A 72,089-nucleotide genomic window follows, 5' to 3' on the forward strand; every position below is an offset into this window, starting at 1 on the left:
AAGATCTGAAACTCCATCTCCACTGGTATTGTAAAATCCTCCCATCAGTCAATAAAATGGCAAAGCTCATTTACTACACACAGAAATACACTACAAGAATAAGGCAACAACGATTTGGAACGTTATTAAACAGAAAAAAAAATCAAAAATAATTATCCAAATGAAACAGAGGCACTAGAATACAGAAATATAAATTGTGATACTCTCACATCACTGGTCACCAAATTCAATGATAATTTCTTCACAGTAGCTGCAAACACTGCAGGCAGTAATTAACAACCAAATACAGATGCATTAGATTTACTTGTGCAAAGACTTCATATGACTCCAACATACATCAGTTTCAAAAATACAACCCTCCAATGAGATTACAGAATGCATCACCTCACTAAAATGTAGTAATTCTGTTGGCTGTGATAATGCTTCTTGCAGAATATTCCAATCTTGTGCTTACTTGATAGGGTTACCCTTAAGACATTGTGAGGATTTCAGCTGTCGTGAAGTATGCTTTTATCTTATACCAGACAGATCCTCCACTTCTTCCAGCTGTTTTTCCTGTAAAACTACTTTTACTATGAAGAAGATCAGGTTATGTACTCTGGAACAATCTGATTTATTGGACAGACTACAACTCAAACTCAGTATACAACTCAGATTACAACTTACATTTTTTAGAGTAACATCTCATCTGACAAATTTCCATTTCCAGACTCTTCTCTTTTCTTTGTTGTACAATCCTGGATCTGTGTTGACAAAAATCATGAAACGTTGCCAGGGAGGAGCTCCCTGGCATGACGCATGGTGCTGCAGACTCTGAGTGATTCCTTGTGATGACTGAAACTCATCAAAAGGGTGTCTTCCACTGCCACCCAACACCCCAGGAGCACCTCAAACACAAAAATCCGACCCCACCAAAGCCAAAACCTTCTCAATACCTTAACTAACAATAATAACAGTAATAAGTTTAGCTAAATGCCACTGATGAACAATTACTCAATTACCTTAACTGCAAAGGTATAGGGTGTTTCACAAAATCCCTGAAATATTAACCAACATTTCTGCAGCCTTACAATATCTTTGTCTCCAATCAACGAGCCAGGGCATATTTCCTGACAGATAAAAATTCATTGTAATAACACCAATTCACAAAACTGGAGATATGCAAACCACCTCTAATTACAGACCTACACCACTCCTTCCAATCTTTTCAAAACTGTCTGAGAAAGTAATCTATGATGGGAATGCTGACTCAGTTTGGCCTTTGTAAAGGTTTCTTCATAGAGAAAGCAATACAAGACATAAAAAACGCAGCCCTAGCAGAGACAAACTTGTAAAATTATCCTTTTGACATAATTTGTGGTCTTTCCAAAACCTGCAAGAACAGGGCAAATGATTACTGAAGAGAATTTTTCAGTGTGACAGAAGTGCAGGTTTTGGCAAGATCACAAACTACATCAACAGGATAATTTTCCAAGTTTATCTCCACTAGGACTGCATTTTTTGGGCCTTGTATTGATTTCTCTGTGGAGAAACCTTTACAAAGGCCAAACTGAGTCCGCATTCCATCATAGATTACTTTCTCAGGCACTTTTGAAAAGACTGAAACGAGTGATGTAGGTCTTTAATTAGAGGTGGTTTGCATATCTCCAGTTTTATAAATTGGTGTTATTACAATGAATTTATATCTATCAGGAAATATGGCCAGGCTTACTGATTGGACACAAAGATATTGTAAGGTTACAGAAATGTTGGTTAATAATTCTGGGATTTTGTGAAACACCTATACCTTAGCAGTTAAGGTATTTGAGTAATTGTTCATAATTGGCATACAGATAAATTTAAGCAGTATTATTATTGTTATTATTGTTAGTTAAGGTATTGAGATGGCTTTGGCTTTGGTGGGGTCGGATTTTTGTGTTTGAGGTGCTCATGGGATGTTGAGCTTTTGGAGCCGAAGGCCTACTTGTGTATATTTGATGACTGAACGACACAAAGCTTTACACCTCACCTGGGCCCATCAACACTGACGACTGTTGATAACTGGAAACATGTTGCCTGGTTGAACAAGTCTTGTTTCAAATTGTATCGAGTGGCTGGACATGTATGGGTATGGAGACAACCTCATGAATCCATGGACCCTGCATGTCAGTAGGGGACTGTTCAGGCAGGTGGAGACTCTGTAGTGGTGTGGGGAGTGTGCAATTGGAGTGATATGAGGCCCTTATACATCTAGATTTGACTCTGGCATGTGACACATACGTAGGCATTGTGTCTGATCACCTGCATCCATTCAAGTCCAGTGTGCATGCCAACGGACTCTGTCAATCGCAGCAGGACACTGCAACAGCCCTAACTTCAAGAATTGCTACAGAGTGGCTCCACGAACACTCTTCTGAGTTTACACACTTCCACTGGCCACCAAATTCCCCAACATGAACATTATTTAGCATTTCTGGAATGCCTTGCAATGTGCTGTTCAGACGAGATCTCCACCCCCCTCACACTCTTGCAGATTTATGGACAGCCCTGCATGATTCATGGTGTAAATTCTCACCAACACTACTTCAGACATTAGTCGAGTCCATGCCACATCTTGTTACAGCACTTCTGTGTGCTCTCAGGGGCCCTACACGATATTAGGCTGGTGTACCTGCAGTGTAAATCCCTGAAGATCTTCTCCTTCATGGGTTCTAAAAAATACACTGAATGAATGGAGTTGATGTGTTACTTTACTCATCTACATGCCCGAAGGTTTCATGATGTTTTGTCTGGAAGTAGCAATGGACAACCCTGCCTGAAGATCTGACAGGTCACTCTGCTGGTGAACATGCAGGAACCTAGTAAAATACCAGTCCCCTGGTATTAATTACTTTTGTGGCTGTAGTGCCTGCCATAAATTCGTCTCCTGTGCCAACATCTTCATCCCAGAGTAGCACTTGCAGCCTACATCCACAGTTGTTTGCTGAATGTATTCCACTCTCTGTCTCGCTCTACACTTTTTTTGCCTACTGAAGCTCCCTCTAGTACTATGGAAGTGATTCCCTAATGTCTCAACAGATGCCCTATAACCCTGTCCCTAGTCAATGTTTCCCACATATTCCTTTCCTCTCTGATTCTGCACAGAACCTCTGGATTCCTCATCTTATCAGTCCACCTGATTTTCAACATTCATCTACAGCACCACATCTCAAATGCTTCAATTCCCTTCTGTTCCAGTTTTCCCACAGTCCATGTTTCACTACCATACAATGCTGTGCTTCAAGCGTACATTCTCAGAAACTTCTTCCTCAAATTAAAGACTATGTTTGATGCTAGTAGACCTCTCTTGCCAAGGAATGCCCCTTTTTCCAGTGCTAGTCTGCTTTTGCTGTCCTCCTTGCTCCATCTGTCACTGGTTATTTTGCTGCCTAGTTACTAGAATTCCTTAACTTCATCTACTTTGTGATTATCAATCCTGATGTTACGTTTCTCGCTGTTCTCATTTCTGCTACTTCTCGTTACTTTTGTCTTTCATTGATTTACTCTTAAGCCATATTCTGTACCCATTAGGATGTTCATTCCATTCAGCAGATCATGCCTAATTCCTCTTCACTTTCACTCATAATAGCAATTTCATCTGTGAAACATATCATTTCTGGCCTTTCACCTACATCTAGATCTACATGACTACTCTGCAATTCACATTTAAGTGCTTGGCAGAGGGTTCATCAAACCACAATCATACTATCTCTCTACCATTCCACTCCCGAACAGCGCGCGGGAAAAACGAACACCTAAACCTTTCTGTTCGAGCTCTGATTTCTCTTATTTTATTTTGATGATCATTCCTACCTATGTAGGTTGGGCTCAACAAAATATTTTCGCATTCGGAAGAGAAAGTTGGTGACTGAAACGTCTTTGCTGTAATGACTTCCATCCCAATTCGCGTATCATATCTGCCACACTTTCTCCCCTATTACATGATAATACAAAACGAGCTGCCCTTTTTTGCACCCTTTCGATGTCCTCCGTCAATCCCACCTGGTAAGGATCCCACACCACGCAGCAATATTCTAACAGAGGACGAACGAGTGTAGTGTAAGCTGTCTCTTTAGTGGACTTGTTGCATCTTCTAAGTGTCCTGCCAATGAAATGCAACCTTTGGCTCGCCTTCCCCACAATATTATCTATGTGGTCTTTCCAACTGAAGTTGTTCGTAATTTTAACACCCAGGTACTTAGTTGAATGAGAGCCTTGAGAATTGTACTATTTATCGAGTAATCAAATTCCAACGGATTTCTTTTGGAACTCATGTGGATCACCTCGCACTTTTCGTTTTTTAGCGTCAACTGCCACCTGCCACACCATACAGCAATCTTTTCTAAATCGCTTTGCAACTGATACTGGTCTTCCGATGACCTTACTAGACGGTAAATTACAGCATCATCTGCGAACAACCTAAGAGAACTGCTCAGATTGTCACCCAGGTCATTTATATAGATCAGGAACAGCAAAGGTCCCAGGACGCTTCCCTGGGGAACACCTGATATCACTTCAGTTTTACTCGATGACTTGCCGTCTATTACCACGAACTGCGACCTTCCCGAGAGGAAATCACGAATCCAGTCGCACAACTGAGACGATACCCCATAGGCCCGCAGCTTGATTAGAAGTCGCTTGTGAGGAACAGTGTCAAAAGCTTTCCGGAAATCTAGAAATACGGAATCAACTTGAGATCCCCTGTTGATAGCGACCATTACTTCGTGCGAATAAAGAGCTAGCTGCGTTGCACAAGAACCATGTTTTCTGAAACCATGCTGATTACATATCAATAGATCGTTCCCTTTGAGGTGATTTATAATTTTTGAATACAGTATATGCTCCAAAACCCTACTGCAAACCGACGTCAATGATATAGGTCTGTAGTTCGATGGATTACTCCTACTACCCTTCTTAAACACTGGTGCGACCTGCGCAATTTTCCAATCTGTAGGTACAGATCTATCGGTGGAGCGAGCGGTTGTATATGATTGCTAAGTAGGGAGCTATTGTATTAGCGTAATCTGAAAGGAACGTAATCGGTATACAATCTGGACCTGAAGACTTGCCCTTATCAAGCGATTTGAGTTGCTTCGCAACCCCTAAGGTATCTACTTCTAAGAAACTCTTCTATGGTCTGCAGTACACCACAGCTGTCTTGGCAGCAGTTATAAATAACACCATTCTGTCATGCACAGTATACTTTAAGCATGGAGGCATGTAAACGGTTTTCAAACTTAGCAATTTCAGAAATGCTTTCACCCTCAGCCTGGAAGCTCATGCCCTTTTGGACATCAGATACATTGCTTCATTTCCAAATTACTATGACTGCAATGACCCTGCCCCCAAGATGCATTACATGCCTTCCATTACCAGTGCTACCATCTGCTGCCTGTGACTAGTTATTGCATATTAAAATTGAACATAGGCAGTCATCACATTAATGTGACTGGAGTGTGTATTAAGCTGAAAAAGCCTTAAAGATAAAATTATCATCTGGAATTGGTGACATCCCATATTTAACTGTAAAGAACCACATAAACAAAATGACTGTACCAAAATTTATCTTTGATCTCAGATATATTTCCTAATTGCATGGAAGTCAAAAAATTTATCCCACTTTTTAAGGGAGGTCGAAAATAATGCGAGAATTATAAGCTGAGATCATTGTTACCTTTGTTTGGTAAACTTCTTGAAAGATTAATTCATCCAAAATTAATTAATTTTCTGGAAAGGAACTAAATCCTCTCTGATGCTCAGCAAGGCTTCAGGAAGAATACAGCTATGACTGTTATCGTTGCGACTGGTGCTTGAACACTACTGTCAAGTGTGAAGTTCACGCAGTTATTTGATTTTTGAATGCGAAAAGCATTAAACTGGTTGAAATTCATTGTCAGTTGACGGAAGTATGTGGGCAGTCGTGCATGCATGTCAAAAATGTTCCAAGTGGTATGGAGAGTTTAAAGCCAGTTGCACTGAAATTCACAACAGAGATAGGAATTGTAAGCGATCAATTTCCTACAGGACAGTCATGAAGGTTAAGGAAATCATGCATAATGCTCAGAGTATCACTCTGGATACTCTCTGCATTTTCCCTAATTCTACTCGAAAAGTTGCAATTTCAGAGGCTGTGTGCAAGATGGGTACTGTGTATGCTGACGGAAGACCACAAACAGCAACAAGCTGATTCTTCCCATGAATCTCTTGACCACCGTACAGATGCAAAGGACAACTTCTTGGACTCTACTGTCACGGGTGACTAAAGCTAAGCTGGGTATTCAACTTTACACCTGAGACAAAACAACATTCATGCGAGCAGCAGCATCCCTCATCTTCCAAGAAATGAAAATTCAAACACAGTCTGCCGGTAAAGTCATGGCAGCTGCCTTTTGGAGCCAGAAGGGCACACTGTTTTTGCATGCTGTGATGAGAATAAATGCTGACAGGTACTGTAAAATAATGGAAGAACTCAGAAGGAACACTAAGAAAACTCAGAAGGGCAGTTCAGTACTGGAGAAGAGAAATGTTGAGCAAGAGTGTATACACTATCCACAAAGGCAGTCCACACATCGCCCGTCGAACCATTCATCTCCTGCAGATTTTGGCTGGCACGTCATCACCCATCCACCTGACAATCTAGACTTGGCAATGGGTGACTACCACCTGTTTCCTAAACTGAAGGAACATTTACATGGAGGGCATTCCCCTCCAATGATGAGGTGAAAGGTGAGGTTAACACTTCCTGAAAGGCATGGTGGCAAGCTGGTGTGACATGGACATTGTAAAACTGCCACAGCATCTGCCAAGAGGCATTGGTATTCTTCAATATTTAAAATTATGATGTAGAAAAATGTTATTTGTATATCTAAAAATATAAGAAACCTCGCTTTTGGGTTTGCCCTCGCAAATCTGACATTCTCCTCACTCAGAAGAGAGCTGTGAGAGTAATGAACAGTCCAAAGCCAGCTATGACATCTCTCCTGAAAATCACTCATTTTAACTCTTGGCAATTTCTACGTTTTAGAAATATGTATTCGGAAAAAATAATATTGAGAAATTCAGCAAAAATGTGAATGTCCATGATCATGCTACAAGACAGACAATAAAACTCAACGTTTGAATAATTCTTATCTCTGCCTTTAAAAATTCACCATTAACCAAATAATGTAAAATCCAGGATGGAATAATGGCAGTATTATAGAAAGGATAGATTGCTATTCATGATATAGAAATGTTGAGCCACAGACACAAGAGAAAGAATTGCTATACATATGAGCTTTCTGCCAAAAGGCCCTTTCCCAAACATAGAAAACACACATTTTCACATAAGCACTGAGACCTTAGTGGCCAGAGATGGTAGTTATTTGTGTGTCAGTTGTGCTTATGTGAATGTGTGTATTTTTTCTATATTAGAAGGCCTTTTGGCCAAAAGCTCACATGTATAGCAGTCTTTTTATGGTGCCCACATGCGACATAACATCTCCTCTATATGGTGAGTATCCATCTGTCCTTTTCACACTACTGTCACCATTTAACTAAGGCATTCAACTTTACTACAGTCTGCTATCAACTATAAAAAACATGAAGTTTCTGTCTTCATTTGATAGTAATGTAAAACCCTTCTAGCTTGATTATTGCATTTACAATGTATCCAAATTTTTGGCCCATACTTGTGTGAAGAAATATACTATCTGCAACTATAGGAAGTGTACGCTTTGAAAGAGGGGGATATAGAGACAGAGGGAGGGAGGGAAAAAAGAGAGGGGGGGGGGGGAGTAAGCTGTGACTATGCCAACCACGCATTTGTTTCGTATATGTGTGAATAGGATGTGAAACTAAAATAACGTTTTCAGGAATAAAACCTATGTAAAATCAGGTTTCGTAAATTCTCGTCACATCACCTCACATCATTAATGATTGCATCATACTATAAGTTGTCCAATATCATAATGCATGTGTTGTGCATCACCATGTGCATGTGTTGTACAACAATAATTCAAAGGAGAAATAAATAAATATAAATAAACACTATTAGTGGAATTATAATTGTATAGAGTAAAACTCTAACTTTAATCTTATCACCTTTATCACATTTCTTATGTATTGGGATGGGTAATTGCATCAGTAATTAATACACTGTTATAATTCATCTAAACGATGTTTCTAAATACTGTTTGGTATTTCATGTTACTAATGCACCTGTGTTTTTCTGTTTCATGTGAGGTGTGTGCACACATTATGACAATGGGGTGTTATTTGGCAACTTAAGCAAAACTAGCCATTGCTGAGAGGATAACAACAGTTAAAGTCCGTAAGGAGATGGAAGCAAATTTGTCACAAGGAGCAGTCCAAATTATTACTTATACAAATATTTGAAAAAAATCCCTCCTGATGAACTACCAATGTAAGGTATAGGAGCATCCAGTTGACAAGCTACACTGTAATTATCTTTTATAAAATTAAAGTGTGGTATGTTTTTTATTTATTTTGAAAATAACATTAAATTGACATGACTTTTATTTCTTTTGAAAATAAGAAAAAAGGCTTCTTAATAAAAACAAATTAAAATGTCCAATGGAAAAATAAAGAAATTCATTGCAATATGACATTATAGTTTGCAGGAGTCATGTAAAATTAACAAACTAAATATTTGTTGCTAACATCCAGTGCTGATATAAGTAATCAGTTTCAAAATAATATGGGCCTAGGCCTCTCTATCTTTTCTTCTTTTTATTTTAAAAAAAAACTATATGAGATGCAGTAATGTAATAATTTCATGAAAAATAATTATTTTATTGAGATTCATCAGGTTTTCAGTAGGAAATAATGAAGGACTGATATATATCTTGCTATGCTGAAGTATCAAAGTCTGATCCACTTACGAGACTTACGAGACTTATATTTTCCAGTGTAATACACCACATAAGCAGGATAAAACTCATTATCAGAAAATTTGACAATAACTTGACGGTTTGGCTTGACTGTAGTGTCATACCTCAGTTTTCTTAATTCATCTTTGTAAGGTGGTACAACCATGTCTGGATTTCCCTCAGTTTCATCTGCTATGATGACTCTGAAAACGAACATAATTTTTTCCACCATATTTTTGTCTGAGTAATGACTTGCATAACATGAAATAGGAGTCAGTGAGACCCCTTTCCCAAAGATATTTCCAGTTATAGATCCATGTTTTCTCCAGTCAAGATTTTTTTCACAGATTGAAGAAATATTTTCGATTTTAGTACCATGGAAGAGATATTCTTCTTTAATATGACCATATCTGGACATCATTTCTGCTTTTTTCAAAAGATAATAACTATACAAAAAAGGATTTTGCACTTCAACTATTTTGATGATATTAAAATGCTTTTGTGTAGTACCCTGAAACAATGTTTTTATCATACTGTATTTAGCACTAATACAAGAAATATCAACTAATTTGAATACTTCATCCTGTAATAAGGCTGTCCAGGATATTTCTTGTTCAAAGACGATCATATGAAGACTCTTTTCTGATTTATTTTCTGCACTGTCTGTCACTTCCTCATTTCCTTTTTCACCCAAAAGTAAGCCGTGGTTTTCTGCACTATGTACTTCATTAGGTGTTAGTATTATGTCCGATGGCGTCTCATTGTTTCCTTCTTCTTCTGGACTCAGTTGGTTCGTTGTGAATGTGTCATTTGAGATGAATTCCTCACACACTGGCTTTGTAATTCCCCTATTTTCCACATTCTGATTTTTATCCTCAGTGACCAGAACAGCAATTTCTTTCACAGAACTTCCTGAGCCTGATTCATCAGAAGCTATTTCATTTCTTTCTGAACCATCTTCAATTTCTGATTTATTGATTTCTTTTGCTGTACATGAGCAATTATTTTTCCCATAAGGTGCTTCATTCAGTGTGGTTGTTTCCTTATTCTGGGGCTTTTGATTTTGATCTTCCAACATTATTATTTCCTTTTGAGGATATTCCGTGCCTGAATTATCATTGACTGGCCTCTTGGTTACACTTATTAGTACTTCCTGGCCTACGGAGACTAGCTTCACACCTTGCATTTCTTGACCATGGAATTTTTCCAGTGAATTGGGAAACAGTGTCTTTTCTTGATTGTCCACTATGGACATTTTGCTCTTTATTAGTCCCTTATATGCTGCTTCCTCTTCAGCTTGATTTATCTGTCTTTTCCCAACTGTAGAAGAGCAATCAATTTTGTTATGAAACACTTCACTTGTTATTGTTTTCTTGCGTAAAGTATTTTGATCATCATTACTGTTGTCTTCATGAAATAAATCTGCAGTTATATTAAGAGGAAAGCCAGTAACTGACTGTTGAGACTCTTGCTCATTTATATTACTTTCTGACTCCTTATCTGACTGAGTACAAACATGAAAATCTTCTATGTTGTTCGCAACACTTTCTTCAGTCTGTAATTTGTGTTCTGTTTTTAACTTCTTTGTTGGTGGATCTGCAGACATCTCAGCTTCTTTTCCCTTCAATAATGTTACACACTGATCCAGACCAGATTGTATGTTTGCTTCATTATAGCCTTGAGCTTCTCTCAGTTGTTGTGCAACTATGTCCACTCCTGACAGTAAACAGCTTTGTGAGCAGTTTTCACAATTCACAAACTTGGTGTTGTCTTCCAGGTATGTGTCTTTTACATCAGGTTTCCCACAAGCTTCCTGAATATGTATATTTTGTTTATCCATAGTACTTGTAACTTATCTTCTGCCTGTAAAGGAAGCAGATATGACTCATAAGTTATTACTGTTAACTACATTAGATTAGATTAGTACTTGTTCCATAGATCATGAATACAACACTTCGTAATGATGTGGAATGTGTCAGGTTAATAAAAGATGTCCATACAAGATATTACATTAGACAAAATATTGGGAAATTACCCACTTACTATATCCAAAAATTCATGTAATGAGTAGAAGGAGTTGCCATTAAGAAATTCTTTTAATTTCCATAATTTACCCCCTTCTGAGCCAAAGTTAAATTTAACCTTGAGTAGTGAAGATCATCCTTTCTCCTAGTGTTGTAGCCTAGTACACTGCTATTACTTTTGAATTCGTTTGGATTGTTAATAACAAATTTCATAAGTGAATATATATATTGTGAGGCTACAGTGAAGATTTCTAGCTCTTTAAATAAATGTCTGCAGGATGATCTTGGATGATCTCCAGCAATTATTCTGATTACACGCTTTTGTGCAATGAGCACTATTTTACTCAATGATGAGTTACCCCAGAATATGATGCCATACGAAAGCAGAGAATGAAAATAGGCGTGATAAGCTAATTTACTCAGATGTATATTGCCAAAATTTGCAATGACCCTAATAGCATAAGTAGCTGAACTCAAACGTTTCAGCAGATCCTCAGTGTGTTTTTTCCAGTTCAACCCCTCATCAATGCATACACCTAGAAATTTTGAATATTCTACCTTAGCTACCGATTTCTGATCAAAGTCTATATTTATTAATGGGGTCATTCCATTTACTGTGTGTAACTGTATATACTGTGTTTTGTCAAAGTATAATGACAGCCCATTTGCAGAGAACCACTTATTGATTTTCTGAAAAACATCGTTTACAATTTCACCAGTTAATTCTTGTCTGTCGGGTGTGATAGCTATACTTTTATCATCGGCAAAAAGTACCAGCTTTGCATCTTCGTGAATATAGAATGGCAAGTCTTTAATATATATTAAGCACAGCAGAGGACCCAAGACCGAACCTTGCGGCACCCCATTCTTGATTGTTCCCCAGTTTGAGAAATCACCAGTTTTTTTGCATATTATGTGAACTATTTATTTCAACTTCCTGCACTCTTCCAGTTAGGTATGATTTAAACCATTTGAGCACTGTCCCATTCATAGCACAGTACTTGAGCTTATCTAGAAGTATTCCATGATTTACACAATCAAAAGCCTTTGATAGATCACAAAAACTCCCAATGGGTGACTTCCGGTTACTCAGAGCATTTAATATTTCATTAGTGAAAGTATATATAGCATTTTCCGTTGAGAAACCCTTCTGGAAACCAAACCGACATTTTTTTGAAACTTTATTTTTACAAAGGTGTGAAGCTACTCTACAATATATTACTTTTTTAAGAATTTTGGATAAGGCAGTCAGAAGAGAGATTGGGCAGTAGTTGTTGACATCAGTCGTATCCCCTTTTTTATGCAGTGGTTTAACAATGGCATACTTCAGTCTATCTGGGAACATACCCTGCTTCAGAGAGCTATTACATATGTGGCTAAGAATCCCACTTATTTCTTGGGAACAAGTTTTTATGATCCTGCTGAAAATGCCATCAATTCCATGTGAGCTTTTATTCTTGAGAGAGTTTATTATCTTCCTAATTTCAGCAGGAGAGGTGGGTGGAATTTCAATTGTATCAAATGGTGTGGGTAAGGCCTCTTCCATTAACTGCCTTGCTTCTTCTAATGAACATTTAGATCCTATTTTCTCTACAACATTTAAAAAATGATTATTCAAAATGTTTTTGACTTCCGGCTTGTTGTTTATCAAGTTTCCATTCGCTTTGATGGTGATGCCATCATCCTGTGCTCTTGGTTGCCCTGTCTCCCTTGTAATAATATTCCAAATTGTTTTGATTTTGTTATCAGAGTCATTAATCTCAGACATGATGCACATACTTCTGGACCTTTTAATAACCTTTCTTAATGTAGCACAGTAGTTTTTTATAATATTTGGCTGTTTCTGGGTCATTACTCTTTCTTGTTGTTAGATACAGTTCCCTTTTGTGGTTACAAGATATTTTTATTCCTTTAGTAAGCCAAGGTTTTTTGCATGGTATCTTATAATGTGATTTAACTACTTTCTTGGGGAAACAGTTTTCAAATTCTCTTACAAGTGTATCATGAAATAAGTTATATTTTAAATTAGCATCGGGTTCAAAAATGGCTCTGAGCACTATGGGACTTAACATCTATGGTCATCAGTCCCCTAGAACTTAGAACTACTTAAACCTAACTAACCTAAGGACATCACACAACACCCAGTCAGCACGAGGCAGAGAAAATCCCTGGCTCTGCCGGGAATCAAACCCGGGAACCCGGGCGTGGGAAGCGAGAACGCTACCGCACGACCTCGAGCTGCGGACAGCATCGGGTTCCTTGTACACCTCATCCCAGTCTAACTGCTGAAGATTTTCTCTTAAATTTCTAATTGTTGAGTCATTAATTGAACGCACTAACTTGGAGGGTAGTTCTGAATTACTGAATGGAGCTATGTCATATACTGTAACTAGCTGAGCATCATGATCAGAAAGTCCATTCTCAACAGGACAAGAATTTATGTTTTTAAACCTATCTTGGTCTATAAAAGTGTTATCTTTCAATGTGCTGCTGTCCTTTACTACCTGAGTAGGAAAATTAATGATAGATGTCAAATTGAAAGAACCGAGCAAGACTTCCAGGTCATTCTTCCTATTACACTCTTTCAGTGAATCAACAATGAAGTCCCCACAAATAATAATTTGCTTTCCCCTATCTGACAGATAGCACAACAGGGCATCCAAGTTTTCCAGGAATAAATGAAAGTTTCCTGAAGGGGACCTATATACTGTTACAATTATAAAAGAGCCCTCCTTCAGTTTACGTTGACAGGCACATGCTCCTATATGTTCCTCTAGACAAAACTTTTTTGTATCTAAGCTTTCTACACAGTGATAACTTTTGACATATATGGCAACTCCTCCTCCCACTTTATTCTCTCTACTCATATGTGGAGCTAATTTATAACCACTGATATTTACCTTTTCCATATCAGACACAATGTGATGCTCAGACAGGCATAGTATATCTATTAAATTATCAGATTCAATGTCATCTAAACAAACCAGGAGCTCATCTACTTTATTCTTCAATCCCAGAATATTTTGGTGAAAAATGGTAACATTATTTTTTACTTTACTTTTGTGAGAATCTACTTTTTTCTTTAATCCACCACTATTTTGGTTAAATATGGTGGCATTATTATTTACTTTCCTGTTGTGAGAATTTTGTGAGTTTTGGACCTCTTTAGCACCTGAGAGCCTGGACTTCTCACTGGGCACTGAGATTAGTCTAAAAAAGAGGTACATCCATGAGTACTAGTGTCCCCCCTTATGGATTTCACTAACAACCCTGCCAGTTTACCCTTCCCTTTCCTACTGAGATGTAGGCCATGCCTTGTGAAATCCCCCCTGTCAATAGCCTCGACAGGAACCAATCCAATGTCTGACAGAGTGGCAGCCCTACGCAACTGATCGAACTCCATATTTACCCTCCTGACAGAGTGGTTCAACTGGGGCTGATGATGCTGCATGAAAGCAGGCACCAGCCCAACATTGGTATGGGCATTATAAACACTAGACAGAAATGATGAAATGCAACCACTCATTTTTTATGATTGATGCATGATACACACATGTAACAGCACACAAACTTTACCTTTTACACCTCAAAATTTTCTTGCCCCATACATCTATCCCACATCCGTTGCCACATTAATTTCCTCTCACTCCACTCCTCTCGATCTGAGTAACAGCTCATAAATGGTTAGCACATGGGTGTGTTTGAGTGACAATGTGTGAGAGTGCAGAAAGTATAACAGCTTGAAAGTTATGAACAATCTCTCTACTATTATTTATATTTGTGCAATACATCAATCAGCCATAGGTGAGTGATTGCCTTTCCTCATTTATGGATTTTCATTCACAATATCCTGCCCATCTAGCCCAATGCAATTTCCTGTAACATCACTTAGTGACACCTGTTGCAACTGCAAGCCTGTCACTGGTCACCAAGGCCTTCAAAAGCTCAACTTCATCTTTTGCCAAGGCTTCTACACATCTTTATGTGCCTTGAGGCGAGGCATATCTTACCCAAAATATTGCCCTCAGTACAAAAAGCAGTATTCCATCACCTACCCAGCCTATGGAGTACCCTAGTTCATCCCTATGATATACCCTGCACCAAATCCTGCACCATTACAACATCCACACCTATTATGGTACCCATCCCTGTGGATGAACAAGGTGAAATACATGTTCTGTAGATCTATCCACCAACTACTACTGCACTCCTGAACAGGCTCATATAGTCCTTAAAAAATCGCATTACACAACACACATGAAAGCAGTCATGTTACACTAGATTCATCGCAGAAATTACTGGAGAAAATTCCATGAGTGGATAACTGACCACCTACTTACTAACATGAAATGATTACCAGCAAACAGTGGCTAACTGCTAACTCAGCCACTCTGTTGCTGAAAATTCTGCACACAACACCAAGACTTCAATATCTGATATAGTATCCAAATATTTGGATTCTCCAGCCCCAGTGACTTTGAAATATGTTAATGGAACAGTCTCTCAAGCATATCCACCTTCCTCCCAACATGTCTCGCCTAAAGCTCTGTGACTCCATTTACCATGACTTCAGCCTTACCCATTACTTTTCCTCTCCTGTCATTTACCACACCAGTCACTGTCAATCCAAAGTTAGTGATTTGTTGCCTTTACCCACTCAGTCCCTTACTGTTCACAGCTTGGACAACTCAACACATTTGTTTTTCAGAGAGTGTTCTTTTTCAATCCAAAAGTATTTCCAAAGTTTCTGCAGTTCTTGCATCAACACGCATCAATCAGCTACAAGGTGAGTGTTTAGCTTTCCTTGTTTGTACTTATTACATATGTCCTGAAATTACTGTTTTGCAAAATAATTATATACAACTAATAAAAATTCTTCATTTTATAGCAAAATCTGTGTATGGCAAACCTGGTAATGTTTACAACAGATGTTTGATGACAAGGACACTTCCTATGTCAAGAAATACTCCCAATTATTAACAAATTGAGAACAATGAGGTATCAACCTCCGTTTTGGAAACGTTCTGGATCAAACTGTGAAATTTTCTGTGAAAAAATGATTTCTTATTTTTAATACAAATTTAAGGAAAATAGATCTATATGAATCAAAACAAAATGTCCAAAACTTCAAACTATTATTAGAAAAACAGAATGAATTGACGTGAATATTTACACACCACCACTATCACCCTTGATAGCAATAAGATTTTTAGCCTGGTAAATCTGGATGATTTAAAATGTTGCATGTACAAACTCATTCCATCCCTTGAGATATACACGAGTAGGATAAAATAATACAAATACCCATTTAATATAGCATGGAGCTATCTATGGCACAAACACAAACACAAAACACACTCATGTACCCAATTCTTTAACACTCAAATTTATGGGACACACACCAAATAGGGCTAACAGGGGATAATAAATGTTTGCAAAGGACACTATGCAGGTAACAGGTTAGTTTGACCAACAGGAAAGTGTCAAAGAAATGCTGTAAAACCTGAACACACTTGAAAACTATTTTTCACACAAAAGCTTACTTATTAATATTTAAGTATCAAGTGAAGAATCTTGGAATATACTACAAACTCTTATATATCATTCCCATAGGGACCACAAGGACAAGATTAGACTACATATTGCTGCACAGAGATGCAGTTATTCTTCTCACACTCTGTGCTCAAATGGAGTGGGAGAGAACCATGTTAGCCTACATGGTTCAATGGAAAGTATTCTCTAAAATGCAGAGTATAGATGTAGACATAGCCATGTAAAGAGAGATGGTCCCTATCACAGAAATTAATCTGATATGTCTTTGGTAGTAGAATGAATTATGTACAGCAGCCATGGTCAATATTATATGAATGCCGTGGAAGAGTGAATCTTTATATTTTTCTTAGGGTATTAAACATAGATGTAAAACTTATGTTCCAGCACTGCAATTTTGATCCCTTAAGCCACTCCTTTTCAATCAGCCTTAAAGTATGCAGGCAGTAAGTCATCTGTTATGAGTAATACGAAGTATAACTTTGCAGCTTACACACTCAAGTGCAAGTGGAGAAAGTAAGACATCACAATCAAAGTGACAAATATGCACATTGCAGTATTACCTTGGGTTGGCTGTTATGAATGCTAAAGTATTTACTACACAAAGGGAAGGTCTTACATCATAAAAAGCAGGAAATTTGCATGAACTTATGAAGGCAAGCAAGACACATCCATGGAGATACAAAATAGAAACAGGATAAGGTAGATACTACATACAGACTCATTGTGATTTCCACAGCCATCAAAGCCAAGTCCTATAAACAACAGTTGAGCAATCAGAAGAAGGCAGGCAAAAGACAAGATGAATTACAGTGCTAGCCATTAAAACTGGAACATCAGGGAAGACAGTAAGTAAGAAGATTTACTTTTGTGCATAAACAATTCAATTAAGCTTCCCAGTGTGGTTGCAAATTTTCTTGGAGTAGCATTACTGTATTGTCTCATGTTAGGTTCTTTATTATGTCAAAATGCCGTACGTGCCAGAAGATGAAAATGTGCACTTGAAATTCAGCGAACAGTTACAGCTTGCCAATAGTGTGGAATGAAACACTTCATTTAAAATAAATTGACTGTCTCTGTAGAAAAAATTAATGAAAGCCAAATTCCTTTAGCAAACAGACAAAAATAACTTCAGTGTTCTGCAAGGCAATTAATGCAACTACCAAGAATGGGGCAATAAAATTAAATCAGGAAACTGAAACTGGTGATATATTTCAGCCTTCTGTAATTATGTACTTTAATTTTCTTGATAGCTCCTAGCCACAGAAATCCGTCTTGTTTTCATCTGATGCGAAAGCTGTAGATGGAGAGGAAACAGAAAATCATTAAACGCAAACATAGATCTTGTAGAGACTATCCCCTCCCCACTACTACTCTGACCACTCTGCACATGCGTGAATCTGGAAGCTTGGGTGCACCAGATAAATGTTTCTGGGTAGCATGTGGCTGCTTGTTGCTATGCTGATACAGTTAGCAGCCACACTTCAAGTAGCCAGAAGTGGGAGAAGGTACTGCTCACATGCGACTCAACTGAGCATGTGCATGAGCCCGCTGGCAACTGCGCAAACGGACCTAATGTAAACAATAGTGACACCATGCTCACGCTGACTGGGAGCAGTTTGTTGATATTAACTAGTGCTTCATCCTACAGCCTTTAACACATTTTTCTGTTGGCAGATGCTGGTGTGTGCACTGTGCTTTGTTGTTCTCGTAAATGACACTTTCCTTTGCAACTTAAGTTTTATTTTGGTTTTTTTCTCTCATTCATGTTTTATTGTTGCAGTAGTGGGATACAGCAAAATTTTTTTGTTAGAGCATCAGTTCCTACCAGTCAAAATAACAAAAAATTAACTGAAATCTAACAAATGAAAAATTCCTGGAACTCTAAAAAATTCCCGTTTTTCCCAATTTTCTTCCAGAGGAAGAAATTCCCAGGTTTTTCCCAGATCTCCCGGTTGTCCATGGGCATGCATATACACCAGGAGAACATAATATAATTATTGCTAACACTTGGTTTAAGAATCATAAAAGAAGGTTGTAAATGTGGAAGACACATGGAGACACAGGAGGTTGATTATATAATGGTTAGACAGAGATTTGGGAAACAGATTTTAAAATTGTAAGACATTTCAAGGGGCAGTGTAGACTCTGGGGTACGAACCGTAGATTAAATATGAAGAAATTGGAAAAAGTAGGAGATTAAGGAGTTGAAAGAACGAGAGGTTGTTGAGGGCTTCAGAGGGAGAATTAAGCTATGGTTGACTAGAATGGGGGAAAGGAATATCGTAGAAGATGAATGGGTAGCTTCAAGAGATGAAATAGTGAAGGCAACAGAGGATCAAATACATAAAAAGACAAAGCCTAGTACAAGTCCTTGGATAACACAATACATAATGAATCTAACTGATGGATGGGGAAATTTTAAAACTGCAGCAAATGAAGCCGGCAAAAGGAAATACAAACCTTTAAAAAAACAAGATTGACAGGAAGCACCAAATTCCTATGCAGGAAGGGCCAGAGGACAAATGTAAGGATTAGAAGCATATTTCATTAGGGGAAAGATAGATACCACCTACATGAAAATTAAAGTGGCCTTTGGGGAAAAGAGAAGCAGCTGTATGCATATCAAGAGCTGAAGTGGTAAACCAGCCCTAAGCTAAGAAGCGAAAGCTGAAGGAGTATACAGTGTGTCTATACAAGGGAGACGAACTTGAAAGCAATATTATAGAAAGAGAAGTGGACGTAGATGAAAATAGGATGGGACATACAATACTGTGAGAAGAATTTGACAAAGCTCTGAAAGATCTAAGTCAAAACAAGGCCCTGGGAATAGACGATATTTCATCAGAATTACTGATAGCCTTGGGACAGTCAGCAATTACAAAACTCCTCCATCTGGTGTACAAGATATATGAGACAGACGAAATACCCTCACACTTAAAGAAGAATGTGGTAATCCCAATTTCAAAGAAAGCAGTTGCTGACAAATTCTTCCCATAAACACCAATCTTTCTGAATTTCACAGGAGGTAACTCTATCCGGAACATATTCTTTGTTCCCATAACCTCCCTGGCCTCTATCTTTGCTAGACCCTATCCTTCACTTACATCTATTGACTTACTCGCTTCTACTTGAGTGTCTCATACATCCTTGTATCCCCTAGTGCACTTGCGTGAGTGAGTCAGTGCACAAATGGTTTAATTCATACTTAACTGGAAGAATGCAGAAGGTTGAAATTAACAGTACAGATAGTCTACAAAAAACAACATAGTCCTCTAACTGGGGAGGTATCAAGAATGGTGTCCCACAGGGTTCAGTCTTGGCTCCCTTATTGTTCTTAATATATATTAACGACTTGCCACTCTATATTCATGAAGATGCAAAATTAGTTCTTTTGCTGATGATACAAGTATAGTAATTGCACTCAAGAAGCAAGAATCGGCTGAGGAAATTGCAAATGATGTCTTTCAGAAAATTATTAAGTGTTTCCCTGCAAATGCACTCTCACTAAATTTTGGGAAAACACAGTTTATACAATTCTGTACAGTAAATGGCATAAGACCACTGATAAATATAGACTATGAATGGAAGTCTGTTGCTAAGATAGAATACTCAAAATTTCTGGTTGTGTGCACTGATGAGAAATTGAATTGGAAGAAACACATCGATGATCTGCTGAAACGGTTAGGTTCAGCTAGTTATGCTATTAGGGTTATTGTAAATTTTGTTGATAAACATATCAGTAAATTAGCCTACTATGCCTATTTTCATTCACTGCTTTCATATGGCATCATATTTTGGGGCAATTTATCATTAAGAGAGAAAGTATTCATTGCACAAAAGCGTGTAATCACAATAATAGCTGGAGCCCAACCTAGATTACCTTGCAGACATTTATTTAAGGAACTCAGGATATTCACAGTACCTTCACAATACATATATTCACTTATGAAATTTGTCATTAATAACCCATCCCAATTCAAAAATAACAGCAAAGTGCATAGTTACAACACTAGAAGAAAGGATGATATTCACTATTCTGGATTAAATCTCACTTTGACACAGAAAGGGGTGAATTATGCTGCCACAAAAATCTTTGGTCATTTGCCAAACAGTATTGAAAGTCTGACATATAGACAACCAACATTTAAAAGCAAATTAAAAGAATTTCTGAATGACAGCTCCTTCTACTCAATAGATGAATTCTTAGATATGAAGTAGTGACTGATTAAAAAAAATAATAATAAAAAAGTTAATTAATTAATTAATTTGTGTAAAGAAAACTTATGTTAAAGTGACACGTTCCACATCATTACGAAATGTTGTATTCACGATCTATGGAACAAGGATTAATGTATGTATGTATGTATGCATGTATCTGCCCTTCTCTGTTCCTTTCCCTTTTTTCCCCACAACAGAGTCACCTGATTCTGCATCTAGCAGCACACCATTCTGTCTCTGCCACATCCCTGCCCTCTCCCACAGACAGCAGCAGAGCATCTTCCCCCACCCCTACTCTGCTATCCCACTCTCTTCCTGCTACATGCCTCTTCTGCTTCCTCACAACCCACCGCAGCTCTCACACAGGAGTTAACCTGATAACTGCTAATATCAAGGTTCCTGCCTGCCAATCGATGCTTTCTCTATGTGGAGAATAGCAATCTATCCTATTACATATTATTGTATGCCATCTCTGATTATCCATTGTTAAAGAAACATGTAAATTCTCCTTCTTCTTGTTAGTCATTGCTACAGCTATCTCACACTCACTGATACTAGTTTCAATACAGACAACCTCAAAGACATCAGATCTCTTTGCTGTCATTAAGGCTCATATATTTCTGTCATGAGCAGTCTCTAGAGTTATCTGTTCTAACAACACCAGTAAGGCAGGTCAAACAGTTTCAGTAAATGCTACCCTAGACTAAGTGGGAGCAGTATTTACCTCTTATCTTGCATATGTATATTTATTCTGCATATTTAAAAGATTAAGTCTTAATGCTACATAGCAGTCATGGTAGAATATCAGAACTGATTCAGAATTCTCTGGGAAGTGATTGTGAGGTAACTATGATTTTTAAGCCAAGTGCAAAACTCCATGATGTCATCTGTGGTTTACAATCTTTTGGGGACAGGTTTTGGAAAAGAAGATACAAAAAAACTGGTAGGGAGTGCAGGTAACAGTTTGGACTATAACATCAATCATACAGTTGCGGATGGCATCAGAAACATTGCCAAGAACATTCCTCACATTGATATGAAGATTGTGTCATCCTTTGAGTGGTATGACAAGACCTAATGAAGTGCTCCATGGAACGTATTAATGCAGTTTGAAAAGGACTCAGTGGACAGGGACATTCACACACTGATGTGACTGCTACATCACCCTTTACTTGATCAAATCATACACAGCATGTTTTTTATCTGAATGCTTCTGGCAAGAGGCTGCTCACTTGGATAATTGCCAGAAGCACCCAGTCTGACCAAAAGAGTATCTATCTCATCCCAGTGATTTTTAATGTGTTCACTATCCTTCAAAGACTGACTATCCGAGAGATTCCAGAAGAATGTAACATTTGAGCTGGGTCATGTCATGAAATCCTCACACAAAATCTTGGAATGCATCATGTAACTGCTAAGTTCATCCCATGGCTCGTGAGTCAAGACCTGAAAGACCTTTCCCTCATAATCTGTGAAGAGCTTTTGGATAGCACAAATGAGAGCAAGAATTTCCTTAAGAGAATCTTTCACTGGTGATGAGATGTGGATCTATGGTTATGATGATAAGATCAAGGTTCAATCTTCACAATGGGTCAAGAAAGGTGCTCCAACACCAAAAAAAGCTCATCAGATCAGGTCAAATGTCAAAGCCATGCAGATAGTTTTCTTTTGACTCTGAAGGATTGGTTCATCATGAATTTGTACCACATGGACAAACTGTTAATCAAAGGTAGTATCAGGATGTTGAGCCATGCCAGCTTTGCAGCTATCGATATTTATTCAGAGATGCTAACTTGTCAGCACTTGTGGGTCGATCATGAGGTGGCACGGCTGTGAGTGGATCGACAGGTGAGCGCGAGAGGTTGTTTGGAGACGGGGAGGTGACGGTGCAATTGCCTGAGGAGGGGAGGTAACTCGGTCAGTGAAGAGGTGTTTTGAAAAAGCATTGTACAGGGACAGTTGTAATGGCTGTGTCTTGAGATGGTTTGCGCAACCAAGCAGTTGGTGGCCATTAACCGATTACATTTTATTGGGAGATTGTACTGGTGACCTACTTTTCTGATGCTGTTGGACAATTATTTCACTGACCTGATAAGGTGACATCATTCTGTTTATGTCTTTCACCAGCCATGCACTTTCTGCCTTACGTATTGCAAGTGTACCTCACCTGAAACAAACTATTAGCAAGTGCTCAGTTATAAAACTCTGTTAGTAATCCTTGTTGTGGTGGGACGCTACGCAATTTGTTGCATCATTCTGATCGAACTGTCATTGCTTGGTGGTGGTGGTGGTGGTGGTTAGTGTTTAACGTCTCGTCGACAACGAGGTCATTAGAGACGGAGCGCAAGCTCGGGTTAGGGAAGGATTGGGAAGGAAATCAGCTGTGCCCTTTCAAAGGAACCATCCCGGCATTTGCCTGAAACGATTTAGGGAAATCACGGAAAACCTAAATCAGGATGGCCGGAGACGGGATTGAACCGTCGTCCTCCCGAATGCGAGTCCAGTGTGCTAACCACTGCGCCACCTCGCTCGGTCATTGCTTGGTGTCTAGTAGCAGTGACATTCTGCCTTACCACCCAAGCTGTGGGGCTTATTGTGTATAATGTTTTAAAACTGAGTGTTAAGTTTGTTTCAGGTAATATTGTGGATCTTGAACTGTATGATGTATCAAAGTATGCTAACTCTGTGAGACACTTGTGCCGAGGTTTGAATGTCGGCATCCAACAAGGGCTTGATTATCATAAGGAGAAAATATCATTTAGTGTCTTTTTGGGGATATCACGCATGGAAGTGAGCTCAATCAGTTATTTAAAATATCTCAACCCTGAATCTTGTGTAATTGTTACTTGTAAGCTAAATTTAGCAGTCGCAATTTGTTTTAGCTCTTGCGATACTGCTGCAATGCCTTTTATTTTAGGTTGTTTTAAGTGATTGATTTTGGTTTTATTAACATAGCACTGTTTGAGACATTCCGTTGTAGCGTGTTGTTGTTACATCTGCACATGCGATTTGTTGGACTATAATCGTTGACAATTTGTTCCACATCTGTGCCTAAGTGGAGGGACTGGGCTACACCTTTGGATTCTCACTTGTTCTTGTGTCTGACGGAACTGAACTTTCTGTTAAGGCCCAGGTGCACCCAATGACAGCCCTCTGAGTTAACCGTTCGTGGGGAGTGAAGTCGGACGCACCTACTGTACATCACGCCCTTGGTCAGGCCAATAAAGAGGGCCCAAGCGGCACAACCAGGTGTGGCCCGTGTTGGCTGCTCTGCAGGACATTCATGTCTGCACTTGGCCAATGCCGTGAGCCAGGAACTATTTGTAAGAGAAGTGTCTGATGTATATTATTGCATGTCTGGTTGGGAGTCCGTATGTAAGGTTACTGTTTATTGTAAACGAATATATTTGGGCAAGGTTTTAAAACTGTCTGTAAGTGAATGTACAATAGCCCTTTGGGCGTGCAGTGTTTTCTATTTTCTATACAGAAGGTTTTACCTTTCTCATTTGAAAATTTGTTATACACTCATTGGTGACTGAAGCCAACTGATAGGCTTCATGTATGAATGTTCTCTCACTGGGAGTTTATTATTATAAATGTTATTCCTTCACTATTTTATTAATACAAAAAATAGTATTTACAGTTAATGTGTAAGGTTACCCTTTTTTTCAAAAAGAATACATTTGGGCAAGGCTTTAAAACTATCTGTAAGTGAACTTACAGTAGTCCTTTAGGCGTTCAGTGTATTCTATTTTTTTATAAAAAGCCTTATCTTTCTCATCTGAAAAGTTGTTATACTTTCTTTGGTATTTAAAGCCAACTGATAGGCTTCATTTACACATGTTCTCTCACTTGAAGTTTATGCTAATTGTGACTTCTGTTGATTGACTTCAATAAATATTGTGAGCAATAAAAAGTGAATGCTCCCCTATCCTCAGGCCAGTCCTTCCACTTAGTCCTTTGGGCATTTTATGATATGCCAAGGTAATACCGGTATCAGGTGTGTTGTGATGCCTGTGAGAAAATGTGAGAAGGAAATGGCCTGAAGTGTGGTGACACAATTCATGGCTCTGCACCCTCACATTCATCCCTGTTGGTGCACGACTACTGCACAAAAAACGAAATCACTGTGCTGACTCATCCTCCATACTCTGCAGATTTCTTTTTTTATTCCCAACACTGAAAACCCTGTTAAAGGACAAAGATTTGCAACAGTAGATGAGATAAAAGAAAATTTGCAGACAGCACTTCATGTCATCCAGCAAGAGGCGTACTAAGACTGCTTCCAGAAATGGAAAGTGTTGGGAGCAGTGTATTAATTGAGGGGGAGAGTATTTCAAAGTAGACCATGCACAATAAGTCAAAGGTAAGTGCAGAAAAAGTTTGTGGACAAAGTTCCAGAATTTTTGAACAGACCTCACATTACGGTCAAATGTTGACAATAAAATATACCAACTATTTCAGTATAGATCACAGAAGAAAAGTACTGCATTGAGAATCATGAACATCGATTTAAGAAAGGTGTTTTAGAGAGAAATTATGGGAAGAATGCTGGGTAGACAGTGTTAATGGAAAATTCGATTCTTTCTTAAACATATTCTTTAAACAATGGAAGCTGTCGGTACCAGTTTGAATTACCACAATCGACGGTTTAACATCTGCATGTGCTTGTAGGCTGAATAATAGACGTAGGCTTGTCTCAGCTCAATGTAATAATTTATTAACGAAAGCCTGCAGTCGGAACAGACAATAATACACTGCAACCGATAACTCGTGCAAAGGCATGAGAAAAGTTCAGCGTGGTAAATTATTCCATATTTAACACACTTGGATTCACGCTTCTGCCACAGAGTAGAACGTGGAACAGAAATCAAAAATCAAAGAGTAAATCACAGAACAAATGTCACTTGTGTACAGCGTCTCTGGCGTCCAGCAGAAAGTTTCACGGCACTGTACTTTCAAACACCCGTGCATGTCACAGCACTGGACAATGACAGAAGACGCTACAGAAACTCTTGGTTGGAAAATCAACAATGTAGGAAAAGACAGATTGCTACTTACCATAAAGAAGGCATGTTAAGTTGCAGACAGGCACAATTAAAGGGCATTCTGGTCCGAACGTGAAATGTCTTTGCTTGTGCGAATGAATGGTGTGTTTCTTCTTCTTCTTCTTCTTCTTCTTTTAACATGTTCTTACAATACTTTTGAGTCTTTTAATCCAAAATACTTTTGAGTCTTTTAATCCCCTAAACCAAATAAAGACAAAATTGAACAACAGCAAGAATATGGGGTGGATGGCTGCAGGGAAAAAGTATCTTGTGCTATAAAAAAAAGAGCTCTATGTAATTCAGAGAACAAGGACTAGCCAACATTTGAAACTCCATTACCATCAATATTGTCCAACTCTCCAGTCTGTTATTAAATGCTCATTTATTACGCACATAAAAAAACACTAAGAATAAGGCAAAATTATTTGGAACATTATTAAACAAGAAACAAACAAACCTAATTATCCACATGAAATTAAGTCCCCAGAAAACAGCTCTAGCAGAAACAGTGACACTTTCAAATCACTGGCCACCAAATTCAGTGATTACTTCATCACAGTGGCTGAGAACACTGCCGGCAATATCAGACGTGTCAGATTTTTTTATACAGACATTGCATGCACCACCAATAGATATTACTTTCAAAACTACAACTCCTATGGTGGTTACATAACTCATCAGGTTACTAAAAAGTAGTATTTCTGATGGTGTTTCTAGCAGAATATTAGAACCTTGTGCTGACTTGCAGCATATTTCCTGTCATACTGAAATATGTTGTCATAACATCCAATAAAACTGTTGATAAGCAGAACAACTCTAATTACAAACCAATATCACTCCTTCAGCCCTTTCAAAAGTATCTGAGGGAGCTCCTATTATAGAATACTGACTCATTTAACTGAGCAAGACTTGTTAACCACCTCTGTTTGGCCTTTAAAGGTTTCTCCATACAGAAACCAATACAACAGCTCAAGAAAGAACTGTTAACAGAGCTAAAAATGAAAAATTATCCTGCTGGTATGTTCAGGAACCTAGCCAAAGGCTTTGATTGTGTGTGTCACAATATCCTGCTTGACAATCTCCAGAGAGTCTCTTTAACAGACAGTATCTTGGATATTAAAATAGCCTCAGAATGGGGGAGCATAATATGCAGAGTACCACAGGCATAAGTACTAGGCCCACTCTTGTTGCTAACCTACATAAATGGTCTTCCAGTGACTTTAAAGGGCAGTTCAAAAACTAATAGAAGCACACTAATGAAGGTCCCAATCGTAGAACATACTTGGCAGATAATAGCTAAACAGGCCTATGAGTGATTCTTTGCTAATGCAGTTGCATTAATGAGTAATTTTACTAAAATAGTGAAGTAACTTAACAGTGATAAGAAACAAATAAAAGAAAAACTAGACACTGTGATTGCCATAACCTATAGGTTAGGAATTTTATTACTACGAATGAAAGAAGCATCTCAGTCTTCAAGAAACATGGAAGGACAACTTGTAGAGGCCATGGAAAATCATGTGTCACATATTATGCTTGAAACGGAAGAGGTCAACATTGCTAAACTGAGGCAAAACCCAAATGCAAGACTGGAGTGTATCCGAAAAGCAGCACCTATCACTGTCACCAATCATAATAGTAGTAAAAAGACTATGAATCTATCAGTGAGTAATTTTCCAATGACATATAATGGTGAAGTATCAAACATTGCTACTGTGGCATCTGCATCAAGTGCAAACAATCAGTACATCAGTGAAACAAAATCTATCACTGAAAACAAACCAAATACACATGTAAATGACAGGGTGAATGGAAACTCTTCAAAAAGTGTCAATAAAACTGGTAGGAAGTGAACAGTTGAGGAGGCCTAAGAAATTCAAATGTAGCTAAAATAAATAAATAAAAAGAACTGCTCAAAATCACTGCAGACACAGCAAAAGGAAATAAAATAGGGAAAAGCAGGTGAACAGTATGCCTTGAAACCTAATGCGTAAACATTCAAAAATGTCAGTGCTAAAAACAGAAGTAAAGTCATAATACATACTGGCAATGAAAATCGACTGCTGTTAAGTGTGAATAATGTCCGATTCCACCTAATCAAAGTAAACGGTGGCACCACAGCTAAAACTCTAACTAACTTCTTACAAAACAACTTCTCCAGATTATAGCAGTTTTACAGTTGAACAACTGGAAATGAACGGAATAAATAACAGCTTTGACATTGGTGTTGATTTTTGACCTAAAAGATAAAATTATTGACAACAGTATATGGCCCAAGAATGTTGGGATGAATCGTTTTTTATTCTGGAGGATGCTACCTCTACCCATGCAATAAACTCTTCAAGACCAACATCCTAGTGGAAAGGTAAATGACAGCACTGGGAAAAAAGGAAGACTTAGTTATAGCCAACACAAATGTGCAGTGCCTCTGGAGAAAATTTTATATATTGTCACTCTTTGTTGAGGAACTGAGTACCGATGTATTATGCATGTGTCAGCACTGGCTAGCCCAACCAGAAACATGATACTATGGATATACTGAATATCTGCAATTGGTGAAAGCATGGTGTAGAGAAACTACTACCCATGGTGATGTGTCTGTGTATGCAAATAGTAAGTGCAGTACCAAGAAAATTGACATAAAACTTATGTGTAAATCTGGGCTTAGAACTATTTGCTTTGGGGCTGCCAAATGCTAACTTAACAGTTGTTTCTGTGTACTGTTCCCCACATGGCAATTCTGAAAATTTCATCAACCAACTGGAATCTGTCTGTGTCATCTAGTGTGCCTAGGAGTAAAGATTGCCTATGTAGAGACTTCAACATTCATATCACAGAATATAGTGATAAACTGAGAGCTTTCATGAACTTAGTGGGCAGCTATGGCCTGTTTGTGGCAAATTATCTACCAAAAAGAGCAAGTGTCTGTCTTGACACAACTGTCACAAGCCTAAATAGCTGGCACTACAAAGTGTAATTTGCCCTACACTAGTAGATCACAATGCAATAATCATGAAGCTATGGAGAAACTCAGTAAGTACACAACAAATTCACAGCTAGCATTCAAATTATGTGTTCCTCAATAGGATTGTTGCAATGAAACATTTAGATGCTTTCAAAACTTCAGTGTCTGCTGTAAACTGACACCAAACAGTTGGAAAATTGGCACCAAATGATGCATTCAGTTGCATGTTCCACACTTTTAAAATCGAATTTGATGAAATTTTTTCACTAAAACCCAACAGTTATTCAACTAGCAAATCAAAGTACACACAGAAGTAAAGATAGTGTATACTACTAGACTAACTAAAATAAAATACATTGCCCAAATACTATATAAGCTCAAAGCAAGTAAAGACGCAGACTGTTATTCCCATTCCAAAGGGATCTACAGAAAGGAAATAGAAAAAGCAAAGAAGAAAAATAATGCCAAATTTATTGAAGAAACTGACAATCCTTGCACAGCAACATTGGATCTGGTTAATGAACACGGGAAAAGAAGCATCACTTGCTCTAATTCTTGCAGTCCAATGAATTTAATTGATATTTCATAATAACAGTCAAAAGTAAAGTACATGAAATTCCAAACTCTGCAGCTAAAATTCAGAAATAAATGCATCATGACAAAGCAGAAGACTTGTATCCAAATGACATAATAAAAACTGTAAAAAAGAAGTACAAACCCTCAGGGAGTCTCAATATTTAGAGCAGACTCTGTAGTACATCAAACATTATAATCCAGGAAATTGGACAGCCGTAATAAATGTCTCCATGCTTGGGAATTTCCGGACTCCCTAAAAGTAGTACACGTAGTACCTATTCACAAAAAAGGTAACCCACATGAAGTGTCAAGCTGCAGGCCCATATCTATAATACCAGTACTAGCTCAGGTGATGGAGCCCGTAATGAAAGATCAACTATTGTGTTACTTTTACAATGCACAAAATGACTTTCGGAAGGGCAGGTCAATGACAACAGCAGAACACCAATTAGTTACAAGTCTGGGTTTTGAAGACAAAGAGTTTATAGCAGTGGTACTCTGTGACCTTAGAAAGGCATTCGACTGTATCCCAAATAAGGCTCCACTCAGAAAACTAAAATCATATGCTATCGGAGAATCTGTTCTGCGAACTCTTGAATCCTAACTGAGTAACAAAAGACAGGCTGTTATCAGTACAAGAAGTTACAACATGGTGTGCCAGAGGGATCCATAACAGGGCCTCTGTTGGTCCCAATTTTCATTAATGACTTAGGCCCTTTTTTCAAGCTTGTCCTCAAAAGGAGAGGCTGTTCAACAACCAGTAGTCCTATTCAGTTAAGCCAAGGCATGATTCACCATGAGCAAGATGGAAGCTGATGACGACAAAGAACACAGAGGATGATGTGCATCCTCAGTGATACTGGAGCACTGGCTGACACAACATCCATTAAAGGTGTGGGCATTTTCATTGACACCACATTAACCTTGCATCAGCACTCTTAAAATGTGTGTTCCAAACTTTCACAGATCCTATATCTCTTGAAGAAACTAAAAAGTATAACATGAGAACAGTAACTGCAAACAGTGTACTATGCAATGTTTCACATCCACATCAGTTATGGAGTGTTGCCATGGGGCCATTCTGCAGACATAAATCATGAGACCAACAGAAAGAGAAATGAAGTTCACCAACACTGCACTTGCAATGAAGACAGTATAGCACAGCCAAAATATCTATTAACAAAGGCCCAAAACAGCTTCCCAATGGCAACCTTAAAACAATTTAATGCACTGACTAAATATATTACCCTTTATCAATGCAGAAATTTTGAACTAACATTATGTGCAAATTAAAAGAGCGATCTTTGTACAGTATTGAAGAATTCTTCTCTGGTAATAGCACAGAATCTACTTGAGCTGTAACCGAGTACTGTAACTACAACAGCACCTCTGCCATTTAATTACACTATGTTCTTGAATTGATTTTATATTTGAGATATTGTTGTCAAGTATACTGTAATCTAGTCAACTTCAATATGTTGTATAGTATCCACATTAGTATCATGGTATAAACTGCAATACTGTACTCATTTTATGGTGGTAATATTATTGTATCTTGGTAATATTATTGTATCTTAATGCCCTCTATCCAGTCTTGGCTGGTGAATGAAATAATTGGTAATAAATAGTAATAACAGTTTAAATCTTAATCTCTCAAAGACTCAAGTTACGCAGTTTCAAACAAGCAATAATAATCAAAACACTAAAGTAAAAATTAATGGTCTTACACTAAATGAAAGACACTGTGCAAAATTCCTTGGGGTCCAATTGGGTAACAAGATAAAATGGAGTCAACACATTGATAACTGATGAAGTAACACAGTTCCATGTGTTATGCCTTTAGAAGAATCTCCCAGTGTGTTGCTCTAAAAGTCATGAGTGTTTTGCCTTATGGAATTATCTTCTGGAGCAGTGCACTCAAACTAAATAGTGTCAGTTCTGCAAAACTGAGCAGTAAGAATATTCTGTAAAGTAGATAATCATACATCTTGCAAAGGTCTCTTTAAAGGCCTTGAAATTCTTACCCATTTCTCAACATATTTATACTAAATAGTTTTTGTTGCCCATAATAAAAAATAGTTTCAGTTTGTGTGATAAAACCAGTCACAATACAACACAAAATACACTCCTGGAAATTGAAATAAGAACACCGTGAATTCATTGTCCCAGGAAGGGGAAACTTTATTGACACATTCCTGGGGTCAGATACATCACATGATCACACTGACAGAACCACAGGCACATAGACACAGGCAACAGAGCATGCACAATGTCGGCACTAGTACAGTGTATATCCACCTTTCGCAGCAATGCCGGCTGCTATACTCCCATGGAGACGATCGTAGAGATGCTGGATGTAGTCCTGTGGAACGGCTTGCCATACCATTTCCACCTGGCGCCTCAATTGGACCAGCGTTCGTGCTGGACGTGCAGACCGCGTAAGACGAAGCTTCATCCAGTCCCAAACATGCTCAATGGGGGACAGATCCGGAGATCTTGCTGGCCAGGGTAGTTGACTTACACCTTCTAGAGCACGTTGGGTGGCACGGGATACATGCGGACGTGCATTGTCCTGTTGGAACAGCAAGTTCCCTTGCCGGTCTACGAATGGTAGAACGATGGGTTCGATGACGGTTTGGATGTACCGTGCACTATTCAGTGTCGCCTCGACGATCACCAGTGGTGTACGGCCTGTGTAGGAGATCGCTCCCCACACCATGATGCCGGGTGTTGGCCCTGTGTGCCTCAGTCGTATGCAGTCCTGATTGTGGCGCTCACCTGCACGGCGCCAAACACGCATACGACCATCACTGGCACCAAGGCAGAAGCGACTCTCATCGCTGAAGACGACACGTCTCCATTCGTCCCTCCATTCACGCCTGTCGCGACACCACTGGAGGCGGGCTGCACGATGTTGGGGCGTGAGCGGAAGACGGCCTAACGGTGTGCGGGACCGTAGCCCAGCTTCATGGAGACGGTTGCGAATGGTCCTCGCCGATACCCCAGGAGCAACAGTGTCCCTAATTTGCTGGGAAGTGGCGGTGCGGTCCCCTACGGCACTGCGTAGGATCCTACGGTCTTGGCGTGCATCCGTGCGTCGCTGCGGTCCGGTCCCAGGTCGACGGGCACGTGCACCTTCCGCCGACCACTGGCGACAACATCGATGTACTGTGGAGACCTCACGCCCCACGTGTTGAGCAATTCGGCGGTACGTCCACCCGGCCTCCCGCATGCCCACTATACGCCCTCGCTCAAAGTCCGTCAACTGCACATACGGTTCACGTCCACGCTGTCGCGGCATGCTACCAGTGTTAAAGACTGCGATGGAGCTCCGTATGCCACGGCAAACTGGCTGACACTGACGGCGGCGGTGCACAAATGCTGCGCAGCTAGCGCCATTCGACGGCCAACACCGCGGTTCCTGGTGTGTCCGCTGTGCCGTGCGTGTGATCATTGCTTGTACAGCCCTCTCGCAGTGTCCGGAGCAAGTATGGTGGGTCTGACACACCGGTGTCAATGTGTTCTTTTTTCCATTTCCAGGAGTGTAATTGTCATGTAAACTTTGTCTCCTTGTGCAGTGTGCAGAATGGAGTTATGTACCCTAGTGGTAAGAGATTCAACAAGCTCAGATCTAACAAAAAGCAAGAAACTGGGAATCCCTATCAATCAAAAGAAAATTAAAAAGGTATCTCATCTGCCACACTTTCTACAAATTATCTGAATATCTGGATCAGGGATTAAAAATTTCTGTAGGCTACACAGCAAGTAGCAGTGTCAGTTGTAAATTTATATGACTCTAAATGACTCATTATTTATAGGTCTAAAAATATTTTCTTTGAAAAATACCACTAGAAACAAGTAAATATTAAGCTACTAATAGGAGATAAACAGCAGCTATCATAAAACTGAGGAGAGAGCACATTTTTCCAAAGTAGTTGCTTTCTTACTAATTTACTCGATTACATTTACATGGAACATGTGTAAATAGCATTAAGCAGTACAGTGACTGTTTCCTGTCACCTGTTGTTGTTGTGGTCTTCAGTCCAGGGACTGATCTGATGCAACTCTCCAAGCTAGTCTATCCTGTGCAAGCCTCTTCATCTCCGAATAACTAAAGTAACCTACATCCTTCTGAATCTGCTTAGTGTATTCATCTCTTCATCTCCCTCTACAATTTTTACCCTCCACGCTTCCCTCGAATACTAAATTGGTGATCCCTTGAGGCTGCAGAACATGAACTACCAACCAATCCATTCTTCTAGTCGAGTTGTGCCAAAAATTCCTCTTCTCCCCAATTCTATTCAGTACCTCCTTATTAGTTATATGAGATCTACCCATCTAATGTTCAGCATTCACCTGTAGCACATTTTGAAAGCTTCTATTCTCTTCTTGTCTAAACTGTTTACCGTCCATGTTTCACTTCCATACATGGCTACACTCCATACAAATACTTTCAGAAACAACTTCCTGACACTTAAATCTATACTCAATGTTAACAAATTTCTCTTCTTCAGAAACGCTTTCCTTGTCATAGCCAGTCTACATTTTATATCCTCTCTACTTCGACCATCATCAGTTATTTTGCTGCCCAAGTAGCAAAACTCATGGGGTTCTCTTATATCCTCCTTTCAAGATACTGTCCATTCCATTCAGCTGCTCTTCCATGTCCTTTGCTGTCTCCGACAGAATTACATCATCGACAGTTATTATTTCTTCTCCATGGATTTTAATTCCTTCTTCAAGTTTTTCTTTTGTTTGCTTTACTGCTTGCTCAATATACACGTTGAACAACATCAGGGATAGGCTACAACCCTGTCTCACTCCCTTCTTAACCACTTCTTCCCTTTCGTGCCCCTAGTCTCTTATAACTGCAATCTGGTTTCTGTACAAGTTGTAAATAGCCTTTCACTCCCTGTACTTTAGACCTGCCACCTTTAGAATTTGAAAAAGAGTACTCCAGTCAACATTGTCAAAAGCTTTTTCTACGTCTACAAATGCTAGAAACAGTATTTTGCAAAACTGACATGCTTTCTTCTGGATTGGAATTATTATATTCTTCCTGAAGTCTGATGGTATTTCGCCTGTCTCATATATATTGTCTACTCCTGCAGCCTTGTTTCGACCTAGGTCTTTCAGTGCTCTGTCAAATTCTTCACACAGTATCACACCTCCCATTTCATCTTCATCCATGTCCTCTTCCATTTCCATAACATTGCCCTCAAGTACATAGCCCTTGTACAGACCCTCTATATACTTCTTCCACCTTTCCCTTCTTTGCTTAGGACTGGTTTTCCATCTGATCTCTTGGTATTCATACAAGGGTTCTCCTTTCTCCAAAGGTCTCTTCAATTTTCCCATAAGCAGTATCTATCTTACCTCCAGTGATACTTCTACATCCTTACATTTGTCCTCTAGCCATACCTGCTTAGCCATTTTGCACTTCCTGTCAATCTCATTTTTGAGACATTTGTATTCCTTTTCACCTGCTTCATTTATGGCATTTTTAGATTTGCTTCTATCACCTATGACATTCATATCTCTTCTGTTATCCAATGATTTCTACTAGCCCTCATATTTTTACCTACTTGATCCTCTGCTGCCTTCACTATTTCATCTCTCAAAGTTACCCATACTTTTTCTATTTATTTATTTCCCCTGTTCTTATGATCCATTACCTAATGCTCTCTCTGTAACTCTCTGCAACCTCTGGTTCTTTCAGTTTATCCTGGTCTAATTTCCTTAAATTCCTACCCTTCTCCAGTTTATTCAGTTTTATTGTGATCAGAGTCCATATCTGCCCCTGGAAATATCTTCAAATTTAAAATCTGGTTACTGAATCTCTTTTCTACCATTATATAATCTCTCTGAAACCTTCCACTGTCTCCAGGCATCTTTCATGTGTACAGTCTTCTTTCATTATTCTAAAAGCAAATATCATCTATGTTATGCTCTGTGCAAAATTCTGCCAGGCAGCTCCCTCTTTCATTCCTTACCCCAGTCCATATTCACTTACTGCTTTTCCTTCTCTTCCTTTTCCTACAATCAAATTCCAGTCCCCCATGACTATTAAATTTTTGTCCCCCTTAACTATTTGAATAATTTCTTTTGTTGCATCATACATTTGCTCAATTTCTTCATCATCTGCAGAGCTAGTTGGCATATAAACTTGTATTACTGGGATAGAAGTGGGCTTCGCGTCTATCTTGGCTACAATAATGCGTTCACTACGGTGTTCGTAATAGCTTATCTGTGTTCCAGTTTTTTTTAATTCATTATTAAGCCTATTACTGCATTGACTGATTTTGTATTTATAATCCTGCATTCACCTGACCAGAAGTGTTGTTCCTCCTGCCACTGAACTTCACTAATTTCCAATATATCTAACTTTAACTTATCCATTTCCCTTTTTAAATTTTCTAACCTCCCAGCCCAATTCACAGATCTGACATTCCACACTCTGATATGTAGAATGCCATCAGAGAATGTTTCTCCCGATAATGACGTCCTCCTGTGTAGTGCCACCCAGAGATCTGAATCGGGGACTATTTTACCTCCGTAATATTTTATCGAGGAAGACGCCATCATCATTTAACCATACAGTAATGCTGCATGCCCTTGGAGAAAATTATGGCTATACTTTCCTCTTGCTTTCAACTGTTCGCAGCACCAATGCAGCAAGGCCGTTTTGGTTGATGTTACCAAGCAACACCCCTCAATCATACTTTATATTGTTCCATGTCCCTGATGGTTCTCCTTCTTGATATAGTATATAAAACCTGATTGATGAATGACTGCTAAGAGTGAGTGTGCTTGAAAATTGTTGCCATATGACTGTCTAATGACTGAGTACTATACTAATGTATATCTGTTCCCTGGTATGAGTTTGTTTTCTGGGTCAACTCTCTTACTGCTTATAACTCAGGACAGGCATAAAGAAGAGTGACCAAAAAGGATGGGAATTCTTCTTTTGCCACGTATTTATTTTCTTGGAAGCGCAGTGTTTATTAAGAAATATACAATAATATTTCCTAATATCTTCCTCAAAAATGAAAACAGACATGGGACGGAAAAAACTTTCACACTCACCAAGTAAAAACAGGACTTTGCCAACAAGGAGCACTACAATATATTTAAATTATGTAGAATAACTGCCAAAAGAAATTATTGTAGAAAATGACCTCACAAAATTCAAAGCAGCCTTGATAGGATATTTACTTATGAATTGTGTTCCTCCACAAAGTTTGAGGCAATAAAAGTCTTAAAAGCTTGTAAGAGTGTTGCAGGGTAGGTTGTGCAGAGAAATAATTGTTAAGAAAAAAATTCTACATGTTGCCCTGTTTCAGAGCTAATTAGCTTTGAAGTTAGCCAATCAGGCCACTGTGTGCACAAATTCAAGCATGTTGTCATTTACAACTAGTGTCAAGTATTCTCACAGTATAGATGATAGTACATGAGACTGCTCAGCTTTTGGCTTTTGTTTAATCCTTGATACTGTGCCATGCCCAATTTTTGTATCTGTCTCTTGTTCAGTTTTAGGAAAGCAACCGAACATGTTTGTGACACTTTCTGTGGAAGGCTGCTTGAATTTGTGTGCGCATTAGCCTGATTGTCTAACTTTGATACTAATTAACTCAGAAATGGCACAATGTATCGACTTCTTTTTAGCAGTTATTATACAGCACAACACACCATTCGGTTGTAATTATCTCAAGGGCAATAAGTTAATCACTTGTGAAGCATGTATATATGTCACTGATTTATTTGTAATCACCTATTTAAAGTTTATATATGCTTAAACCATGCCTGTTCACAAATACTGTTATTACAAAAACATACAGTAAATGTTGCAACTTATTTGTATCACGGATATGTAATAGATATTCAGTCACAATTCTCTATTTAAATTTAGTACAGCTATAAATAATACCTTATGCAATATCTAACACGCTGAACCATAAGTGTGAGACTTACTGGACCATGCAAAATATGATACACAACAATACCTGAAACAAATCTACGAAAAATGGCATGTACTATAACTTACTACCTGGATAAAAAATATTGTTGGCTGAACACAATCTTGGTGCCATTAAGAGAGGGTTGTTTTTCATTTTTCATTTTAATATTCTCCTATAATGTACAAGTAAAATTATTTGTGTTCTATGTGCTGTGTAGGTCTATCAATTCGACAAAGGTTGTTCGTTGCTGTGGGACGTGATCTGCTGGCAACATGCAAACCATGCACCTGTACTTGGTAATCAAAAGGAAGCATGGGAGATAAATCATGTGTTGACTGCTGGCCACCACCTGAAGTGTTGGTTCCAGGCTGGATGCCTCTTGAGCCCCAGCTTTCAGCTAGCAATGTCATGACACCTTTCCCATTTGTTGCTTCTCAGACTTTGTACCAACACTTCTTGACTACCATGACTAGCTACTCCTTCACGAACCAACCTGGGTACAAATCTCTTGCATGGTCCTCCTATATATGTTCTTACAGAACATTTACAATTTACAGCCTTTACGAGGTATCTTTCTCCACCCAGTAGGTCTACTTGTTCATTCCATTTTCTCCTATTTTCCTTTATTTTCTCATTTAAGTTATATATTCCTAAATGTTTCTTTACCTCTTCATTTCTTTCTTGGTCTTCCCTTGTACGTCCTTCCACACTTCTTAGAAATCATATTTCTTGTGACTGTATTCTACTTTCTTGATATCTTGTTCTTGCCCACACTACACTTCCATAAATAAGGGTTGGTACTGCTATTGTTTTATAAAACTTCAGCTGGGTTTCTTTTCTGGATTTATTCTGCAAACTTTTTACGATAGTTAAACATAAGGAAGTACAGGGTGATTATAATTAAAGTTAAACTTTCAAGCTGCTGTAGAAATAACACCACTGTTCAGAATGACATCAAATTGCAACGGAATATTATTGGAGAAGGGGAAACACATTGGCAGAAGAAAAATAAATAGTTACAATATATAACAATAGATGACACTGTAAGCATCTTAATTTAATAGTGATCAGCTACAATTGACAAATGAATCATACAACATTGCCTAAGGTGCACGTTTGATGTTAAACAAACTGTACTACTCAGTGTGCATGGGTGTACAGGTATGATACTGTTAGTTACATAAGAACATCCACCATGGCAACGTCATATTACATCAGATGGGAAAAATTGGTTTTTAATTGTCCCGAGGCCAAAAACCCCATAAAAAGCATCACTCACGTCGGTTTTTAATTGTCCTGAGGCCAAAAACAACATAAAAAGCATCAGTCAAATCGGTTTTTAATTGTCCTGAGGCCAAAAACCACATAAAAAGCATCAATCAAAATCGAATTGGATTATTAATTTCCATGTGACTGGTGCAAAACATGATCAATATGCTGTCCACCATTTCCTGCAACAAGTTGAAATTGAGAAACAGCATGTTCCTTGAAGCTTTTCCGGGGTTATGTTCAGAATGTGTTGTGTAATGTGAGCCTTCACTGCAGCTAAGTTCGCAATCTGAACACTGACCACCACCCCCTTTCAGATAGCCCCACAGCCAGAAGTCTCACAGATTAAGATCAGGTGACTGGGATGGCCACACTGTAGGGAAATTATGGCTGATGAATTCTAGCATTTCCGAAATGGCACTTCAGCAGCTGCTTAACTGGATTTGCAATGTGCGGAGGTATGCCATCTTGAATAAAAATGATCCCACCCACACATCCACGCTGTTAGAGAGCTGGAATGACATGGTTGTGCAAAAGGCACTCATAGCACTTACCAGTGATGGTACAGGTAACAGGACCAGAACCACCTGTATCTTCGAAAAAATATGGCCCTATGATAAATGATGCCATAAACCTGCACCACACAGTGACCTTTTAAGGATGAAGTGGTACTGGTTGATTTGCTTGTGGATTTTCAGTTGTCCGTATTCAACAATTCTGTGTACTGACCTATCCTGTCAGATGGAAGTGGGCTCTGTCTGTCCACAAAATCTTCCACGATCGATTATTGTCCACTTCCACGTGAGCAAGAAATTCGAAAGCAAAGGTTTCTCTTGCTGGTAGGTCAACAGGAAGCAACTCGTGCACATGGGTAATTTTGAATGGAGAGCAAAGAAGGATGTTTAGTTGGATTTTAAACACCATGCTCAAGGGTATGTCAAATGTTCGGGCAATTCTCTGTGCACTAAACATTTGCACACCACCACTCATCTCCTCCTGCATTGATGTGGCCACTGCTTCCACTGACAACAAATTGATTCATTTCCTCCCTCTACCAGGTTGCACACAAAAGAACCCACCTTTTTGAATTTCCGAGTTACTTTCTCCAGACCCACAGCAGTCATGGGACCAATGCCTGTTTCCAAACCCTTCAGTGACCGGAACTTCCACAGAGCAACGTGTGCACAGTCATCATTCTTGTAATACAGCTTCACAAGCAGAGCGTGATCCTGCATAAAGACAGTAATGGCGAACATTGCAGACACGAAAGGAGGAAAAGCCGTGTACCCGGCGTGTTCATGCCAACTTCAATGGGTTGTGCACATGACAGGGGTTTTCATTTACATATTCTGACACACACACACCGCCATCTATTGATCAATTTAAATCACTATTTTTTTTCTTCTGCCATACGTTTTCCGCCTTCTCGGATAATATTCCATTGCAATTTGACATCATTCTGACCAGTGGTGTTAATTCTATAGCATTTTGAAAGTTATAACTTTAATTATAATCACCCTGTAAATTTACTTAATTTTTTTTTCCACATCATGGTTATATTCATAACTGATATTGCATCTTAGATATTAAAAATGTTTTACTTGCACGGAGATTTTATTATTCAAGACTATTTTAGATCTTACAGGTTGAGTCTGACCTAAAATGTCATTACTTTCATTTTATCTACTGACAATGCAAGGTTGTAATCTGAGACTATCTGCTGCAACTTATTTGAAGGTCATTTTCATTCTCTGTAATCAGAGTTAGGTCATCTGTATATAAAATTGCACTTAAGTCTCCTATCATAATCTAAAAGAACTCCATTTATGTTCAACATTTTCCATTTGCTGATAACTTCATTTATTTGTATATTGTTGAGTGTTGGAGAAATACAGCATCCTTGTCATACTCCTTTGTTTGTGTTAATTGGCTTTGATGTTATATTTAGCATGTTGTTGTTGTTGTTGTTGTTGTTGTTGTTGTTGTGGTTTTCAGTCCTGAGACTCGTTTGATGCAGATCTCCATGCTACTCTATCCTGTGCAAGCTTCTTCATCTCCCAGTACCTACTGCAGCCTACATCCTTCTGAATCTGCTTAGTGTATTCATCTCTTGGTCTCCCTCTACGATTTTTACCCTCCACGCTGCCCTCCAATACTAAATTGGTGATCCCTCGATGTCTCAGAACATGTCCTACCAACCGATCCCTTCTTCTAGTCAAGTTGTGCCACAAGCTCCTCTTCTCCCCAATTCTATTCAATACCTCCTCATTAGTTATGTGATCTACCCATTCTTCTGTAGCACCACATTTCGAAAGCTTCTATTCTCTTCTTGTCTAAACTATTTATCGTCCACGTTTCACGTCCATACATGGCTACACTCCATACAAATACTTTCAAAAACGACTTCCTGACTTTTAAATCTATACTCGATGTTAACAAATTTTTCTTCTTCAGAAATGCTTTCCTTGCCATTGCCATTCTACATTTTATATCCTCTCTACTTCGACCATCATCAGTTATTTTGCTCCCCATACAGCAAAACTCCTTTACTACTTTAAGTATCTCATTTCCTAATCTAATTCCCTCAGCATCACCCGACTTAATTCGACTACATTCCATTATCCTCGTTTTGCTTTTGTTGATATTCATCTCATACCCTCCTTTCAAGACACCATCCATTCCGTTCAGCTGCTCTTCCAAGTCCTTAGCTGTATCTGACACAATTACAATGTCATCGGTGAACCTCAAAGTTTTTATTTCTTCTTCATGGATTTTAATACCTACTCCGAACTTTTCTTTTGTTTCCTTTATTGCTTGCTCAATATACAGATTGAATAACATCGGGGATAGGCTACAACCGTGTCTCACTCCCTTCCCAACCACTGCTTCCCTTTCGTACCCCTCGACTCTTATAACTGCCATCTGCTTTCTGTACAAATTGTAAATAGCCTTTCGCTCTCTGTATTTTACCCCTGCCACCTTCAGAATTTGAAAGAGAGTATTTCAATCAACATTGTCAAAAGCTTTCTCTAAGTCTACAAATGCTAGAAACGTAGGTTTGCCTTTCCTTAATCTTTCTTCTAAGATACGTCGTAGGGTCAGTATTGCCTCTTGTGTTCCAACATTTCTACGGAATCCAAACTGATCTTCCCCGAGGCTGGCTTCTAACAGTTTTTCCATTCATCTGTAAAGAATTCGTGTTAGTATTTTGCAGCTGTGACTTATTAAGCTGATAGTTCGGTAATTTTCACATCTATCAACACCTGCTTTCTTTGGGATTGGCATTATTATATTCTTCTTGAAGTCTGAGGGTATTTCGCCTGTCTCATACATCTTGCTCACTAGATGGTAGAGTTTTGTCAGGACTGGCTCTCCCAAGGCTGTCAGTAGTTCTAATGGTATGTTGTCTACTCCCGGGGTCTTGTTTTGACTCAGGTGTTTCAGTGCTCTGTCAAACTCTTCACGCAGTATCATATCTCCCATTTCATCTTCATCTACCTCCTCTTACATTTCCATAAAATTGTCCTCAAGTACATCGCCATTGTATAGACCCTCTATATACTCCATCCACCTTTCTGCTTTCCCTTCTTTGCTTAGAACTGGGTTTCCATCTGAGCTCTTGACATTCGTACAAGTGGTTCTCCTTTCTCCAAAGGTCTCTTTAATTTTCCTGTAGGCAGTATCTATCTTACCCCTAGTGAGATAAGCCTCTACATCCTTACATTTGTCCTCTAGCCATCCCTGCTTAGCCATTTTGCACTTCCTGTCGATCTCATTTTTGAGACATTTGTATTCCTTTTTGCCTGCATCATTTACTGCATTTTTGTATTTTCTCCTTTCATCAATTAAATTCAATATTTCTTCTGTTACCCAAGGGTTTCTACTAGCCCTCGTCTTTTTACCTATATATTTAGCATACCTACAAAAATTTCGGTGTTTGTGTATAGACTCTTAATGGCATTTATAAGGTGAGATGAATAATCTTGTTCAGCCACGATATTCCATAGCATTTCTCTACTCACATTATCAAAATCTGTGCCCCATAATTCAATGTCATCTCAAGGATGCACACATCATGCCTATCCTGACCATGTCTATTCTACACCTTACAACATTCTTTAGGTTGAAAGTAGTGACAGGGGCGGGAAGAAATTGAGAAGCAAACATAACTTTTTAATTCTTGGAGAAACTTTAGCCCAGATTACTACTTATATGGCCAAATATTTTGGAAAAGTACTGTGGGAGTACATCAACCAGTCTTTGGATTGAAGAATGCAACAGCAAAAAAGAAAATCATTTTTTTATGAATGTGACAGCAAATTATTTCCAAGTGTTGAGGTTTCCAAATAAACTACTAACTTGTTTTATTCCTCCTCTCTAGAAATATTCCAATAAAGCCAGTTGATTTCTCCTTTTTCTGTTTATATAATGTGTCTGATTAACTTAAAATGAGTACCAGAAAGCAATCTGGAGTGAGGACCGGGTGTTTGAGAGGTAGACTGACACTTTCAAATTTTTATTAAAACTAAACACTCATCCAAATTTTATCATTAATCACACTCTTACTGTTTGGGTACTCCTTCTGTGGATTATATGTCCCAGTGGATATTCAGCAAATAATTTTCAATTAAATCATTCACAGAAATTTGCAGCTACACAGAACTACTTCCTTTAATATTTTAATTTACAAGAAATTACTTAACCAAAAAACTGTTAAAGCATAATGATCATTTACACAACTAAAATTTACTTGATCCTGCTTCAGGCACAATTTTCTATTAAACATGAAATAGTACTTAAGGATTATTTTTTGGATTTATGTCTACACCCCGAACATCATACAAGGAAAGCATCTCACATGCTGTCACAATCAGGTAGGCTTTAACAATCCTTAAGGTTACATTAATTACCTACACTTGACAAGGATTAGTAAATTTCTTCTGACCGCAGGTTGGTTAGCAATGCAGGCACCCCAATAACTTCACACTCACTACATAAACAACTGCCACACAGCATACAGTGGCAATTGGCTCCAGACTAGTATTACTGACAATATCCACTGCCAGTCCTTAAATGCCATGTATATCATACATTTCGTCAGGTAATCGCCTTACTGCTTTGCTGTCTATCAGTCACACAGCCTACTTGCTGTCTATCAGTCACACAGCCTACTACTGTTGTACAAAATCCAACAATCTCCACCCCCAGGGAACAGTTGCACAACATCTCCGTAGACATACCCAACCTTGAAATCTGAATAAATGCACACAATCTGTACTGAGCATGCCCAGGAGGAACCTGCCATCTCCTCGTGCCAACTAATACTGACTGCCACCCTCCTTCTAGCTCTGGTTTCTGACCCAGGATGGAGCCACTGCCAAGCATCAAAGACATTTGCCATCACAAATGTGTCACTCCACGGCACATACTCCCCCACTCCCCCAACAAGCAACTACCATTTAGGATCCTTAAGCAAGGGTCCCCTGCCTTTAACTACTGGCTTTACTTGGGGCAGGTTTCATAAACTCCATAATCTCCCAAGGCTTGTGATACTGTGGTTGTAGTTTTGTGGTGATCTTATCAATAGCCTTACCAGCTGCCCTCCGATTCCACAATATAATCTTATCCACAATCTGGTAAGGTTTTGGCCATCAGCCATTGTTACATTTTAGTGCTCACACCCATGAACATTTCTGATACTACTGGATGCTTTCCTCCACTGGACAACAAATTTCTCTGGCAAAACTTTGTCAGGCAACAAACCCAAAACAGACCACATGTTGCTCAGTGGAGCAGTAGCTTCAAACACAAAAAATAAGTCACCAGACATGGCCCTATAACACTCAAGCCTAGCCATATTAAGGGCTGGCATTAACCCTGGTAGAGGAAGGTCCCATAAGGTTTTTTTTCACAACTGTGATAAGCAATTAAAGCAGAACGCAAGTTCCTATTAACTCGTTCTGCATAGGAGAGGTTCAGGTGGCACAGGGTGGTAGTGTTATGGTGTATCTCTAGGCCCACATAAAAGTTCTTGAAGACATATGACGTAAGACATGTAGCACTGTCTGTAATGAAGGACTGTGGTAGGAAGCACATAGCAAACACACTCTTCAGTTTATGAATCACCACCTGTCCATGTTGTTCCACACAAATTTTGCTCTAATTTCTTGTTTTAAACATCCAAAATGACAACCAACCAGTGATTCATGGTAATAATGAAAAATATAAGGAATTATGTCTTATGGAATCACAATTTTTAGTTTTTTTCATCATACCATGAAATATAACAAAACAAATTCTTGTTAAATAAATAAGGTGTATACAGTTCACCCTTTTACAATTTTTCTTTAATGCCATGAATTTCTAAGTCCTTAACTTGATAACTTGGATTTCTTTAAACAACTGGGGCACACAAATTAGTACTTGTTGGCATTTGCTCTCCCATCTCACCATCTGTTTTTAGCATCCTACCAAGGGTATCGTCTATTACATTATCAGTTCCGCAAATACTGAAGGTATCAAATTTAAAGGCAAGTGTTTGTGTTGCTCATCTTGCTATTCACCATGTTTTCCTGGACCCATCCAAAACCCAATGAAACACTGAATCACAAATATTTTTTTGCAGCTGATACAAATATCCTAATTACAGGAAACACCCCAAATCAACTATGCGCAGATGTACATAAACCTAAGCACAATTGTATGGTTGGTTTGAGGGGAATAAGCTACTGACAAACACAAAAAACAACATCCCTAAATTTATGTTTACAAGGTGATGCATACGACACCAGTATGATAATAAACTCCAATAAAATTACACCTTCCTCAGAAATAACGGTTTTAGGCATTTGACTTCAAAATGACTTCAAATGGTATACACACATAAACAAAATAAATGGAATGCTAAATAGAATAAGTAATAGACTGCATTTACTCTCTGTTAAAAGAAATTTCCACAGCATTCTACTGTATGGAATTATATTCTGAGTTAATACAGCAGATAGTTCAGTCATTTCCTTAGCAAAGAAAAGAACTATAAGAGCAATGTATCCAGTTTGACAAACAGATTTTTCCAAACCCCCTCTCAAAAGTCATCAGTCTTAACACTTCTCTATTTGTATATACTATAAATTTGTAAATATATAAGAACAAGTTTAAAAGACATAAATAAAAACTTTAATATGCATGAGCATGATATATGGCAAAAGGAACAGGTTCGTGTCCAATAAATAAGGACATCATCCAACAAAACTTCCACTACAAAGAGTGCTATACAAGTTTACAACAGTCTTCCACTTTTTCATAAAACCCCAAGGGCATTCTTACTGGATCATTGTTTCTATTCACCAACAGAATCTTTAGGACATTTGAAATACCAGAGACTTGAAACAAGGCAGTGTAGCTACTACAATAGTGCAAATTCTTTTATGGACAAAGCAAAAAATTCATATGCTTGCTGAAATAATACTGTTTTTGCACTTTGTGTGTGTGTGTGTTTTTTATATCTGAAACTTCCTGGCAGATTAACACTGTATGCCAGACTGAGACTCAAACTCAGGACCTTTGCCTTTCTGGGCAGGAATGCTAGTTCTGCAAGGTTCACAGAAGAGCTTCTGTGAAGTTTGGAAGGTAGTAGACGAGGTACTGGCAGAATTGAAGCTGTGAGAATGGGTCACAAGCTGTGCTTGGGTAGCTCAGTTGGAAGAGCACTTGCCTGTAAAAGGCAAATGTCCCAAGTTCGAGTCTCAGCCTGGCACACAGTTTTAATCTGCCAGGAAGTTTCATATCAATGCACATTCCACTGCAAAGTGCAAATCTCATTCTGTTTTGTGTTTGTTTGTGGTTTTGTATTGTATCCCATAATGTGGAAAGATTTTTAGGATGAATAAATAAATAAACATTTATCAATTTAGGCAGAAAAGCATCATCAAATGATGTGCTTCAGCTTTTCATGTTAAGTATACTATTATATTTTTGTGTGTGAATTGTAGCTCCAATTGCATCTTCTTGCAATGAACAGAGCCTTTCCTCCATACCAAAAAGCAGTGGTTAGGACAGACAAACTGAGACAAGGATAAAACTAAACTCAGAATGGGAAACCACTATCTAGAACGTTATCCACTCCTGGTCTGAACATAATTACTGTATATGCTCTTCTAAAGACTTTACATGACTATTACCAAAACTTGTAATGTTTATTGTTGAATAAAGAACATACTCAACACAAATAAAAACACTGTGAACTGCTGTGTATACACTTGTGAGTGATCTAACTAAAAATTTCATATACAGTGTTTTTGTTCCTCTACTGTCATGTGCGGAACATGTGCACGATGACAGTAACACCAAAACATATTACAAGAGGCTATCGGGCCTGTTATAGAAGGTCCCATTATGTCTAACCAAGGAGTAATTCACCTTTCAGTACACTAAAAATCCACTGGTAACTACACAATTGTTATGGAACATGTGTGGGTAAGAAAAGTAACATATGAACAATTTTTTTGGTTTGTAGTAACAGACAACTTAACCCAATTCTATATACTAGTATGGCAAGCTTAATTTTTGTTAAAATATCAAAAATCCAAAGGATGATTAGTATTGTAAGAACTTTAACACTTTAAATCACAACCATTTTAAAGCATTTCCAGCCCTGGTTTAAAGAAACAAAGTTCATTCAAAATGTGAGGTTTGTTACTGTCATTCTAAAACAAACTAAATTTCACTAGTCACAGAACCATTTATCCATCGAGGACACAATATTATCCCCAGTTACTTTACTAAAACCTAACTCATGTGTCTGGACTGGGTTTCAAATCCCACAATTCCTGGGGACAGTTCCAATATCTCAGTAACTAATGCATCTCATCAACCCCAACTGAAAAAACAATAAGCGTGCACCTGTAAGAGAGAAATTTGGTAGACTTTACTGGCTGCTTCTGGAGAAGATAAAAAACAAGTAACACAGAACATAGCTGATAATTTTGGAAGTGTGTAGGATGTTAAGCATAGTAAGAAGGGTAGAATAACAAAAATGATAGTATCTGAACAAGATGAAGGCTCCCATGGCGCAGATGATGCAGATTTTGCAACAATAGAGTAAGAATTAAATACCCTGAATCAGTCAGCTACAGAGTTAGGTGTTAGCCCTGTTAAGAAACCATGGTCAGTGAAGTCGAGTCATAAGCTCTATGCATCATGAAAGTGCAGATAAATTACTAAAGCTATGGATTAATACACTACAGCAAAACTGATCACCCTCTTCAAAGAAGAAATTCCATCTTCAGAAGAAAATGATTCAAAGCACTCCTGCACCTCTTGCCAGGAACTTTTCACAAATATAAATTCAGCTGTTGAACACTGCGCATCCTACAGTGAAAAGGTGCAAGTTTTAACTATTATTCCACAGACATTTTCAAACAAAACAATTTCGAACCACATTCCATCAGTATCAAAGTACATGGTAGACAAATCAAGAAATGTGAGGGCTGTAAAACGAGTCTTTGGAAGACCGGATCCCTGTTGTGGTTATCCTGTAAAAGCAGTTCAAGTTCAAATAGTGCAGTCATGTACTATGACATAAGTGGGTAGTTCCACATGCACCTAGAGCTGTCTGTTTATGTGTGTACTGTGCGAATTTTGAACTGTGTGTGGTAACTCTGAAGAGCTTACTGGAGCACATGACATAGGACACCTTGGTTGGGCATGTGAAGTCATTAGTCCGTGACGTAAAGCAAATGTGGTGACTGCCTGGAAAGGGAAGACTGTTTTTACAGACACTTGGCCTGGAAGACGTAGCAGATAACTCTGCAGAAATTACATATGCAACATGGGAGGAAAATAAACTAATTAAGAAAACTGTTGCCTTTGGCAATTTCATTGATGAACTAGGTAAATGGTCAGTGAAGGCAGTAACACACCAGCATCTGAAGAAATTGCAACAATAACACATTGCAGAAGTGAAAGGGTGTGTACAGGCTGAAGAACTATGTTTAGTGCTTCACTGTGATTTTGCTGGCAACTGGTCTGTAATTCTCCCACATGAAGTACAAGGGTATCAATGGAGTAATGACCAGGTTTGAATTTTTACAGGAGTGACATATTTTCAAAACAAGACCACAAGTGTTTTAGTTATAAGTGATGACACAGGACATGACTCAGCACATGCTTTACTAGCAATGCACAAAATTCTTCAACTGCAAGCAGGGGCAAAGAGGATCATCATTATTTCTGTAGGTACTCCTAGTCATTTTAAAAATCATTACCAGCTGTTTGAATTGAATGAGTCACTTTTGCCAACTCACTGGGTATACAGTGCTACTGGTCACAGGAAGAGGCCTTGTGATGGTGTAGGAGGCCTGCTGAAGCACCATGCTACAAAACATAATCTTTCCAGACCAAATACAGCTGCAATTCAGAATGCTGAGGATTTTACAACAGTCATGAAATCTTACACCTTCAAGTCCTCAATCTTTTGTCCAAAGAGGAAATCGAAGAATTCCATAAAAACAAAAACGAAGAATTGTCCAAACGAACTAATACTGTTTCAGGAATTCAGAAGACACATTTTCGGACTCAAAGTGATGGACGAACTCATATTGCATGCACTTCAAGGAGCAAGAAATAAGAAATTTTGTTCATTCAGTCAACACCTCAGAAGCAGCAGGCTGATGTTAAGATTCACAACCTGAGAAGGTGGATGTTTGTGGCGTGTGTGTATGACTATGACTGGTGGATTGCAGAGATCATAGACAACAGTTATGAGTTAAACGAAATTGTTGTGAACTTTATGCTACCTCATGGACTAGCTGCTGGATGTAGGTTTCCAGCTGAAGGACAGCAACAACACCATCGGTGCTCACTTCCTGTTCACAATGTTTTGAAGATTGTAAGTGCTCCAGTTCCTATTGGTTCAACAGGAAGGCATCACTCTATATCAAAGGAAGATACTGAAGCAATAGAACACATTTTTAGTTCACTGACTGACTAATTTCAGTACAATGCAGAGAGTACAGAAGTTGCACAAATTGAAAGCTTTAATTTTTTGGACCTTTCTCATACATTCTGGGACCATTTAATGGAGGATTTCTTTGTAATCATAATGCAATTATCTTTCAAACAAAAAACACAACAAAATATCTAGAACTGTTTCAGAGATTTTTTCCAAAATTCGCATCTTCAAAACGGTATGCGCAGTGTCATCTTTGGAGGGCTGCATCTCTGAGCAGAAGTTTTTTGGAGGAAACAAAAATATATGTGTTCCTTACTTAGTCCTAAATTCAATAACATCAGAGACTATGAAGGTAAGATTTTTTCCTAGCCTGCCTGAATTGATATGGACTATGCCTTATGTGTTGCTTCTATAGCACTTACAAATCCAAGATCATACTAAATACAGCATGCACAGAAGTTAATAAGTAGTCATTCTGCATAAATTAGTGAAAAAGAAAACTGCTACTATCTGGTACAATGGAAGTGATTCAATAACATCAGAGACTATGAAGGTAAGATTTTTTCTTAGCCTGTCTGAATTGATATGGACTATGCCTTATGTATTGCTTCTATCGCACTTACAAATCCAAGATCATACTAAATACAGGATGCACAGAAGTTTATTAAGTAGTCATTCTGCATAAACTAGCGAAAAGGAAAAATGCTACTGTCTGGTACAATAAAAGTTATTCTCTGCCATGCACTTCACAGTGATGTAAAAAGTATGGATGAATTGGTAGACATACATGAGACAGACAAGTTGATAATCTTGGATACTGCTATGTTATCTCCATGTTCAACAGGATACTTGCATATTCCATGTTTCTCTTTAAAAGTTTCTGCAATAAATCATGACAATAATACACCTATAAGATACTTTGTCTGTCCAATTTGGACTTCAAAATGGATTCTCCATAGAACATTCTACTTTTCAATTCACAAATCAGGTTATACAAAAACTAAATGACACAATATAAGACACCTAAGGAATGTACCCCACAGATGCATCACAGAGTTTGATACTAGGTCTATATATTATCTGCTGTGGTACATACAAGAAGCAAAAACAGTTTATTTGCCAATCTGATGATACTAATATCATATTCAAACCTAATGTAGATGACATTTGAAAATGAAAATATACATTTTTCTTTATTAACTAATTCTCTGTTAACGTGTTACCACTGGACTTAGATAATGCACAGTACAAGTAATTCTGGACTGTACAGGCCTAATCACAGCACTTGAAACAATACAGGAGAGAAAATCATTACATCAAACAGGATATTCTAAGTTCTTGGATTGTTTACATCATTTAAATCCTTAACTGAATAAGTCATAGATTGACAAACTGCCTATTGGCTTCTGTCTCGGGTTCTTCGGCCGACGTTCATCTAATGATTTTTCTGACGTTTCGCCAGCACGAGTGGCTGGCATTGTCAAAGCTTCACCCTCCATTGCCGGTGGTGAACTGGAGCCGAGCTCGCGGGCGCAGACTATATGTACCTGGCGCGCCAACGTCCGAGGGCTTCTCCGCGGTCATTTCCGGTGCGGTTGTCCTCTTGCTACCTGCGACGGTCGTTCGCTGCAGTACGGGAAGCCAGGATCCGTTGACCTTAAGGCTTTCCTCTTTCTTGTTCAAACTGTTCGCGTGTTTTTGTATTTCTACAGCTTCTCTGAACAAGCGCGTGTGATAGTGGTTCTCTACAGCCAGAACTTCCGTGTCGAATTTTATTCGCCGACACGGAAGTTCTGGCTGTAGAGAACCACTATCACACGCGCTTGTTCAGAGAAGCTGTAGAAATACAAAAACACGCGAACAGTTTGAACAAGAAAGAGGAAAGCCTTAAGGTCAACGGATCCTGGCTTCCCGTACTGCAGCGAACGACCGTCGCAGGTAGCAAGAGGACAACCGCACCGGAAATGACCGCGGAGAAGCCCTCGGACGTTGGCGCGCCAGGTACATATAGTCTGCGCCCGCGAGCTCGGCTCCAGTTCACCACCGGCAATGGAGGGTGAAGCTTTGACAATGCCAGCCACTCGTGCTGGCGAAACGTCAGAAAAATCATTAGATGAACGTCGGCCGAAGAACCCGAGACAGAAGCCAATAGGCAGTTTGTCAACAAGTGGCCACGAAAGCCTCAACAATTTTGTAAGTCATAGATTGTAAGCATTCTTATAGATCTAAGCTCTTCACATTTTTGTTGTGTGGGAGCAAACTTGACAGACGAAAATATATAAAATGTTGACTTACTTTTCTGTTTACACTCAGTAATGTCTTATGGTATCACATTCTTGATAAATTCTTCATTATGGAAGAGAGTGTTTGTTATACAGAAGTGAGTAATGTGGTACCCACTCTAGAACTTCTTCTACAAAGCTATTTAAAACTGTTGGTCATATGGACAACCATCTCACAATACATTCATTTCCTTAATATGTTTCTTCTCAATGACAATCTCAGTCAGCAAAATTTATAGGCCTAAATATAATATATTATTGAAAAAAAAAAACAACTTGCGCTATCAACCACTGGATCTAATGTGACAAGTAAAGATAACGGCAAAATAAAAATGGAAAGAAGATTAGGATTGAAAGTTCAGTCGACATCAAGGTCACTAGCGACGGTACGATAATATTAAAAAAAAAAAAAAATGATCATCTAAATGAGCATTGTGTGCCACTGTTTTCCCCAAAAACGTTCTCACATTTGTAAAGAAACTGACACATGGCAAATCATAGCAAGAAAATCCAACTGTGTTCATGGAACACTCTTAAGAACTGGCTCACTGATGACAGAAAGTAGGCAGTGTGATATTGTGATTTTCGCTAACAGTTTCACAAACAAAGGATAAGTATTATGTACAAACGTCGAATTACAGGTATCTGGCTACAGGGCTCTCTTAGGTAAAGCAATGGGCAGTTCATTACCAACACGGTAATGTTTTGGGGATTCAGTGGTAAATATCGAAATCTTGTTCATACACTGAATAGTGCGATACCCTACCTTGTAATAACATGATAAAAAGATTTTTCTAAATAGCACAGCTGCAGATTATCATAAAGTAACGTCTTACAGTTTTACGGCCAACTATGCAAAGTTCGTTAGTAAATACACAATAAGCGGTAAACAGAAACTAAAACCACTGCCACTGTAAAATGTAATCCACACACACACACACACACACACACACACGTCACCATTCTTCTTCCGAAAACACTCCACACCCCAAGGTTTAGCTTCTCCTCGCCGCCCCCCCACCCTTCAAGATACCTTATTGGTGCCCCTGACTTAACCATACGAAGTCAAACCATAACTTTTACAGTTAGCACTACAGAAGAAGATCAAAACAACATTCGCCAAACCCCTTGCAGCACACATAGTAAACAGTTAATGGTAACGTATCGCCCAAATAATAAAATACCTACGTATTTAACTCTGTACCAATCAGCTTCCTGTTCCGCAGCACTCCCTAGAACCACTTAAGCTGTCACGCAGCTCTCAGGACTCCTAAGGCAGCCTCTGTAAGTTGCGGGATTCCCCTACCGTGACGATACATTGGAGCTTCCCCCATAAAAACAATTAATGTACTGATTCCGGGAAACATGCAACATTTCTAATATCTGCTGCTTGCAAGATGTACAAATTATAAACTTCAGATAATAAAGCAATGCCGGTGAAATCGTATGCTGCGCATTCGTGGTGGAATAGTCTTTCCCTTGCTTTCGTCTTTTGGTATGGAAAAGTATAAAAGAGTTTCGATGTTCTTTAACTGGGATAAAAAATTATACCTGTTTAACTACTTACTAAAGAAAGATATTTTGGTAATGCAAAACTAACAGTAAGTGAACCGTAGCTTTCTTAACAATATATACTTAAAGTATTCTACCGGTATTATAAATTACTCGGTATCTGAAAACGGTATTGCGAAGTTTAACGTCGCTAATGTGTTCATAATAAATAACGAATTACTGCTTTGCAGTTCAGCGTCTTGATGGATGCTGGCAAATCAGCGTAATGCGGTACTAGATTAATCTATCTGGCTGCTTGTTGACGCGACCTTCGGAACAGGAAGGATCCCAGTTCTACGAATTCGCTCCGAAGGCGTCCGATGGTAACCGAAATATTACGAAGCACTCCCTGGCCTAGCTGTTTCACTCCGTACGCCCGGGAGACTAGAGATGGGTCGTACTCGTTCATTCCCGTGAACTACTTCATTCATTTCACTCTTTGCCGTGAAGCGTTCAAATGAAGTAGTTCATTCATGAAGTACGGAAGCCTGGCGAAGTTGCCCGGTTCGCCGCTCAGCCGCGGCTGCGCTCGCTTCGCCTCGCTCGTACAATAAAGCTTCGTAATACTTCATAATTTTACCAACAGGTGGCCGAACTATGCAGTAACGTGCACGCAACGTTTTACGCTTTTACAGCGTCTGTGTTTGGACTCTGCTACTCACTCCAACTGCCATCTAGTGGCAGCTTCAAAATGGCCAGGTCAGACTGTCCAGTATAGTCTGCTCCCTGTCGGAAGAATTCGCAACCTATGTGCGGAAGTGGACCTCCCAGGTCCTTTGTGCGCGCAGGTAGGATTAGCCGCTGTAACCAGTGTTGCCAATTTAGCGACTTTGTCGCTAGAAATGGCGACTTTTGCCTTCGTCTTAGCGACAAAAGAAGACTTTTTAGCGACAAAAATTATTTAGCGACTAATCTGGCGACTTTTGGAGTACTGACGACTTTTGAAGCACAAATCAAAACTATTTTGGGCCAGTATTTTCATTAACAAAACTAAGATTTTAACGATAGAATGGGTACTACGCTGACTTTGTTCTAGATTTACTAAGTTAAATTAAGTTCTTAGCAGATCATGTAGGACTGTTCAGCATTTAGTAAACCTGAATGTGGGAATTGCCTAAAGAGTAAGAAAACTTTCACTACTAGCCTGTTATCGTCGATAGCGTATCGATATATAATTCTTCAACTTTTGAACTCCCTTTATTTTTCGAATTAAAAAAAAAACATACGTAATATTGAGTACAATAAAATACATTTCTGTCCAGCAACCTCTAATTTTTCGAAATGTTAACTCGCAGTCAAATTATTACCACATGCACAGTGGTAACGCAAGAATAATTCTGTGGGGGTATCTCAGACATTATTACGTTTTAAACAATGAACAATAGGACTGATATCGAGTTACCGAGTGAGAAGATTGTTTCTTGACCTCTAGTTCGCCTGAGTTTCAATGTATTTTCAGTGATTATAAATTGGTGAAACTTATGTTGTGGTGGCTTACATAATGGATTTACCGCAGAAGAAGAAGCAGAATGCGAAAAAATATCGGAATGCGTGGGAAGCAGAACCTGAATTCAATGGATGGCTGAAATCAGTCATTGGAGACTTATCCAAGGCAAGATGTCAAGTATGTGCAACAGAGTTTTACGCTAAATTGTGTGATATTAGAAAGCATTCGAAAACTATTAAGCATAAATAAAAAATTGATTTAAAAAGAAACACAAACCACCTTACCTGTGAAAATTGTTCCGAAAACTACAGTTAGAATAGCAAGCAGAGCGGAAGGCGCCCTTTCTTTATTTATTGCTGAAAATTGTTCGATTTTAGCTGTAGATCATTTAGGAATACTGTGCAAGAAGGTGTTTTCCGGTAATGAGGGCGCTAAAAACATGCAATTACATCGTACAAAGTGCACCAACAGAATAACGTAAGTTTTGGCTCCATATTTTACACAATTATTGGTTGAAGATATAGGTAACCAAAAATACAGTGTACTAATAGATGAATCCACAGATGTATCAATATCTAAAATTCGGGGTATCGTTATACGGTACTATAGTGTAAACAACCAAACCATTAGATCAGCATTTCTCAAACTCGCTGTAGTAGAAACTGAAGATGCAAGAAATATGGTTACTGTTCTTGTGAATTCTTTGAAAGATCTCAAACTTCCAATCGCTAATATGGTAGGAATTGGCACAGATAATCCTTCTGCAATGGTTGGAATAAACAATGGGCTTTTCGAATAACTCAAGAGAGAATATGGTTTGAAGCATTTGGTATTGATCCGTTGCATTTGTCACTCTTCAGCTTGCAGTTTCGCACGCCTCAGTGAATACCATACGTAGAAACATAGTTTCTTGTACAGGAAACCTACAATTGGTTCTCCATTTCACCCAAAAGACAAGAGGAATATAAAAAGGTTTATGAGACAATAAATTGTGGAAAACAGCCACTAAAAATTTTGAAGGTCTGCGCAACATGTTGGCTTTCAATTGAACCAGCAATACCAAGAATTCTGGAGCAGTGGGAAGAACTAAAGCTACATTTATCACTTGCCATGGTTCAAGACAATTGTTACACTGCCGATCTTTTGTACAAGATGTATTGTGACGACTCAAATCATCTTTACATGATTTACCTTAAACATGCTTTAAAAGACGTACAAACAGCATAAAAGAAATTCAACAAAGACTGCCAAGTAACGTTACGATCCTGGAAAAAATGTCAATGCTGAATGTTGAAGAAACACTAAAAGTGAATAAAAATAATGCTGTAGCGGATGAAACCAAAGAATTGGGTTTTAGTGGCGATTTCATAGACGGTATGCTGCAAGAATGGCACAATATCAACTTCATTAGGTGGAATAACACTACTAAACTGTTCGATTTTGGAGTGAGGTTGTGCAATATAAAAATGCCGCAGGGGAGAATCCTTTTTCTTTGATTTCACAGCTGGCAATGACTGTTCTATGCCTACCGCATTCAAATGCAGAAGTGGAAAGAATATTCAGTTCTATGAACATTATAAAAACTAAACAACGTAACAGATTATCGTTAAAGACAATTAATGCTTTGATCATATTGAGACACCAGCTGAAGAAACAAAATAAAGATTGTGCATCTTCTGACATACCGTCAGACGTATTGGAGCTTATTGGAACGAACAAAAGTTATTCTTTTGCGACAAGACCAGTCGAACTGCAACGTCATCTTTTGATCGATGTTCAACCCTCTACATGAACTACAGTTCTGTCGGAGCATGAAACAGAAGAGTCATTCGATCTTCTGAGTGACGACGATGAATAGCTCACATACCGGTATGTATATATTTTGTAACCTAATTTGAGTTCTTACTTTCTTTTGTTACAAATATAGTTGTATATTTCTAGTATATTTGACTAATGTTATTGAAACAACAATTTAGGTGTTGCCTCAATTATGATAACATGTTTAATTAAACGTTAGCGTATTTTATATGTATGTTGTTGCAAGCGATGCGTCATTTAATTAAGACAATATAGCAATTACGTATGAGAATTTTTATTAATATTTTATTACACCCCCCCCCCCCACTGGCTTATTGCACCATTCACAGCATGAAATTTTCAGCACACCCCTAGTAAAACCAGTTTTAGAGACTTTTGATATTGAATCTAGTGACATAGGTTTTTTAGAGTTGGCAACACTGGTTGTAACGGCCGAGCAGGCAGCTGCGAGACCCCGTAGCGGACGGGCGTGTATGTCTTCCAGCTAAGCCAGGAGCCGCAGTTGGCGCGCTGCCTGTGCAAGTTGCAACGTTTAATGTAATAAACAATTATACCAGACAACTTGTTCCGTCTAGTTATTGTGAGTGGAAACAAGGGGAGGACAGTAAGTTCTCTCGCACTATACATTCACACTCCAATGTGCCACCACGGGAAGAAGAGCCCGCGCGCACATTTTTTGGTCCTCCGGGCCGGATACAGTGACCACGCGGAATTTACGTTCGCGCGGACTTATTTTCCGGTATTTGTGAACTTCTAAAAAACCACGTGTGAACTGCGCACGTAATCGGTTTCGTTGTTGACTGCTATCGAGTGTCCCAAGGCCTGTTCGGCACTTCGACAATAACAGCCTTAACAACGGCGATCGGGGTCATATTTGTGAACATTTAATGTGTCTCTAATTCAAACGCGGGAGGCACAGAAACGCGTCGATGCAGCATCGTCGGTGACGTTACCTCCTGCTCCCGCCGAAACCTCGTGCCGTCTGAGACTGCAACGCCTGCCACGCCAGCTGCCAGTGCCCATGACGCCGCTGCTGTTCCAGTCTGTACTGCCTCCTATTGCCGCTGCAGCCTGGTAAGTGCAACTGTTGGCTTCCTACTATCATCTTCCTGGTCCTAAAATGGAGCCCTCAGAGAAAACAAAATTAGTCAAGCAGAGAGGTGTAGCAAAGGCCGCTCTCGCGCGCTTAGCGAGCTTTGTGCAGTCTGCAGACAGTGCCAGCATCGAAATGTTGGAATCAAAATTAAATCGATTGACTCGGATTCGGACTGATTTTGAGTCGTCTCAAACACGGCTGGAAATAGAAGACGAATCAGCAGATCACAGTAAGGACAGGGCAGAATTCGAGGATTCGTGGGACTTTGTTGAATCCACTCTCAAGGGTTCAATGAAGAGGTACACCCAGCTTCCGCAGCCTTTGGGCTCGAATCCATCAGGCAGTGTCAGTTCTTTGAAACTACCCGCTATTAACTTGCCAAATTTTGAAGGTGACTACCTTAAGTGGTCATCATACAGGGATACGTTTTTGAGTCTCATCATGAATAACAATTCAATTGATGACGTTCAAAAACTTCACTACCTTAATTCGTCTTTGCGAGGTGAAGCTAAAGACCTTTTGAAACATGTACCTGTCACAGCAGGAAATCTAGCGATAGCCTAGGGACTTATTACGCAGAGGTATAATAACCCAACAATAATTGCAGCCAGACATGCTAAGGCTTTGTTGGTCTTGCCTACAGTCGGCCATGGCGCAGCGAGCGATTATAGGCAACTAATTAATCACGTATGCAGCCATTTGAAGGCCTTAGAAGCTCTCAAATCTGATGTTCCACTTCATGAAGTTATTCTTTCGGAAGAGATTCTGTCCAGTATGCGACCCACAGATCGTCATGAGTGGGAGGTAAAGATGTCTGGGTCGACATTCACCACATTAAATCAACTAATAGATTTTTTGGAAACAAAATGTCAGGCCCTTGAGTTGATCAGGTTCAGGGATAACACCTCAAGGGATTCGCAAGGAAATGTCAATAATTCAAATCAAACAAGACATGTTAGGAGGGCTCATCTCGCTAATGCTGATGCTGAGGAATCATGTAATTTTTGTAGTGAACCTCATACTATCACTAAATGCAAAGGGTTTCAGGCACTAAATGTCGATGAGCGGCGGGCATATGTGACAAAAAATAAGCTTTGTTTTTTGTGCATCTGCTCTGGTCATTTCTGGACTAAATGCAGGATTTCTCCTTGTAAGACCTGTAAAGGAAGGCACAACATACTGCTCCATAAGCCTGCTGAACCAAGGAATGGGCAGAATAGTAAACCAGGAGGCCATTCCTTGGCCCATCAAGCTACAAACGGGAAAGCAAACATCCATTGTAATGTTTTGTTGGCAACAGCTGTTGTCAACATTAAAGACAGCATGGGTAGACAGCAGGTTTGCAGGGTTCTGCTAGACAGTGCGAGTCAGCTATCCTTTATATCTAAGGGCATGGCGGAGAAATTAAAACTGAAACGAAGTAAACATTCGTTTCCTGTGAAGGGTATAAACAATGCCTTTGCAGCCTCAGTGTCTTACACTTGTGATGTTGAACTGTCGTCTAGGGTCAACGACTTTCATATCAGAACCACTTGTGCTATCGTAGATCATGTCACCAGTGACCTACCAGCGAGCAAGATAGACACAAAGTCCTGGAGTGGCCCCTGTAATCTTCCGCTCGCTGATCCAGAATTCAACAAGCCTGCCACAGTAGATTTAATTCTTGGTGCTGAGGTTTTCTTTGACGTTGTTTGTAAGGAAAGGCTGGTGAAACCAAGTCATCCCTCACTGGTCGAAACAAAATTTGGCTGGATTTTGTCTGGTAGGATGCCTTCAGTTTCATGCAACATGCCTCGTTCTACAGTGACCTCGTACTTTGTTAGAGGTGACAATTTAGATGCCAAACTGCAAAGATTTTGGGAGTTAGAGGAACTGTCTACGAAAACGATTAGTAAGCAGGATAAAATGTGTGAGGCTCACTTTCAGCGCCACATGGCATGAGATGAAGAAGGGAGATTTGTGGTTCGACTACCAGTGAAACCTGACTGTAAATCATTAGGCGAATCACGACAACAAGCATCGCGAAGATTGGCGCATCTTGAGAGGAGGTTTAAAAGGCAACCGAATCTGCAGAAGGAATACGCTGCATTCATGCATGAATATGGTAATGAGATCGCTTTGCTGATGGCCAGTTCCCCTATTCCACATAATAGCAAATTAAGGGATTTGCACCCGTTTGTTGATGCCGCAGGTATTTTACGAGTGGGAGGGAGATTAATGAATGCTAGTGTACCATATGATGAGTGCCATCGTATTATCGTACCGCCTATGCATCATTTGACAAAAACTCTCATAAAATGTGAACATGAAAATCTGTTGCATGCTGGGTCACAAATTTTGTTGGCTATGTTGCGTAGGAGGTTTTGGATCCCCAATGGGCGTAACACAGTCAAGGGAGTTATCAGAAAATGTTTAAAATGCTTTAGGCTTAAGTCCAAGACAACAGTTCAACTCATGGATCAGCTACCTGCAGCTAGAGTAAACCAGTCTCATGCATTCCAGCACTGTGGAGTAGATTATGCAGGCCCTATTGCTGTAAAGCATGGTGGAAGACGAAGTAAGGTTACCATCAAGGCTTATATTGCTTTATTCATTTGCATGGCAACCAAGGCCATCCACTTAGAATTAGTTAGTGACTTGGTAACAAGTTCATTTTTGGCCGCCCTCAGAGATTCATTGCAAGAAGAGGGAAACCTTCTCACATGTACAGTGACAATGGCACCACATTTGTAGGTGCAGACAATGAGCTTAAACGTTTTGTCTCTAATGTTGCTACTGTTGAAGGTGTGGTGAATTTTTCGACCTCAGAGGGAATCAGTTGGAGGTTCACTCCACCTTGTGCCCCTCACTTTGGTGGTCTCTGGGAGGCAGGAATCAAATGCATGAAGTCGCATCTCAAACGTGTCATCGGCAATGCAGTGCTGACATTTGAAGAACTGACTACTGTGTTAATTCAGATAGAAGCATGCTTGAATTCAAGGCCATTGTGTCTTCTCTCTGATGACCTAGATTTACCTGCTGCTCTCACTCCTGGTCATTTCCTAATCAGACAGCCCCTTTGTGCTCATCCTGAACCCTCTGTCCTTGAGGTTCCCGCCAACAGGTTGCACAGATGGCAACTTGTGCAGCAGTTGCATCAGTCCTTTTGGAAGAGGTGGTCCACAGAATACATACATGATCTGCAGCAATGCAAAAAATGGACATCAGAAGCAGCCTGGCAACCCCAAATCGCCGATCATGTGCTGGTCAAGGAGGATAATTTGCCTCCCTTGGTGTGGAGGCTGGGTGTCATTGACCAGCTGTTTTCCGGTCCTGATAAGTGTGTGCATGTGGTAATGGTAAAAACTGCTAATGGGCATATTAAGAGGCCTATAGCAAAATTGTGTCCCCTACCTAAGCAGTGAATCAGTTAAGTGTTCCCTCAGATCTGTGTAGTGGTATATGATACAGAGCCACTGCCAAATTGCCATTTACTGGAATATAATTCATAAAATCAGCTTGGGAGGCTGTGGATGTTTCTTGTGGTCTAACTGCTGTTAGTATTGATTTCATGTTTTTATGCAGTATAATATTAATACTTTATTGTTTTCTGTCCTGCATGGTAGTACCCATCGTGTTTCACATGCAGCATGACAGTGGTGTTTGGTGATGTGGGCATCCCAAATGTTAGTATATTCATGTTTTTTGTGCATTGATATTGTGTCTAGTTATATTTTTATTGTTTACTTGTTTTGGTGTTGTTGTTTGTTAAAATTTTGGTATTTGTAAAATGAGAACACTCATTTTAGAGTGGGAGTATGTTTGTACTCTGCTACTCACTCCAACTGCCATCTAGTGGCAGCTTCAAACTGGCCAGGTCAGACTGTCCAGTATAGTCTGCTCCCTGTCGGAAGAATTTGCAACCTATGTGCGGAAGTGGACCTCCCAGGTCCTTTGTGCGCGCAGGTAGGATTAGCCGTTGTAATGGCCGAGCAGGCAGCTACGAGACCCCGTAGCGGACGGGCGTGTATGTCTTCCAGTTAAGCCAGGAGTCGCAGTTGGCGCGCTGCCTGTCCAAGTTGTAACGTTTAATGTAATAAACAATTATACCAGACAACTTGTTCCGTCTAGTTATTGTGAGTGGAAACAAGGGGAGGACAGTAAGTTCTCTCGCACTATACATTCACACTCCAATGTGCCACCACGGAAAGAAGAGCCCGCGCGCACAGTCTGAGTTAACTTAAATAGAGCATGGTCAAGGGGGACAAACGAAAGATAAACAGATGAGCCTGTCACATATAAAGAAGGTATTACATTTAATCTTGCTCGACATTTTCTCATCAAGTGCCCAAAAAAGTCTTTATCTGCCAAATTAAACATTATCTGTTGTATTCATGGACTGAAAACTAGGGCTACCAACGAAATGCAGTCAAATTTTATGTTCCTTTTAAAACTTAATCCAAAATAGAATGAGTATGTTTACTACTGTCACAAAGTCTATATACCTACGTTAAGTAATTATTCAGAAGTTTTCCTGTAGATTATATTTTTGTTGAGAATAATAACCCTCCAGATTCAAAACGTAAACTGTCACCTGTAGTCATTGGTACGATTTCACGTAAAATCCCTCTTTCAGTGTTATTAACAAACCTCTTATTTTCATGTTGGCTGTGCATGCTCACACAGCCAGCCTCTTCGTTTGTATCTTTAAAATTCATTTGTCTGCAAGCGCTGCCAATGGTAGGCTACCCATAGACGCGAAGTTTAACTGCACAAATAGACACGGGTAATGATGTCAGCACTGCAGGAAGCAGCTGACGCTGCATTCTCTTCGCCCCTCACCTCCCCAACCCCTTGTAAACCTATCGTTCCCCACAAACACCGCGCGATTCGTCGACAGGCAGTAGAGGGAGGACTGAAGTGAAGGGAGGATGAGTGACGTAGCGTCGATGTAGTGGGAGAGGGGGAGAGAGTGAGTGAACTAGAAAAAAGTGTGGAGTGTGCTATCTGTGAAGAGTTTGAAGTACCAGCTCATTGAAATTGAGTGGTTAGTTCACACTTCACTGGAGTGAAGCGTTCATTTGAACGACTCATTCACGAGCTTCCCATCACTACGGCAGACAGACGAATGGACTAGAGATGGGTCGAACTCGTTCATTCCCGTGAACTACTTCATTCATTTCAGTCTTTGCCGTGAAGCGTTCAAATGAAGCAGTTCATTCATGAAGTACGGAAGCCTGGCGAAGTTGCCCAGTTTGCCACTCAGCCGCGGCTATGCTCCTTTCGCCTCGCTCGTACAATAAAGCTTTGTAATACTTATAATTTTACCAACAGATGGCCGAACTATGCAGTAACGTACACGCAACGTTTTACACTCTCACAGCGTCTGAGTTAACTTAAATAGAGCATGGTCGAAGGGGACAAAGGAAAGATAAACAGAAAAGCCTGTCGCATATAAAGAAGGTATTACATTTAATCTCGACATTTTCTCATGAAGCGCCCAGAAAAGTCTTTATCTGCCAAGTGAAACCTTATTTGTTGTATTCATGGACTGAAAACTAGAGCTACCAACGAAATGAAGTCCAATTTTATGTTCCTTTTAAAATTTAATCCAAAATAGAATGAGTATGTTTACCATTGTCACAAAGTCTATATACCTACGTTAAGTAATTATTCAGAAGTTTTCCTGTAGATTTTATTTTTGTTGAGAATAATAACCCTCCAAATTCAAAACGTAAACTGTCACCTGTAGTCACTGGTACGATTTCAGGTAAAATACCTCTTTATTTTATTCGGAAAGCAGTTTTTGTGTCTGTTCGCACTTATACAAATGCTAGCAACTCGCGATCGCGTAAAAATTGTGAAATTTGCTGTTTCTTCGCCGATTTAGGTGATGGGAAAGCAAATTTCAACTGTTGTTCTAAGTGTATTTCATATAAAGGAGGAAATACATTTAATCTAGCGTGTCATGTTCGAGTGCTGCATCCAACAGTGTCACTGTCAGTGAGGCGCTTAGTGCCCCTGCTCCTGAATTTTCCGATATTTCTTGGACAAATAACCCGGACAATTCGGAACCAACATCAGCAATTGCCAGAAGCGAACAGCAGTCGGTGCCAGCAAATAACAGTATCACTTCATTATCAGACAGCAGACATCAATATCACGGAACATCACCTATGTATTTTCCGAAACCTCTTTCGAACAAAAGAAATCAGGAGATAGATTTCGCACTTCTGGAGACTGTTGTGAAGGATTATTTGCCCTTCAACATAGTGGAAAGCAAACATTTCCAAAGTTTTGTGGGCAAACTGAATCGTGCTTACAGAATGCCAGCTCGGAAGACCATTTCCAATGCACTACTACAACAACAGTACGCCACGATAAAAGAAATTGTGAGAGTCAAAATTAATTCTGCGGAAGAGGTTGTGCTGACAATGGATGGGTGGACCTCAACCACAAATGAGAGTTATTTGTCGGTGACAGCACACTACGTTACAGACCTGGAGCTGGCGTCTTCCCTCCTAGAGTGCTTTAAATACGACGAAAGCCACACGTCAGAAAAACTCTCCGAAGATCTGCGACGTGTCATAAGGGAATGAGGCATTCAAGAAAAAGTCGTGTGTGTTGTTAGCGACAATGCTGCTAATATTGAGGCAGCTATAAGACTCACAACCTGGAAACACATCACCTGCTTTGCACACACATCCAGTTTAATTGTTCAGAATGAGCTTCCGCACATTCAACCTATTCTGAATAAAGCAAACAAAAAAAAATGCTGAATTTTTTTAAAAGAAGTTTGCAGGCCTGCACGAAACTGAAAAATATCCAGGAATAGTTAAAAGAGCCAGTTCTGACACAAACAGGACACTGTTACAAGTTGGAATTCAACCTATGGTATGCTGTGAAGAATAATCGAGGGTAAGAATTCCCTAATGAGAGTTATCACACTGAATCACCCGGATCTTCCAAATCTGACTGCAGAGGACATTGCAAGTCTGTGACCTGTTGAAAGTTTTCAAAGACTGCACTGAGGAAATGTCAAGTGAAAATGTTGTCACTGCTTCTAAAGTTATACTCCTTAGTCGCTCGTTGAAAAAATGGTGTTGCAGGTTTGTTAATAACGCTGAAATTCATGTAGACGTGCAACAGATGGCCGAAAAGTTAGCTGAAGACCTAAAACGACGATTTCGAAATATAGAGGAAAATTCCATTTTCGCAGAAGCAACTTCAATGGATCCCCGGTACAAATTACATGTTTTTTTCTGATAAGAATTCTGCTGAGAAGGTGAAATTAAACCTGATCAGGCACTGTGAGAAATTTACGACGAACACATCCACTGCTACTGCAACAATCTCAGTTCCAACCACTGAATCTACTTCTAGTCTCTGGCTCGAATTTGATGAAGTGTTTTCCAGGCTGCAGAGTAATCCACACCGAGAGCTGCTGTAGTAGTGGAAGTGGACAAATATTTACATGAGCCCCTGCAACAGAGACAAGGCAATCCACCTCCGTGGTGTTCTGAACAGCTGTCAGTATACCCCTCGTTCTTTGAACTTGCAAAAATACGACTGTATATTGTTGCAACCTCCACGCCGCGTGAAAGAGTGTTCTCGAAGGCAGAACACCTTATAACTGACAGAATAAATCGCCTGACAGGAAAAAAAAGTGGAACAAATCACGTTTTTAAACCGAAATCTCTGAACATTCGCCAAATCCGTTGATGTTTATTCATAAATATATACTTTAAAAAAAATTAATTAGGACAATCCTCAAATTGAAATTTAGTGTAATTATTTCAATAATGTATACCCGATAAACATTCCTACATGAAAGATTATCTTTCAAGCGTGGATTCCACGCATGCTTCAGTTCCAGACTCACAGGGTAAGCCTCTTATTTTCATGTTGGCTGTGCGTGCTCACACAGCCAGCCTCTTCGTTTGTATCTTTAATATTCATTTGTCTGCAAGCGCTGCCAACGGTAGGCTACCCGTAGACACGAAGTATAACTGCACAAACAGTTACGGGTAATGATGTCAACACTGCTAACGCTGCCTTCCCCTCGCCCCTCACTGCCAAAACCAGTGCCACCTAGGAACAAGGCCGCTTCACTGTCTTTGGAGTCGCTCGTGACTTAAGCACTACGGGTCATAACAAACAGAAAGCCACATGTGCTGTCTTGGTTGTTTCGCCTGTGTAGCCGTTATATGATCGTGAATTGAAATGTTACTGTAATAGTGTTCCTACTACTTCAACATATAAATATGCCACGTAGATGCTGTATGCCTGCTTGTAGAGGCAATTATACTGCTCAGGAAAGAGTCAGTACATTAGATTTCCCTCGTGATGAAGATATAAGGAGAGAATGGATAACAGCAGTTCACCGTGATAATTTTACCCCTTCAGATCACTCTGTGGTAAGTAGCAGCTTTAGTAAATAAACCTATGAAATGGTTCTGTTTAGCCTGAGTGTTAATTGTAATTTATAAACATAACCTGTATACATAGGTCAAACTTTTCTCATGCTAACGTAACGTAATCCATTATTTTTAACAGGTTTGTGAGCTGCATTTCCATGCACACGATATAGAAAGAACTACATCGGCATATGATTCTAAGACTGAAAGATTAATTTTAGCGCCTCTTGACTGTCCAAGTCTAAGGAAAGGTAAGTTGGTTGTTTATGGACTTCAACTTAGGTTATATAATTATTGGATGAATCTCTTACGCTTTTGGTTTATATGATAAGGTACTGACAATTAATATTTTTTTATAGGTGCAATACCATCACTATTTTCAGGAAGCCCTGGATATTTATCTACACCATCAGCATCAAGAGAACATCCTGAAGATCGAAGATAGCATTTAGAAAATGCTTTCGTCAGATCTGCGCTGAAAGAAAGTTTGATTACTCATGAAGGCCATAAGAAGGCAAATCAGTCTCTTCGTTGAAGGAATTATCTGATAAAATTATTAGTAGTGCACCCCATGAACCATGGACCTTGCCGTTGGTGGGGAGGCTTGCATGCCTCAGCGATACAGATAGCCGTACCGCAGGTGCAACCACAACGGAGGGGTATCTGTTGAGAGGCCAGACAAACATGTGGTTCCTGAAGAGGGGCAGCAGCCTTTTCAGTAGTTGCAGGGGCAACAGTCTGGATGATTGACTGATCTGGCCTTGCAACACTAACCAAAACGGCCTTGCTGTGCTGGTACTGCAAACGGCTGAAGGCAAGGGGAAACTACACCCATCATTTTTTCCCGACGGCCTGCAGCTTTACCGTATGGTTAAATGATGATGGCGTCCTCTTGGATAAAATATTCCGGAGGTAAAATAGTCCCCCATTCGGATCTCCGGGCGGGGACACCTCAAGAGGACGTCATTATCAGGAGAAAGAAAACTGGCGTTCTACGGATCGGAACTTCGGAGGTCATCAGTCGCCTAGAACTTAGAACTAATTAAACCTAACTAACCTAAGGACATCACACACATCCATGCCTGAGGCAAGATTCGAACCTGCGACTGTAGCGGTCGCTCGGCTCCAGACTGTAGCACCTAGAACCGCACGGCCACTCCGGCCGGAATTTGTACAGAAACCAGATGGCAGTTATAAGAGTCGAGGGGCACGAAAGGGAAGCAGTGGTTGGGAAGGAAGTGAGACAGGGTTGTAGCCTCTCCCCAATGTTATTCAATCTGTATATTGAGCAAGCAGTAAAGAAAACAAAAGAAAAATTCGGAATAGGTATTAAAATCCATGGAGAAGAAATAAAAAATTTGAGGTTCGCTGATGATATTGTAATTGTGTCAGAGACAGCAAAGGACTTGGAAGAGCAGTTGAACGGAATGTACAGTGTCTTGAAAGGAGGATATAAGATGAACATCAACAAAAGCAAAACGAGGATAATGGAATGTAATCGAATTAAGTCGGGTGATGCTGAGGGAATTAGATTAGGAAATGAGACACTTAAAGAAGTAAAGGAGTTTTGCTATTTGGGGAGCAAAATAACTGATGATGGCCGAAGTAGAGAGGATATAAAATGTAGACTGGCAATGGCAAGGAAAGGTGTTTCTGAAGAAGAGAAATTTGTTGACATCGAGTATATATTTAAGTGGCCGGAAGTCGTTTCTGAAAGTATTTGTATGCAGTGTAGCCATGTATGGAAGTGAAACATGGATGATAAGTAGTCTGGACAAGAAGAGAATAGAGGGAGACCAAGAGATGAATACACTAAGCAGATTCAGAAGGATGTAGGTTGCAGTAGGTAGTGGGAGATGAAGAAGCTAGCACAGGATAGAGTAGCATGGAGAGTTGCATCAAACCAGTCTCAGGACTGAAGACCACAACAACAACATAATAGTAGTGATTTGAATGAGTGGACCTGTGTCAAAAAGTCGAATAGTATGTATTTTATTTTAATTAGTTAAGTGCCATTTTTGAAAGTTCTGTGTTATGTTACAATTGACGCAAATCTCACTCTCACTGTCCATGTCAATGATGTTCAGCTTGGTAAAATAGGGAATGTAAAGTTTCCAGTTACTGCAAGTATCACAACACAATTAATTAATAATCTTAATATTGTCAAATTAAAATTTAGCAACAGAGAAGATCAGGAACCTAATGAGACTATTGATTTCATAACCAATATTTTGAAAAAATTACCTCGAAAAGTGGCCACATAAACATGACATTATAAACATTATGAAAGAACAGATTCTATTGCTAAAATACAAGAAGAATAGTGCAATACATTCATGGGATATTTTAGTTCTGTGGTCATTAGTTCATTCTATTTCTCCTCATTGTTGCAAGTTTTTAAGAAGCAGTGGTACAATAACTATGCCTAGCCCTGCTACTCTGACTAGAATATGAGGTGCATTTGCTAGTAATCCTGCTCTTGAACAAGTTTCCGCACATTTTCTTGGATACATAACTAAGAAAGTGAGAATTTTTACTGAAGAAGACCGGACAGTTCTCCTCTTGATGGATGAAATCCATTTAAAGTCGCAAATGGACTACAAAGGGGGAAACATAGTTGGCCAGACCTATAATTGTAGTGAATGTGCATCTGCAGCCTACGTATTCATGGTGTGTAGTTTGGATACTCAGTACACTGATGTAGCTCATATTCTGCCAGTCAAAGTCATGCAGGCCCCTGCTCTTTTCACCTTCCTTAAAGATATCGTATTGCAGTTAGAAAGCATAGGTTTTGAAGTTGTTGGTATTGTATCTGATAATAATGCCATCAATAAGAAAGCTGTATCTTACTTCAGTGATCCACCAGAACTTAAAATTAAATACCGACACCCTTCTCCAGGTGCTGGAAGTAGTCCTTTTTATTTTCTATTTGATAGTGTGCACATCTTAAAATGCGTATGTAACAATTGACTGAATCAGAAAGAAGAGATTATAGAGTTTCCGGATTTTAATAATGAGCTGGATGGCGGTTTTGCGTCTTTCAATAGTTTGATATCTCTTCATTTGCTTGAAAAGGCAAATTTATTGAAATTTGCAAACAAGCTATATCTTAAATCACTTTATCCCTCAACCATAGAAAGGCAGAAAAAAAATGGTTCAAATGGCTCTAAGCACTATGGGACTTAACATCTATGGTCATCAGTCCGCTAGAACTTAGAACTACTTAAACCTAACTAACCTAAGGACATCACACAACACCCAGTTATCACGAGGCAGAGAAAATTCCTGACCCCGCCGGGAATCGAACCCGGGAACACGGACGCGGGAAGCGAGAATGCTACCGCACGACCACGAGCTATGGACTAGAAAGGCAGAATGTAAAACTTGCTCTCCATATTTTTGACCATACAACAGCTATTGCTCTCAAGGAATTAGGCTCTAAACACAATATTGAATACTGCAATGATACTGCAACTTTCATTGAGATCATTTGCAAGTGGTGGGATGCAGTTAATGTAAAAACATTGTTAGAAGATCAAAGGTTATTAAATAGGTTTCAAGAGCCAATAACCAGGAATTCTGAGCACATACTAGAGTTCCTACATCAGTTTGCAAATTGTTTAATAAAGGAAAATTCTCAGGGTTTAATTGGTCTTAGCAGACAAACACATTTAGCTCTTAGGCATACCACTCTTGCATGGGTGGATCTGGCTAGGTATTGGCTCAATGAGAAAAAGAGGCAATACTTTCTAACAGGCAAGGTTCAAACTGATGACCTGGAAAGCAGGTTTGGTAAATTTCGTCAGATGAGTGGTGGTAATTATCATGTGTCAATTAGACAGATTTTTGAGACAGAAAGTAAACTGATGGTATGAAGCTATGATTCATTAATATTAAAGCCCAAAAAAGTGGGTGATGTTGTAATTGCCAAGGATATTTTTTCTAATGAGACAGACATAAATGACCTTCCAAAAGTGACATATAATGAAGAGTAAAATGTAGTAGTGGAAGATATTGATGTACAGGAATTAGATGAGGATGTGTGGCCTGTACTTCACTACATAAGTGGTTACTGCTCATATGCAGTCATTAAGAAACTTAAATGTAATTATTGTAAAATGTATCCAACAGGAGATGATGTGAATGTAAAAGATGACAGAAATAATTTCACAGCTGTGACCAGTAGAGGTGGTCTCTGCTATCCTAGTCAGGATGTTATAGCATGTGTATATGTTACTGCACAGAAACTGCTTACAGAAAAAGAAGAGTTATTTCTTCGGGAAAAGTGTCAAAGAAATGTGTTGTTTTGTGTATGTCATAGCAACTTGCCTGATGACATATCTGTTGGGTTTGCTTGCACTGCAAATCACTCTGTACATGAAATCATTGACCTTAATATACTTGAAGTGGCTGTCAATATTCTTTTGAATAATTATACAAAGAGGGTCAATGACATTGTTAATACAAATAATGTTACACCCCCCAAGAGAAAGAGAAAAATGGGCTGACAATTCGGCTCTGTTTATTTTCTTGTCCTTTTAGGTAAAAACAAATACGGTAACTGTGTAAACATAAATACTAATTCGTTGTTTATTGAATTCCCAAACTTTTCCTTGATTTCTGTAAACAGATATTTATACAGATAATGCATGATTTCACTTAACTTTATTTTAAGTATTAGAATTTCTTCTTTTTTATTTTAGATGAATGAATTATTTCATAAACGTAAAGTCCAATACACACTTGCAGCTACAAGTCTCTCTCGACTTGTAGTGTAGTGGTACGACTCTTAACGCTGACGTCACACACGCAGTCGCTTCCCGCGCCCTGGTTCCCGGGTTCGATTCCCGGCGGAGTCAGGGATTTTCTCTGCCTCGTGATGACTGGGTGTTGTGTGATGTCCTTAGGTTAGTTAGGTTTAAGTAGTTCTAAGTTCTAGGGGACTGATGACCATAGCTGTTAAGTCCCATAGTGCTCAGAGCCATTTGAACCATTTTCACACACGCAGTGTAGAGGCCTTGTTCCTAGGTTGCACTGCCCCAACCCCTCATAAACCTATTGTTCCCCACAAACACCGCGCAATTCGTAGACAGGCAGTAGAGGGAGGACTGAAGTGAAGGGAGAATGAGTGACGTAGCGCCGATGTAGTTGGGAGAGGGAGAGGGGAAGAGAGTGAGTGAACTAGAAAAAAGGGTGCAGTGTGCTATCTGTGAAGAGTTTGAAGTACCAGTTTATTGAAATTGAGTGGTTAGTTCACACTTCACTGGAGTGAATCGTTCATTAGAACGACTCATTCGCGAGCTCCCCATCACTAAAATTGACATTTTGGCCAGCTGATTTTTCTTGTTGGACGATTGGTTTGGTGATGCCCCCCGCCCCCCCCCCCTCATCTCTGTAATGAAGCAATAGTCGATTGACGACTGATACCTGCCAGACTTATCAGTGGTCAAAAAAAGACCCGGCAGAGAGAATATGTTTTCTAACGAGGAGCAACTAAATCTAGAAACTGATTGTATAGATAAATAAATGAAACAGCAAGAGTAAATATTAGAAAAAAATCATTGAATGGAAAGTAAAAAAATTGACGGTCACTAACCACACGATTTCCATAACACTGACAAATGGCAGTATTTACTAACCAACTAGGTCTTTCGACACCTTCTGTGACTTTTTTTGAAAACACATTTTAATGCACTGCAACTTTTCTCGCAAAATTTTTTTCATCAAATAGGCCAACTCTCAGACAGTGGACGTCTTTTAGCGATGAAACAAGTGTTTATATAAAGATGGCAAACTAATGTTTTTAGATGTGGCGCGGAAGTAATTTTATTTCGCGAAAGTGCATTAAACCAGCGTGTTTTCAGATACAGCGCGCAAGTAACTATATTTCGCGAAAGTGCATTGTAGGTACGCTAACGTTCAAATAAGGTGTTTATTTGTAGTAATGAGGATGAAATTAAGTTAATTACTCATCCATTTCCTGGTAGGGACCTCAAACAGAACACAAACGGCACGACGACTTCCTACTTCACCGACAACTATCGTTCAG

General features: G+C 39.3%; 1 protein-coding gene across 6 annotated transcripts; it reads right to left on the bottom strand.

Moving 5' to 3' along the window:
- Window positions 1–8,546: 8,546 nt before the first annotated feature.
- On the bottom strand, window positions 8,547–53,394 carry LOC126259392 (uncharacterized). Of its 6 annotated transcripts, none has more exons than XM_049956160.1 (2): window positions 53,382–53,394; window positions 8,547–10,751 (listed from the first exon to the last, which is right to left on the bottom strand). In XM_049956160.1, exon 2 carries the CDS (start codon window positions 10,726–10,728, stop codon window positions 8,881–8,883), a length of 1,848 nt encoding a protein of 615 aa, XP_049812117.1. In that variant the 5' UTR covers window positions 10,729–10,751; window positions 53,382–53,394; the 3' UTR covers window positions 8,547–8,880. The 6 variants fall into 6 exon arrangements, 5 of the variants coding, with proteins under 5 accessions (XP_049812117.1, XP_049812115.1, XP_049812116.1 ...); XM_049956158.1 differs by lacking the exon at window positions 53,382–53,394 and adding an exon at window positions 52,921–53,210; XM_049956159.1 differs by lacking the exon at window positions 53,382–53,394 and adding an exon at window positions 51,746–51,896.
- Between the last annotated feature and the right edge of the window lie 18,695 nt (window positions 53,395–72,089).

Source organism: Schistocerca nitens, chromosome 5 (assembly GCF_023898315.1).
Source record: "Schistocerca nitens isolate TAMUIC-IGC-003100 chromosome 5, iqSchNite1.1, whole genome shotgun sequence".
Classification (NCBI taxonomy): domain Eukaryota; kingdom Metazoa; phylum Arthropoda; class Insecta; order Orthoptera; family Acrididae; genus Schistocerca; species Schistocerca nitens.

Excerpts from the sequence above, each read along its gene's own strand:
- LOC126259392 (XM_049956160.1), bottom strand. The coding sequence starts at position 10,728 with ATGGATAAACAAAATATACATATTCAGGAAGCTTGTGGGAAACCTGAT.